The sequence below is a fragment of the Gordionus sp. m RMFG-2023 genome, chromosome 1 (assembly GCF_954871325.1).
Source record: "Gordionus sp. m RMFG-2023 chromosome 1, tfGorSpeb1-WG-v2, whole genome shotgun sequence".
Taxonomy (NCBI): Eukaryota; Metazoa; Nematomorpha; class Gordioida; order Chordodea; family Parachordodidae; genus Gordionus; species Gordionus sp. m RMFG-2023.
This window is the reverse complement of record NC_088775.1, coordinates 32734671-32806759: the sequence shown is the minus strand read 5'-3', so window position 1 is coordinate 32806759 and position 72089 is coordinate 32734671. Positions and strand designations below refer to the sequence as shown.

The window sequence follows — 72089 nt, the reverse complement described above, 5'->3', positions numbered from 1 at the left end:
GACAGACTTACTTGAACCTGGAAATTAAGTTAAAGTTGGGCTTGGGTCTAAAAATATTTTTTTTTTAAATAGGGTTAAGGCTTTTGATTTTTTTGACTCAAAAAATATAAAAAAGATTCTAAGCAATAAAATAGATTTCTCTAAAGATTAGGGTAAAGGAATTAAATTTTTATATTAATTGATTGTTTAATATGCGTTTAGGTATATTTTTCAATTAAATTTGGGACAGGACAAGCTCAGGCCTAAAATTTAAAATTATGGCTAGGCTCCTAAAAATAAAGATTTTGGATGGAGCTTTGGCCGAAATAAATAAAATTTGCAAGGCACTAAGAAAAAAAGTTTTATTTAAAACATTGAGCCAAAAAGATAATTAGACCTCGGATTTATATTATTCTTTGACAAAGCATGCTTTAATTAGTGAGGGATTTAGTATGGACTTGATAAACATTTTTTGATAATAAATTTATATAAAGTTCTCTTATTGTTTAATCAAAAAGACAAGGTCAAAGCTTATCACAACAAGACATGAAACAATATTCAGCATCATAGGTAGATTGTCGAATTGAATTACTATCCATCTCAGTACTTAATTCGTGTAATCTCTGATGATGAAATTGCCACTATTGTGACTTAGGAATTGGGAAAAAAATAGATTATTGATTTCCTTAATTGATTCTTGCTAAATTCTTGCTTCCTGACGAGTCTTTTTTCCAATTATGTGATCAAAGACAAAATTATATAAAAATAGATATAGAAATATAATAAATATAAGTAGAGCTAAAATTGAATGAATTGAACATGCCTCATATATTATTAAAAATAACTTAGCTATTTTTAACACAAATTATAGTATATTTCCATTTCAGTTCAGTTGCTATATTTTATTAATCTGATGAATGTCATAAATTTTATTAGAGTGGCGATAATAGTGATTGGACTTTACTAAGAAAATTTAATGGAATGAAATATTTACTTTGTGAGTTGTACTTCAAGGAGTAGATACAACCCTAAAAAATCGAAAGGTGGAAAATATCTCTTTTTTACATTTTCTATGCCTTTATATATAACTGTCTCAGGAAGCTTAGATAATGAAAATCCTTATGCTATGCTGGAAAATAAAAATATTGCTTTAATCATGAAATTTTTTTTGAAACATCCACCCCTCCTCCCAACAGAAAAGTTTGAATAAATAATTAGCCCTAAGGATACGAAGAAATTTAAATATTAATGATAATTATACTTGCTTATAACCAGATCTATGGACCGACTACCAATAATAAAAAGACGCTTAACCATTCAAACAATGTTAAACAGGACCTTTTACCACAGGGGAAGGGGTTATAACTCATGATTGGCATTGGAATTAAAATGGGTAGTTTGTATTTGGAATTCCGTTGTTCTAATTTTGATGTGTTATAGGAAATGAGGAGAGTGGGGGAAGAAGGGGGTAGTATTATAATATATGATGAAAAATCTTTTGATAATTAGGTATTTGAAATAACTTCTAAGTGTAAAAGAGTTAGTAAAATATTGTGCAATCTGCTGCAAATATCAAGCTTCGATATTTTTTAAAGAAAGACATTACAATGTGATGGAAATCAGTGTATATCATGATACAAAGCTTCTTATAATCGTATGATGACAAGCTTGTCTGTGAACCAACCATATTTAAACAAATTGGTATCAATAAATATAATCCCTATATGTAAATAAAAAATTTCTTATAAATATTAAAAGTCTGATCTTCGGAATGTTTAACAAGTTCAAAAAACCTATAAAAAACATTTTAAACTTTTTGATTCACCTTTCTCTACACTCCTAAGGAGTTTAGGCTTGTAATAAGAAATTTTTATTTTACTAAAATCAATTTAGAGAAAAAAGTGTATTATTTTAAATTTTGTCGATGTAAAATTTTTAGTAAGGGTTTTAACTATCATTTTGTATTTTGTAAATTCAGATACAATTATTTTCGGACCTATGACGATTTTGACAGAAATTGATCCAACCACCCTCTGGTCTTCCCTGCTTACCCTGTGAATATTAGACAGTGCTCTAGTGATCTTTTAACTAAACTAAATATTGGTAAGGCGATAGTTTGATGGGTATTGTTTTATTTTTTGTTATTATTTGCATTTAAAATCATTAATTGAGTGCGTTTTATTAAATTTAAAAATCTGATTTTGACAGAAATGCACCTGAATAAGTGTAGAATACCCACCCTTAATGTTGCGCAATCGGTTAATTTTAGGCAATTCCAAAACGTTAGCCAAGTTTTTAGATTAAAAATCGTCTAAGCATAATTAGGCTTAGCATAAAAATAGCGAAAACTAATTATTCAAAAATTAGGCATCAGCTAAGGAGTCGGTTAATCGCCCGTCATATATCGTTATATAATAAATATATAAAATAATTTTAATAAAGGCTAGGCTTAGTGTTGCGTAACGCTGACGGGCGATTAGCCTAGCTCCCAGTCCCTACATTTTGTCTAATTAGTTTTAGGCGATTTTTCGGTTAAGCCAAATTATGTTTAGCTGATTTTTAGGCTACTAACACTACTTATAAATTTCAGATTAATGTAAATTAAAATTTCTTCAGAAGTTTAATATAAGATCTTCTGAAATTTATAGGGTGGGTATATTCTACACATACCATAATGCATTTTCGGCAAAATCAGATATAAAATTTAATAAAACGCGCTCAATTTATGATTTAAAATGAAAAAATAGAACAAAATAAAATTATTAAATACAAAAATATTTTGGCGCAATCGTATGAAATTCCCATGGTAGATTCTCTTCGGAATTGGTAAAATCAGATTTATTAGGGAAATTATAAAAGCGCTAAATCAGAGACCTACAGGCCCGACCTTAAACCCAGGACGTATTTTAATTTTTTTAAATACACGGGCCGGGTCAAAAAAAGCTTTTTTTTTAAAACTCGAGCCGGGCCATATATTTTAAAACCAAATATTTTAACACCATGATTATCTAGGCAAATTAAAAATAGATAATATATTTTTTGAAAATCGGGGCCGGGCCAAGCAGATTAAAATAATGCACAAAGCAACTAAATATTGACAAAATTTTCTAAAACAATTGGCGTAAGGCTGGCTTTGTTGCTAATAGTTTTTTTTTAAATGGCTACTCTACTAGTTAAAGCTAAACACTATTAGAAACTGATAAAGAAGGAAACATTTTCATAATTTTAGTATTACTACTTCTAATTGTTCAGCGTATTTTAAAAAAAATAACAAGAGGAAACTCAAAAATATTATCATAATTATTCATAAGCAATACAAATCAGGAACGTGAATAAATTTTTTCATGATTATTTTTTCCCTTTTTCTATTCAAGGGTTCCGAGAATTTTTATGACGGCATCTGGCTTTTTTTGAGAAAATTTATTTCTAAAATAATACTTAATTCATTTTCTATAAAATTCTATAAAATTATTCTCTATAAAATCCTTCTCTATAAAATAATTCTCTCTAAAACAATTCTCTGTAAAATATTCTCTATAAAATAATTCTCTGTAAAACAATTCTCTGTAAAATATTCTCTATAAAATCATTCTCTATAAACGACATTCTGTATAATTGTTTTCTCTTTAAAAGTTTCTCTATAAAATAAATTCTCTATAAAATCATTCTCTATAAACGAAATTCTCTACAAAATCATTCTCTATAAATGAGATTCTCTATAAACGACATTCTCTATAATTGTTTTCTCTTTAAAAGTTTCTCTATAAAATAAATTCTCTATAAAATCATTCTCTATAAACGATATTCTCTACAAAATCATTCTCTATAAATGAGATTCTCTACAAACGACATTCTCTATAATTGTTTTCTCTTTAAAAGTTTCTCTATAAAATAAATTCTCTATAAACGATATTCTTTATAAACGACATTCTCTACAATTGTTTTCTCTATAAAAGTTTCTCTATATTTGCATTCTCTATAAAAGATTCTCTGTAAAGACGGGATACCATTTATTTTTATAGATATTTTATAACAAATAAAGAAAAAAATTTAAAAAATAAAATTTTGCGATGCCAGCCAGTCGGCACAAAAAAGGGAAGAAAAAGTTTTATTTTTTTTTTGAAAATAAATAATTTATTTTTAAGAAAATATCTCTAATATTATATTGACTTTTAGTTTTATAATAAATGATATCTAGTTTTCTAAATGAATGATGACTGCTAAGAGGAAAATATTTTAAGAAAAGATATCTAATACTCTATTGACTATTAGTTTATAAATTAATGTTTTCTAGTTTTCCTATTACCGATATAATTTTTTTTATAATGTTATTTTATAAAGTATGATAAAGAGAGATATAAATTTGATTATTAGTTAGAAATAAACTATGAGAATATAAATTTTCCTGTGAAGTTAAAATATTGTCTTTTACTGATTACATAATATTACTAAATGTTTACAAAATACAATACCTAAACGGGAAAATTTTTTTTAACTAGATAATTAATAGTTGTATTTGGAAGATATAGTTTTTCTTTTTTTAACCTTTTTCTCCTACCTAACTCTAAAACTACAAATTGGATAGGGCGTAATTCCACTCATTTCGATAAATATACATCTGTATTACATGGTTTGTTGGTATCTTGAGAAATAAAATCAGCAAAATTATAGGGAGGGTGGACCTCCTTATAATACACATTCGTTCACTTTCGGCAGGTCTATGACAAATGTGATAGATAAGATAAGAAGATATAAAAAATTAAAATTTACTTATAAATAAATTTAAAAAAATTGAGCCGACCCAGCGAGTCGATGATGTGAGTATTTTTGATTTTATCTTTTATATAAATGCTTTTAAATTCTTTTATATATTGCAAACATTTTTGAGAGAAGTTGCGAAGGGAGGGATGGTTTAGAAATTTTTTATTAGCTTAAAATAAATTTTATTAATGCTTTACCTAAGTTTATTTTGGTATCCCGTCTTTACAGAGAATCTTTTATAGAGAATGCAAATATAGAGAAACCTTTATAGAGAAAACAATTGTAGAGAATGTCGTTTATAAAGAATATCGTTTATAGAGAATGATTTTATAGAGAATTTATTTTATAGAGAAACTTTTAAAGAGAAAACAATTATAGAGAATGTCGTTTATAGAGAATCTCATTTATAGAGAATGATTTTGTAGAGAATCTCGTTTACAGAGAATGATTTTGTAGAGAATCTCGTTTATAGAGAATGATTTTATAGAGAATTTATTTTATAGAGAAACTTTTAAAGAGAAAACAATTATAGAGAATGTCGTTTATAGAGAATCTCATTTACAGAGAATGATTTTATAGAGAATCTCTTTTATAGAGAATGATTTTATAGAGAATATTTTTGCAGAGAATTGTTTTACAGAGAATTATTTTACAGAGAATTATTTTACAGAGAATTATTTTACAGAGAATTATTTTACAGAGAATTATTTTACAGAGAATTGTTTTAGTGCGAATTATTTTATAGGGAAGGATTAATAATTTTATATTGAAGAATTTTACAGAGAATGATTTTATAGAAAATGAATTATTTTTGAAATAAATTTTCTCAAATATGACCATTTACCGTCTAATTCTTTTTTTTTGGCACTTATTAAATCAGATTTAATCTAATATAATTTATTAAAAATATATTTAAGGATATTTATTTGGAAAATCTACTCAATAAGAAGCTAAGGATATTTAATCTGGAAAATCTACTCAATAAGAGGCTAAGGATATTTAATCTGGAAAATCTACTCAATAAGAGGCTTTGAGTTTTTTTTTAATTACAATGTAGAATATTTTATTATTATATATATTTGATGCGAAATATCAAATACATTTAGAAAAGGAAAACATCAAGCTTAAGAAAAATTTCCAAAAAAGCAATGTCCTACACCATCACTTGGAAAGCAATAAGATAAGTTAGAAAAATTAAGTTATTCACAAAAATAAATAATTACTAAGTTAGTAATAATCTTAATAACTTAACATTTTATTGCATAAATTCTTTATTCAAATTTTTTCGATCAAATAAAATTAATTCAAATAGTTCCATAATCCAAAATATATATTTTTATTCATAACAAATGCATATATACATTATAAATATAAATTTAATTATATAATTTAAAAATATAATTTAAACATTTAAATTAATATTGTGAGACAATGCCCTTAGGTAATCTAACATGGGCCTTGAATAGTAATCTTCGACTATTCTATATACCCGTTGAGCTCTTTCCCGATATTGTTTCTTTGAGAGTGGAGCCAATAGTCCCAAAGAATATTGCTCTAATTTATAGCAATTAAGGCTATCTTCATCTTTGAGAGCTAAAAATTAAATAAGATTTTTAAAATATTTTAATATAATATATATTTCATACTTTTGATAAATTTCCAAATGGTTGGATGATGGGAACTTATATGGGAAGAAAAACTCCGGTGCCAACCTTCTACTGCATTGTTGGTATTTGGAGCTCGCAACAGAGTGGAATCATAGCAATTCCATAATGAAATACTAAACAATGGGGATCTCATTGCTATCATTTTGCCTATCCATGTCTCCTCGAAGTATTCTATCAAAGGTTGGAGAATATCCCGCCTTTCTTGATAGAATTCGGAACCAACCAGCACCTCGAATCCATAGATTATGTCATCCACTGGCACATATGCCAGTGATAATAACATCTTAATTTGTAAAGCAAAATTAGGCTCTGTCATATATGACATACAAATTATTGAATTTTTTTGAACGGCACGCCATATGCATTGAGACATGTGGAAGAAACATCCACGGTTATCAGCCAACGGAAAAGATTGGTTGAAAGCTGATATGGCTGCCAATTCAAAGTCTGTCATTATAGACCTAGGATCAAGATGAATTTCGAAATTTTTAATTTTTTCGAAAATATTTAAATAATCTTGATGGCGACGCGACGCCATAAGGATATAAACGGCAGGAATAATCGTGTCGTATTTCATCCCATGGATGGTATAGATTTGTTGAAAGAGTGGAGGGCATGTTTTGAAGGTGCCATCTGCGTACCATTTGTCGCACGTTGATAGGAACTGTATATTTTTCACTGTTGAAAATATTAGGCATCGATGATCATGGTGACCGCTATCATATAATAAAAATTGTTGCCCGTTATTATTTATTTGATATTCAATAGGGATTATTAGGTCAATTAAATTAACAGGAACAGTAGGCGCCCTTCCTACTAGGCGTCGTTTTCTTTGAATTGTTCTTTTGATTAAGGAACAACTTGGCATTCTCCCCATAGCTGCTGTAGATATATTGGTTGTTATATCCGCTATTATATTATTGGGTAGAGTTTGCGAGGTAGTTGCCTTTTCCTTTATTTGATTTATTTCTTTCCTTGCTTCAATTTCGGCTATGTCTGGAACATGATTATGCATTTGATTATGAAATATAACTCCAGATTTTGTCCTTGCCCTTCCATTGCACTCCTCCAAGTGGAATTTAACACAACGCCAATAACTTGTATCGTTAATAAGCATTTCTCGTTGAAATATAAATGATTCAAAAATTAGTAATTGATTGTTTTGACTGCTTAAAATAAATTCAGCCATTAAAATTTATAAGTTCTTTAAAAAAAATTTAGATTTCAAAATTAATGATAATTTTTCTTAAATCCTATTATATATAAAATAAAACTTAAATAATTGTAAGTTTAAACTTTTATTATAATTTTTATTTATTTGTATTTTCATAGAGCAAATTTCAATCAAATATAAATTTTTTTTATTTCCATTTTATTTTTAGATTTTTTTTTCTCAACAAGAATTATATTTGTCCATATTTTCTATGTTTTATATTTTTACATAAAAAAAAACAAGACAGACGCCGTCATATAAATTCTCGGAACCCTTGAATAAAAAAATAGTAAAAAATAATCTTAAAAAAAATTATTCACGTTCCTGATTTGTAATTGCTTATGAATAATTATGATAATATTTTTAAGTTTCCTGTTGTTATTTTTTTTTAAAATACGCTGAACAATTAGAAGTAGTGATGTTAAAATTATGAAAATATTCCCTTCTTTATCGCCTCTTATTGAGTAGATTTTCCAGATTTAATATCCTTAGCCTCTTATTGAGTAGATTTTCCAGATTAAATATCCTTAGCCTCTTATTGAGTAGATTTTCCAAATAAATATCCTTAAATATATTTTTAATAGAAAGAGCTCAACGGGTGTATAGAATAGTCGAAGATTACTATTCAAGGCCCATGTTAGATTACCTAAGGGCATTGTCTCACAATATTAATTTAAATGTTTAAATTATATTTTTAAATTATATAATTAAATTTATATTTATATACAATGTATATATGCATTAGTTTCTATTAGTGCTTTGCTTTAACTAGTAGAGTAGCAATTTAAAAAAAAACTATTAGCAACAAAGCCAGCCTTACGCCAATTTTTTTAGAAAATTTTGTCAATATTTAGTTGATTTGTGCATTATTTTAATCTGCATGGCCCGGCCCCGATTTTTTAAAAATATAATATATATTTTTGCCTAGAAAATAATGGTGATTTAAAATATTTGGTTTTAAAATATATGGCCTGGCCCGGGTTTTTTAAAAAAAAAGCTTTTTTGACCCGGCCCGTGCATTTAAAAAAATAAAATTTTAGGCTCGGCCCGGGTATATTTTAAAAAAATTAAAATACAGCCCAGTCCGTGTATCCGGGCCGGATTTAAAGGGCCTGTAGGTCTCTGATTTATAGTGCGCGTTTTTAATTTCCCTGATAAATCTGATTTTACCAAATCTATTCCGAAGAAAATCTACCCTGGGAATTTCATACGATTTCGCCAAAATTTTTTGTATTTAATAATTTATAATGAAAATCTATATAATTTTGTAAAAATTAAGGTAAGGGCGATAGTTTGATGGGTATTTTGTTCTATTTTTTGCATTTTATTGAGCGCGTTTTATTAAATTTTAAATCTGATTTTGCCGAAAATGCATTCCAATATGTGTAGAATACCCACCCTATAAATTTCAGAAGATTTTATATTGAACTTCTGAAGAAATTTTAATTTACATTAATCTGAAATTTATAAGTAATGTTAGTAGCCTAAAAATCAGCTAAACCTAATTTGGCTTAACCGAAAAATCGCCTAAAACTAATTAGACAAAATGTAGGGATTGGGAGCTAGGCTAATCGCCCGTCTGCGTTATGCAACACTAAGCCTAGCCTTTATTAAAATTATTTTATAAATTTATTATGTAACGATATATGACGAGTGATTAACCGAGCTCCTTAGCCGATGCCTAATTTTTGACTATTCGTTTTCGCCTATTTTTATGCTAAGCCTAATTATGCTTAGCCGATTTTTTGGCCTAAAAACTTGGCTAACCGTTTTGGAATTGCCTAAAATTAACCGATTGTGCAACATTAAGGGTGGGTATGTTACACTTATTCAGGTGCATTTCTTGCAAAATCAGATTTTAAATTTAAAAAACGCACTCAATTAATGATATTAAATGCAAATAACAACAAAAAATAAAACAATACCCATCAAACTATCGCCTTACCAAAATTAAGTTAAGATCACTAGAGTACTGTCTAGTATTCACATGGTAGGAGGGAACACTAGGGGGTGGTTGGATCAGTGGCGTAGCTAGGAATTTTCCTTAGAGGGGGTCCATACATATAAAAGCTGGGGGCTTCGCCCCCAGACTTCTTTAACGGGCCTTCGGCCCTTTTGCCCGGCCTTCAGCCTGGTTTATCATACAAATCATAACCATATCTTCGATAATATATAATAAATATATTTTTTAAATGCATCAATAATATGTTATATTATAATTTAGTAGATTATTCTCAATGACTTTATAATAATACTATCCAGAATAATTTCAATAGTAATATAATATCCTCCCACAAACATCAAAACAGAAAAATATAATTCATATAAAATCACTTTTAAGTCTTTTGAACGTATAATCTAAAAATAATTTTTGCTCTGGGAGGGGTCCAAACTCGAAAACCACCCCCGTAGCTACGCCACTGGGTTGGATCAATTTCTGTCGAAATCATCATAGGTCAGAAAATAGTTGTATCTGAATTTACAAAATACAAAATGATAGTTCAAACTCTTACCTAAAAATTATACATCGACAAAATTTAAAATAATACACCTTTTTCTCTAAATTGATTTTAGTAAAATGAAAATTCTTATTACAAGCCGTAAACTCCTAATCAGTTTAGAGAAAGATGAATCAAAAAGTTTAAAATGTTTTTTATAGGGTTTTTGCACTTGTTAAACATAACGGAATTCCAAATACAAACTACCCCTTTTAATTTCAATGTCTAACTTGAATTATAACCCCTTACCCTGTGGTAAAAGGTCCTGTTTAACATTGTTTGAATGGTTAAGTGTCCTTTTATTATTGGTAGATAGATCTGGTTATAAGCAAGTATAATTATCATTAATATTTAAATTTCTTCGTATCATTAGGACTAATTATTTATTCAAACTTTTCTGTTGAAAGGGGGGGTGTGTGTTTTTTTCAAATCCTGCATAAAATTTTTGAACTCTATAATTGTCCCATATATAATATTTCTCTATAAAATCAAGATCTACAAATAATTTCTACAAAATAATTCTCTACAAAATAATTCTCTACAATGTAATTTTCTACAATATAATTCTCCACAAAATAATTCTCTATAAAAGTAATTCTCTTTAAAATCATTCTCTATAAACAACATTCTCTATAAAATCATTCTCTTTGAAGTCATTCTCTATAAAGGACATTCTCTATAAAATAATTCTCTTTAAAATCATTCTCTATAAATTACATTCTCTATAAAACCATTCTCTATAAACGGCATTCTCTATAAAACCATTCTCTATAAACGGCATTCTCTATAAAATCATTCTCTTTAAAGTCATTCTCTATAAAGGACATTCTCTATAAAATAATTCTCTTTAAAATCATTCTCTATAAATTACATTCTCTATAAAACAATTCTCTATAAATGCATTCTCTATAATTGTTTTCTCTATAAATGTTTCTCTATAAAATACATTCTCTATAATGGTTTCTCTATAAAGACGTGGAACCGTTTATTTTAGGCCTATTAAGGAAATGCAAAGATATAATTTCGTTTGCAACAATTTTAATAAGTGATTTAAAAAGAGGATGTCTAAAAAAGTATAGGGATAAGGTTAAGAGATTTAATTAAAAGAGGATGATTTTATTTTTAAATGCTAATCGTATCTCTGCAGGTCTGATATATATTAAAAACTATATTATGAAATATTATACATAATTTTATTTTTGTTACAAAATCGCCTCGGGAGTCGACTCGAATCGGAGTCGTTTTTTCGACTAGAAACTAGGTTCGAGTCGCAGCTAAGTCGACTCGGCTTAGCCATTTAACAATACTAAATTGCACAATGAAATTTATTGATTTCACTTTTAAAATTATTACATATACTATAAAATTTAAATAATACAAATCATATTAAACCTTTAATAAGATTGATTGTATAAAATCACACATTTCCCAAATAGAATTTAAATAAATAAATTAAAAGAATGATAAAATTCTTAGAACTATTATATCTCATTAATTTAGAACTTTAGCGTAAATAAAGAAAGTTATTTCTAGCAATAATTTACTAAGGATTTCAATAAAAAATGTACTGTGGTCTGATCTTGTGTTGCATAATTGGCGAAAAACCATGCTAATTAGGCTTAGCCTAAAAATATAAAAATTTAAATCATGAAAATTTCCTTTCAAAAGTAATGAAAACAAGGATTACGTTAAGTGACACACAATATATTGCCAACAGAAGCTCTTCGTTAGATTTTAAAAATAGGAAAATAAATATTATTAAGGTATGCAATTTACGATATTTTAAATTTTTTTCCCAAAATCTGCACACAACTGATTATAACAATCTAGATTATTTTTATGAATATTTTAACATTATAATTTACACAATTGAATTGTGAAAGAACCTTTAGTAAATTTAAAATAGGCTTAGGGCAAATATGAGATACAATAATTTTAAACTAATTAGGCATTGGCTAAGGATTTCAGCTAATTATACGTCAGCCAGCATTACACAATTTTTATTTATATTTATTAAAATTTATTTTATTTATAATATAATCCTGAGGGTAATTAGCAGAAATCCTTATGGGCTGTCTAATTTTTTATTAATTAGTTTTGACTATTTTTATCTATAAACTTGGCTGAGGTTAAACAACTTGACTAAACATAAATTTTTATTATTCAAAGATTATATAGAATTTTCTAAATGTGACTACTTGGAATATTTATTTCCATCCATTTCTTCTAGAGATTCTGACCTAAGATCAACTCATTACATGCAATGTCTATACATATCTCTTAAAGCATCGACTTGGATTTTTTGTCCATTTTAATTATATTCCTTTTAAATATTGCCTTTACTTTTAATAGAAAAATATTTCTTTTTCTTTCGGTTAGCAAATATTTTAATGATTTTAAATTAATTAATATTTCAATAACTGATTTATATTTTTTTAATGAAACTTATACATCAAAGAATGGGAAAACCACAGATATGCGTTTTTTAAATCATTTCAAAAAATTTCTGATAATTGGTGGATTGTTAATTGAAAGAAAGTACGATTTTAAGGCTTCATACATTTTAAGAAATGACATAAGGAAATAAAAAATTCATCATATTTTTATGATAATAAGTTGTTTATAAACAAGCTCAATGAATTAAGAAAAGTACATGATAGGGATACATAAAAAAAAATTTAAAAAAATTTTTTTGAGGACAAATTAAAGTAAAATTAAAATAGTACATCTTTTTGTGGATTTATCGTTATTTCTAAAATTTTTTACCCACTTCTCCAATGCTTTTAGACCATTTATTTTGGAGTATTCTGGAGAATCGAAAAAAATAGGCGGTATAACAATCTCCCCAAACAAGATATCAAAATCTTTTCCTTATCTTTCTTTTGGAAACTATTGTCGAACTTTTATTGACATCATATATGTTTGTAAAATTCATCATAAACTTTTGTAAAAATCACAAATTACGATAGTTCAAATTTTACTAAAATTATTTGTCTCACATACATTTTCCAAATTTGATATTAAAAATTTGTAATAGTTAAATATTTCAAAATATTTTTAGTATATAGATGGACGATTTAAGAACTATTTTAGGATTAATTTATATATCCAAGTATACTAAATTTTAAAATGGGATGACTGCTCAACTTCCCCAGTCTTTTCTTTTCCACTACCAATCCCCTAAATGGTATACCACTCATTTCTAATACCAAAAATTTTAGACTAAATTCAAGTTAAAAAAAATAATAAAAAATAATAGCAATATTAAATTAATTTATACTAAACACTAGGGCTTTGGAGCTTTTTTCGTTATTAGGCACAAAACAAAGTTCTTAAAATTTTTCAAATTTTTAATTATCTCGTGGATTAAAATAGAATGATAGTGACAATTTATTACTAGACCCAAACTTACTATTGGCCTCAAAACATAAATATATATTTTTTAATATTTCTAAATTCTAACGCAAGGAATTATAAAAAATAATGTCAATGGGAATCTCTATATGAAATCAAAGGTAAAAAATTTTCTAGTATCTCAAAAACTTTTAACTAGTCTCATAACAAAGCTTTTAAAAATATTCATATTTTAACCTTCCTCGTGGAATGAAATGGAATAGCAGTGTGGATTTAATACTATATGAACCTTGCTCAAAACATAAATATATAATTTTATTTTTACATTTTACACGGGGGTTAAAAATCATTAGCACTAGAAATTTCTTTTGTGAACTCAAATGTTTTAGAACATCTTTATAGTAACAAAAACATTTAACTAGGCTTAAAATAAATTTTTTTAAAAATTAAATAATTTATTTTTTCTCGTGATAATTAGTTTTTTCTCGTGATAATTTATTTTCTAGTGGGGTAAAATATAATGGCAGTGGCAAATTATTACTAGAACCAAAGGTTTTTGAACATTTTTTAGTATCAAAATTTTTTAACTAAACTTAAAACATAATTTTAAAAAATTTTCATAATTAATTTTTCCTCGTGGAGTAAAATAAAATGCTAGTACCAATTTATAACTAGATCTAGAAGTTTTGAACATGTAAAATACTTAACTAGGCTTAAAATAAAATTTAAAAAATATTTCATAATTTTTTTCCTTGTTGGGTAAAATATAATGTAGTGCCAATTTATTACTAGACCCAAAAGTTTTAGAACCTATTTCTAGTATCAAAAACTTTTAAATAAAAACTTAAAACAAATTTTCAATAAATTTTAATTTTTTTCCCCGTGGACTAAAATATAATGACAGTGCTAATTTATTACTAAACCCAAAAGTTTTTGAACATTTTTTTTAGTATCATATATTTTAAACTAAGTTTAAGACAAAATTTTTAAAAAAATATATAATTTAATTACTTGTGGAGTAGAATATAGTGGAAGTGCCAATTCATTGCTAGACCCAAAGGTTTTAAAACATCTTTCTAATATCACAAATATTTAACTAAGTTTATAACAACGTCTAAAAAAAATTTACAATTTTATTTTCCTCGTGGAGTAAAATATAACAACAGTGGTAATTTATTACAAGACCCAAAGGGTTAAGAAGATTTTTCTAGTATCAAAAACTTTTTACTAGGTTTAAGATAAATTTTTTTTAAATATACACAATTTATTTTTTCCTTGTGGAGTAAAATATAATAGAGGTGCCAATTAATTGCTAGACCTAGAGGTTTTAGAACATCTTTCTAATATCATAAACATTTAATTATGTAAAAAAAAAATCTTAAAAAAAATTTACAATTTTATTTTCTTCGTGGAGTAAAATATAACAGCAGTTATAATTTATTACAAGACCCAAAGGTTTAAGAACATCTTCCTAATATCATAAACATTTAACTAGGTTTAAAACAACGTCTTAAAAAAAAATCATAATTTTTTTCCTCGTGGAGTTAAATATAACAATAGTGCCAAAAGACCTAAAGATTTAAGAACATCTTTCTTGTATCAAAAACTTTTAACTAGACTTAAGATAAATTTTTAAAAAATTTTCATAATTTATTTTTTCCTTGTGGAGTAAAATATAATGGCATTGCCAATTAATTACTAGACCCAAAGGTTTTAGAACATCTTCCTAATATCATAAAAATTTAACTAGGTTTAAAACAACGTCTTAAAAAATTTGTAATTTTTTCCTCTTAGAGTAAAATATAACAGCAGTGCCAATTTATAACAAGACCTAAAGGTTTAAGAATATCTTTCTAGTATCAAAAACTTTTAACTAGGCCTAAGATAAATTTTTAAAAATTTTCACATTTATTTTTCCTCGTGGAGTAAAATATAATGGCAGTGCCAATTTATAACTAGGCCTAACGGTTTTAGACCATCTTGCTAATAAACTTTTAACTAGGTATAAAACATATTTTAAAAAAAATTCTTTTTTCCTCGGGGAATATAATATAATGGCTGTACTAATTTATTACTAGAACCAAAATTTTTTGAACATCTTTCTAATATCAAAAACATTGAACCCGGATTAAAACAAACTAGTTAAATAATCTATATATTTAGTTGACCCAGCAAGTCGACCCAGAAAACCAACCCAGCAGGTCGACCCAACCAATCAACCCAGCAGGTAGACCCAGCAAGCAAACCCGACCCAGCAGGCCGACCCAGCAAGCAAACCCGACCCAGCAGGCCAACTCAACAAACCGACCCAGCAAACCAACCTAGCAAGCCAACCCAGCCGACCCATCAGGCCAACCCGGGTCTGCTCAACAGGCCAAATGGGTCGGGTTGTGTCTTGGTCGATTTTTCGACCCTGGCTCAGGGTTGGGCAGATTTTTACGACTTCGACTCTGGTTCTTGGTCGAAAAATACCAACCATTTAACAACACTACTCACTTTATAAAAAATTATATTTGATATATTATATTATTTAGTAATTTTTTGTATCTATTATTAATAATTATAATACATTTCACTCTTGTCTTAATTTTTTTATATATAAATGCTTTCTTCCAAAAATGTATAAATTATGATGAATAGTTTTATAAAAAAATATCAACTTTTACATTCTTTCTTTCAAATTATTGTTGATATATACATACATTTTTGGGGGTCAGAAAGTGGGGGGAGGACTAAGGGGGATATTTTTATTAGCTTAAAATGATATTCATAAAAAGTGATAAATTTCTGAAGGGAGGGATTTCCCCTTGCCCTCCCCCTTGGCTATGCCTATGACTATTCTTAATATGACCTAATTCAGTATAATTATTAATTATTATATAGAATAATAATATATCACCTAAGTATCCAGGATTTTCTTATGGGGGGGGGGGAAATTTTTTGGAGGCTTTGCCCCCAAACCCTCTCTTACCTGGCCTTCGGCCAGTTTTCCCCAGGCCTTCGGCCGGGTCTTATGTTTTAGCTATTCTATTAAATTATTTATAATTTAATAATAATTACATTTCTATTTTTAACTATGGAAAAGGTAATCGAGAATTATATTTGTGATACGAACAAAAAAATAGGCGTAAAAACTTATGTGTTAAAAATATGAAGCAGATATGGGCTTCTGACACAGAAGTCAAAGCAATGGCTACATATTAAATACACCAATTTTTACATATATAAAATATAATGATAACTTTATATGGGCCCGATATGACCCTTTTTATATTCGTGATAATATTAAAATATTTAATAATAATTTTATTTATATAAAAAATGGAGGAAACCATTTTGAAAATGTTTCAGATTGCAATCATTTATCTTCCATCATTATTTATATTAAAATTTATTTCTATATATAAATATATAAAATTCTTTATAATTTATATTCCGCCTGATATATTTTTTTATGAAAGTAGTAGTTTATAAATATAATTCAATATATTCATTCTGATGTGCAACATTTGATAATAATTATATTTTTCCATGTTTTTATTAAATTTAAAATTATGTATAAATATTTATAAAGTTCTTCGTTTATTTTTTTATTCTTTCATTGATGCCAAATGAAGTTTTTTTTAATATTGGTGACCCAATTCAGTATAAACATTACGATTAAACCATTTAGGCTAAGAATTTATCTTACTTATTCTTTGCAGTGTTTACAGAGGGTGGGTACTGATATTTAGAGGGTTGGTTAGAAAAGGCGGTTTAACTCTAGTAAATTTTCTGTAATATAGAAACTTTGACAATAAATTAATGTCTATAGAGAAGATGTTCTTTGTATAAGAAATCTGAGTAGGAACTGGATAATGGGATCGGATGATTTGATTTTGGACCTACTAAAAACTTGTTTTACAATATTATTTTATAAATTTCAGTTGTGTAATTTAGCATGTTAGTAAGGATCTTTTCCCTATTACTAAACTTTATTTCCAAATTGGCAAGGTGACACTCGTGATTATTGATTGAAGCTTATCAATAATCTGAAATCTGAACTAGAGACCTGCAATGGTAAGTTTTTTCACCCGCCCGTCCATACTTTGAATGGGTGTGTTTGGGTTTTTAAACTTGGCGGTAGAACTTTTGATATTCTTCAGGCGAAATTTATTAAAAATAATATTTTTATTTCATAATATTGCATATTATATATGTTTAATTAAAAATACATTAAAATAAATAAAGAGCTAAACTAGCAATTAAAATAATTTTGAAAATTAGGGATGAAATGCAGACTAAAATATATAAAATACAAACCATAGATGAGAGACATCGGCTTTTTAGATATTATACCGAGTTTTGTTAAGATAAATAAAGCAAAACAATTAAAAAAAAGACATGTACATGAATATGAACCTGAATTTTGAGGGTAGGTAATATAACTCTTACCAACAAGACTACCCACAACATATATTACTTCATTTTATTAGTATCAGTGACGAAGGGTCCATAAAAGCAAGGGAAGCATTGCTTCCCTTGAAATTTTTCTTACAAAATTTATAAATAAACTAAATATAATCTTTTTACTATGCTAAATAAACTAAACTAACTTCGTTAAAAAATTAATATAAATTTTATAACGTTTTAAAAAGTTTAATATCATTTTTATAACGTTAAAAAGATTAATATAATTTTATAACGTTAAAAAGATTAATATAATTTTTATACCGTTAAAAAGATTAATATAATTTTTATAACATTAAAAAATTAATATTATTTTTACTATATATTTTTACTACGTTAAAAAAGTTACTAAACTATTATTTTTACTACGTTAAAAAATTTACTATTATTTTTACTACGTTAAAAAAATTTACATTGTGGGAAGCAAATTTAATATTGCTTATTTTTTTTAATAAAGAAAGAGAAAATCATGCCATGGTATTATGTAATTTTACCATAAAAAATAAACATTGGGGAAGCAAATAAATGCTTATTTTTTTAATAAATAAAAGAGAAGAAATTTTATATAATATTTTTCCTTACTTTTTTAAAATTAAAAATTTAGGTTTTCAAAATCTTAATTAATGTTTAATAATTGTAATTGTATTATTGAAAATTTATTAACATTATCATTTAGCTCAAGATTTTGATGCGAAAATATTGATTATTGAAAAAGGAAGACCAAAACCAATTTTACAAAACTTAAAAAAAGAAATCAAAACTTGCATTCGTAATTTTTCTAGCGATAAATATGAAAAATAATTTTCTAATTCTCTATATTGTTGGTCATACCTTATTCCCAAGGGAAAAATATGTTTGGAATGATAAAGGATTTTCGGATATGAATAATTTTTCAAAGGCAGTTAAACGGCAAAGAATCAACCGCTCATTTGCAGTCGATGATTCAATAAAAACATTTGGCCAAAAGCGTATTGAAAATTTGATAGATTCGATGCGCAAAATATCAATCGAACAGCATAATTCTAAAGTCAAATCAAATAGAGAAATATTGAAAATATTGATCAACTCTATATGTTTTCTTGGAATTCAGGAGCTCGTATTCCGTGGTGATGATGAATCTTCTAATATAGTAAATAGAGGGAATTATATTGAATTAATTTATTTGCTCGCGGAAGAAAATTTACCATTGAAACATCATTTAGAAATAGAGCAGTTTTTATTGGACTATCAAGCAATATTCAAAATGATTTGATTAATTCTATTTCATAGGTCGTACACCAAAAAATATTAAATTCGTCGAATTGTTAGATATTAGTAAATTCCAAATAATCAAAATTTCCCAAAATATTTATTAGATAATTTAAACGACACTTATTTTCAATTTTTTTCGACTTACACAAGCTGGAAACCGAATTAAAGGTAATGTTTTGGGATGTTGAATTTAGATAGAAAAAGAATGTTAATGTAATACTTGAATTTTTAATATGTACCGATTTTATGAAAAGTTTTAAAGAGTTTTTTAAATTATGCAAATTCATCTTAACTTTGGCTTCAATAACTGCAAGTGCAGAACGGAGTTTTTCATCTTTAAAAAGAATCAAATCTTATTGCAGAAACAGGATGAGCCAATGATTTCGATTGATAAAATATTATTAAACATTTTAAATCTAGCGATAACTTTTACTCAAAAACAAAGACGCATACCACTTATTTATATATCTTAATGTTTTAATGGTTTGAGTTTGACTAAAATAAATTGATTGCTTCCCTAGTAGTAAACTTGACACTTCGTCACTGGTATATAAAATTATAAATAATCTACTATTTATTTAAATTTATATATATTCAAGAGAAATTATATTATATCGTTAACTTCAATGATGTTAAAATATGGGAATTTTGATCCCCAGTGATCTCTACACTAATTACCCTAAATTATATAAAGTATAATATTATGAAACTTTATATTAATGTTTTACCGATAAAGACAATTCCCATCACCTTTAATTTTCTCCAGGATGGTGGGTTCATTCCCATAGTATACATCCCGACAACGTTTTGGAGGCTTTAGACCATATATTTTAGCATGATATTTTTCCATGCCTTTGTTGTAGGAAAAAAATATCTAGGGATTCTTTCTAATTTATTTATTATCAAAATATCATCATCCAATTCTGTATACGTAATAAATTAAAAAATAAATCAAATATATATATCAGAAATAACATAACCTATTTGAGTCTTTGGATTGATAAAATCCATGTCAAGCTGAATATTTTTATCTTCAAGCCCAACATTTTGGGAACCACTTGATCCACTTGATCTTCATCCAAATGTGCTGCTTTATTATAATAAAAACATTTATATACCCGAAATACAATACCTATGGGGGACTTTGGATCGACAAACTCCACATCATGTGGATTATTTTCATCATCAAGCCTACTTTGGAAACCAATATCTTAAGGCAATGCATTAATTATAATAAAAACAAAATAATTATAATGTTATTAATTATTAATTTTTGTATCTAAAAATTTTTTACTTCATGAAAAGATTTTAAAAAAATCATCACCATTATTTTTATTGTTTCGTACAATAAATTCTTTTAAATTCGACAGATTATATTTAGTTTTTAATAAATTATTTGATGTAATCAATTCATATACACCTTGATATACAATAAAAAATAATTTACATAATATAATTACCTTTATCAAATATTTTATTGATCAAATATGGGCCTATCCAGGGGTTACCCCCTTTCCTATCCAATCTTTTATGGTTCCATGCAAGAACCTTTTGTCCTATAGCAAAAAATTTTGAACCATTTGTTCTTTTTTTATAATTTTTTTGTTTGAGCTGTCTATACCAATATTTTATATAGCCAGTAGTGTTGCTAAACGGCTCGTTTTGAGTCGATTTTAAAAAAAAGCTAACTCAATATTTTAACCAGAAAAATATTGCCTAAGCCTCGAGATTTCGCTAATTGATGTCTATACTTTTGTGGCATCTATGAGCAAAATCTTCAGGCTTGCGTAATATTATTCTGAATAAAATATTGAGCTAGCCGTTTTTAAAAATCGGCTCAAATCGAGACGTTTAACAACACTAATAGCCAGCTCCGTTATTTTCTTGAGATGAGCCATTTTTATATCCAACTCTTCCTTTAAACATTCATCTATTGTAATTTTCGCCATAACCTCTGGTAAGGCAAATATATCCTCAATTTTGTTTTGTAACTAAATATAATTAAAAATATAATAGTAAAAATTATTTATACTGTAAGAGGACATAGAGGTTTCTGACCATACATCAGTTCATAGAGTGAAAATCCCGTGGAAGAGTGTATACAAGAATTATAGGTGCCACATACCCCTACTAAAGCATCTGGCCAGTCAGTTGGGATACCCAAAACCGATTTTATTGGGTTCTGGATTGTTCTGTTAACTCTCGCAACCAAACATTTGCTTGCGGGTGGTAGGCTAAGGTTATTCTCTAAACAATTCCACAATATTTATGGAATTCTGTACAAAAATTGTTACAGAATTCCCTACCTTGATCATTAATCTGAATCTTTAATAAATATATATTTTAGTTTTATTAAATTTAAAAAAAATATGAATTAATAGATTAATAAAATTCAAATAAGTTAAAATTGGTATTTTTAATTTTATTACTTCATAACATTGGTGAGTGTAGACAATGATGTATAAGGCTCTACAATAGATTTAGCTGTTTTATACTTAATAGGAATAGCCATTAAATATTTAGAGAATTAGCATATGGCACATAAAATATATTTATAAATTTCTTTAGATTCTGGCATCTGGATTAAATCAATGCCAATTTGATACCAAGATTTTGGAACCACTTTAATATTGTGAAGAACATATGAAGTTTTATCAAAACGACTGCTTGATTTTTGACAAACCTCACAGGATTTGATAAACTCTCTAATATCTTTATTGCTGCCCAACCAATAAAAGCTGTAAAAAATTAAATAAGATAATATCGCATATATTTACTTTTCGGTTATTACCTGATTAGTTTTATTAATCCCCAGATTCCCTCCCATAGCTATACTTGGAACTGTGGATATACCTCCCTCGTGTATTGTTTTAATTATACTTTTTTGTTCATCTCTTGTCCATAAAACTTTTCTTTCTTCTAAAATGATATATCATTAAAATATATATAAAATAATATTATGTGATGGACAAAAAATAAACACAATCAATGGCTTAAATATGCTTTTTAATGAGAGTATAAAATAAAATCTTTGTGAAAATTTCTGTACATTATATTACTATTATTTGATATTTATTATTTAATAATAGCTAGATAAAGATAATGCCAACAAAGAAAATGAAAACCCTATAGTTATTAATAAAAATATTACTATTCCTACTTTTAAAAAATATTATATTATTTCTATTACAATTTTATTATATAACTCAAATATAATAATTTATGTATATTTTAGGAAAAATTATAAAAAGATATCTAAAATTTACTTTAGCTTATAGTATAAAATAAATTATCATCTATAATTTTGAAGGAATTGCATTTCCTAATAAAGTTTGACTTATTAACAATCATTGGAACTTTAGAACATTTATAGAAGTCATATATATCTTTAAAATTATTGCTAAAATAATTTTAAATAAAAAATATTTTATTAAATTTCCTTCATAATGCAGGAAATATACTAAAAAAGAATTTCAAATTAAATTGTATTATATAGAAACTTTTCCAATTTGACAGCTTCGTTCTAATCTGACGTTTTAAAGTTGAAACAATTTAAGGTATTAAGCATATTGAAAATCATAATGCGAGATTTTGAAATATTGAATAGCCGTGAGATTTTGAATATTTAAATGGCCCCCAATGTATTTGAAACGATAAAAATCAAAATCTCATGAAATCACTTTCACGCGGTATTTGCCGTGAGATTTTGATGGTGTGAGATTTCAAAATCTCACGGTAATCACTTTTACACGTTACAATATTATCATTATCAAAATAAATTTTTTTAAATATCTTTTAAACCCAATTTTTTGGGAGTACCAGGATGGGTTATATAAATCTATCTTTGTTTTAGATTCGAAAAATATAATTCTTTCATTTTTAAATTTATATTAAAATATTTTTTTATCACATTATTAAAAAAATATCACATTAAAAGAACAGTAAAAACTAAAAAGCATAGCAAAAAAAGTGTCTTACAATCTTAAAAATAAATATATTTATATCAAATGTTAATATCAGAGCAAAAAACAAAAAGTCGATTATTAAATTCAATAAGTTACGCAAATATAAAAGAAATAACAAAAAAAAATTAATTCAATTTAAGTTATGCTAATATTTAAAAAAAAAGTAAAAAATTATTTTAGGTTATGCAATATAAAGGAAAAACAAAAAAGAGTTAATTTTAGGTTAAGCAATATAAAAGAAATAACAAAAAAAGTAAAGGTTTATGTCATCAACAAGAACAATACAATGTTATAACTTTTAAAGCAATTATATTAATATATCAAAATGTTTCTAAACAAAAAAATAACTTTTATCTAGTACAATAAACTAAAGGTCTGCAATGGGCAGATTTTTCCCCCGAACACATTCCTATCCATGAATTAACCCCTCCACCCTTGATTTTATAAAAAAAAATCTCACTTTCCCCCTATCTTATCTTTCTAAAAATTTGTTTAGCACGCCCTAAAATTATTTGATTGGTTCGTTTGGTTTGGCTTTTTATTTATTGCTTTTTGATATATTTTTACTTAAACTTATAAAATATGCACCTACCTATTTTTATAAAATATTTTCAACCTTCTTAAACCAATGTTTAAATTTTTTATCTGTCTGTAAGCAACTAGGCTGAAAATACGTCTGTTGCAACTTCTACAAGAAAAATTCCTCAAAAAGGTAATGGTGCAACATTTTGCATAACTCAGCAAATATAACAATAACATTTTGTTTAACATTAAAAGATCATATTTATTTTTTCTTTATTAAATCAATCTACTCTACATATATATTATTAAGTATGTATCTTAATGTCGGATTTTGGATACAAATTTAAACAGCAATTATGTTGTAAACTCGCAAGATGCGAAAATATTTATAATCAAATCAGATAAAACACCTTAATATTAGTGTATTAGATGCATTTGTTATTTAAAACATAACCTTTTAGACATAAATTTACACATAATAAAATTTTTTAATAATGTGTAAATCATGGAAAATGCACCTTCTAAAGAAAATGCTAAGCTTATAATTTGGATTTTTTTTAAAATTAACAAATATTCCTCGAACAGCCAACTATTTTTTGTGAATTTCATCAAAATAATTTTTAGAATTTTATAAATATCACTGTTCAAATAATGAATGACATCGGATCGACTGATAAAATATAACAGCGGAACGGAATGTAATAATGCACATATAATTTGATTTAAAAATTTGTTTTTACATTAACAAAAAAGTAATGTCCTAGCTCTAACTCATTAATTGTTTTAAACAGGAGCGCGGTTACTTTTTTTTTTATAAAAGAGTTGACTTTTTAGGTTAGTATAAAGCATTACATTTAATGCATAAAATTATATATAGCGCCATCGACATATGATTATTGAAAAAATATGAGTTAATAAACAAAAGTAAAAAATTGCCAGTCATTTTGAAAATTTAATAATTTAATATTAAATTTGCCACTGGACATGTGAAAAAATCATCAAATATTCTTTACTGCGTAAAATATGGGCCATTTTGTAAATATTGCTTTAAATTTTTTTAATTAATAGCGTATAAATGCAAACCCTATAAGCAGGGATGCGAACCCGGTGAAATTTTTGCAAGGGTTCGGTTCGGGTTCAGTTTAAAGCAATGACATATAATAATACTTAGACTGACAATTCATTCATTAAAATCCATTTTTAAGCATGTATCAATTGAAATCATCTGGAGACGCCATTAACACCATGTTGAATACATCGATGATCATTTGTCTTCCAACTAATTCTTAATATAAGTAATGCTATGGTTATATTTATATTATTTTACCTAGTCAGTTCTTAATATCATGAGTCCATTATTAATTTTTATTTTATATTTAATATGCTACTGATACAATTTTATTAATCAAACATTATATTTTATCAAAAGCATTTATTTTTATTTTCTAAATTATTAATATTTACATTAATTATAATAATATAGTCATATCTACTAAAATAAGTTTAAGCTTTTTATTTGTAATATGCAGGTTAGCAATATCAGCAATTTTTATTCAAGTTTATTAGCAATCTTATTTACTTTATGCAATCATATATATCTAAACTGAAGATTCCATATAAGATTAACAACTGTCACAATTTTTTAGGTTACATATAAATTAAATATTTTATAAAAACTCATGAAATTAAGAGTTTTATTTACTTATGAACTGTCCAGCCTGGCCCAGTTTATTATAATTTTGCTTTGCATGGCTTGGATCATTTTAATTTGTTTTAAAATTTTGCCTAGTAGGATGTTTTGTAATTCTTAAGTATTTGGAGTCAGCAAATACAAATAAGGCCAGGTTAGAAATAATTTATTTTTATAACTTTAAAATAATTTTATTTTAGTTTTTTAGATTCCTCTTTCAAAAGGATTAACAATTCAATCAACACATGTACAATTATTTACTATTTTAAGCCTTGATGAAATGTCCATTCAGTGACTAATTCATTGGTATAAAAAAGAGTTTCATGGATATATAGATTTTGGTAATGGAATAAAACCTTCTAAATCTCTATCTGAGCCAGCAAAGCTTTATTCCTATCGCAACATATTCTTATTTATTTATCAGAAAGAAATTCATATAAAAATAATGCAATGAACTCAAAAATATCCTATCAATTATTATTAGTTATATTAATAAATCTTGTATATTTTGATAAAAATTATACATTATCTAATAAAGTTACTAAGAGTTATTAATTTTTATGATTAAAATGATTTTTATATTATTCATAATATATTATAATTAAAGAAATAAAATACTTATGAATTTAAAATTTTAATCATTAGATCTTATTAACTATTAAACCTTAATTTAGCAACCCCATCCCAGTTATTGAGAATGTTTAAAATATTTTTACTTTTATTAGGATATCCTATTCCCATATATAATCTTATCTCTTGATATTTATTTTTCCAATTAGTTTTATTTTATTTATTGTTTTTATCATTCCTTGTTTGTAATATTTTTGGTTATTTTTTAATATGGCTTTTATTATTTTGTGTCCATATTGGTATTTACTTATTTTATCATATTCTCATATGTATTTCTTACAAAATCATAACCTAAATATAAAAATGTACAAGAATTGAATATATTTTATTATAAAATTAAGTATATAAATTTTTCCCATAATTTATTAAAAATTGATATAAATGTATTTATAAATAAATACTAAAACTTATTTTAAAAGATATGACTATATTATTATAATTAATGTAAATATTAATAATTGAGAAAATAAAAATAAATGCTTTTAATAAAATATAATGTTTGATTAATAAAATTGTATCAGTAGCTAATTAAATATAAAATAAAAATTAATTATTGACTCATGATATTAAGAGGCTGCTTTCATAGTGGAGACGGATCCGATTTCACGTCAAAACATCTGATTTGACGGCGTCCGACAAGGCTTTCATAGTGATTTTTTTTTAACGTTTCAACTTAAAACAGATTAGACATTATTTTATTTTTTAAAATGAACCAATATTCTTTATTTAAATTATATATGATATATGATCTCTTATTCAAGAAAGAAAAAAATATAGTTAATTCGAAAAGGAGGAAGCATATTTTACTTTGCTGCCAAAATTACTTATAAATGACCTCAAGTTTTATAATTACATGCGTATGAAAAAAGTGAGTATATTTGTATATATAGTATTTTCACTTTAAAAAATAGATCTTATTAAAAATAAAATTACAAAAAAGAAAACTATATAAATTTATTAAAATTAGTTTATTATATATATATATATTAAATTAATTTTATAATTAATATTGAGATATAACCCTAATATTACATATAATAAGAATGAATATTTACAATAATTAATATAACATTTAATAATGAGTTAATTATAATAATTAGGCATTTAAAAATCATTTTTATGCTAATTTCTTGATACTTCATTTGATCTAGATACCTAGCAACTGGTAATTCATATGTCACCTTGTCATATTCTCATAAACTTGGGGTATCAACTATAAAACTAATAATAGGAGAAAATACAAAAGCTATATGGGATATTATTCAACCCATCCATATGAAGGTCCCAACATTGGAGATGTTTGAGGAAGTTGCTAAGGGCTTTGATGAAAGGTGGAACTTCCCAAACTGTATAGGTTTAAATTTTATTTATATCAAACAAAAGATAATTATATTTTTTATTTTATTATTTCATACTATATTATTATTTTAATATTTTATAAGGTGCCATTGATGGGAAACATTATAAAACAAAAAAGTCTCCATATTCTGGAACCCAATTTTATAATTACAAGCATGGATTTTCAATAATCCTTCAAGCATTGGTGGATCATAATGGCAAATTTATGGTTATAGATGTTGGCACTTATGGAAGCCAAAATGAAAGAAAATTTAAATATAATAAGTTTTGATCTTGTTGGTTCAAATTATCCTTTATGGAACCAACAGAGTATTAAAAATAGTTCTGATAAAAATAAAAATATAAGAAACTTATTTAGCAATTATTTTAATAATAGACATTTGCCCTGGCAAACTAATATATTAAATTAATATTTATTTTTTCAATATTTTGATTTTATATGTATTAAATTTCTTTATATTTTTTTGGTATATATTTTCTTTTTATAAAAATACAAGAACTTGTTCATAAAATAATTATTTTGTACCAATTTCCCATGTTTTTGTTTAATATATTCTTAAAAAAAATTTATACATGTAAATAAATATTATCAGCTATTTTATTAAATTTAAATACTTGGTGAATGGGTAATAAGATTTATTAGAAATTGATACTGAGGTCTGTATTACTACTGATTTTTGAATGTGACATTTTTTAAAGAAGCTTATATAAGAAAAGGATCCTGAGTGTAAATATCTTGCCTACTTAGTAAGCCTTGACTAATCAAATTTATTTTTATCAGACCTTTCCTGATATGGTACTTAAAATGATATAATTATAGGTCAGGCTAAGTTTAAAAAGCACAAAGCAAATATTTATTATTTTGTAATAAAAAAATTATAATATGTTTAACAATTATAATATATTTATTTAAAAATATAAATATTAAAAAATATATAATTTATTTTTTTAATTGACTTTTATATAAAAAAATCATTTGAATAATGTTCATTTTCACTTTATCTTTGTGATCCTGTGGTAAAGATGACAATTCTTCATCTATAAATTTAGCAAAATCACCTAAAAATATAAAACAGAGGTAATGAATGATCATATTGTTTGCTCAATTATTGATAGTATTTAATTTAATTTAAAAAATTAAGTTTGCTCCTAAATAATTTTTCAAAGATATTGATTAACATTGTAATACCAAATTTAAGAATTAAATAGTAAGCTTAATCTTTTTATCTTAATACTTAGATGAGATATATTAATACAATAAATTTAACTCATCACCTAAAAAATATAAAACAGAGGTAATGAATGATCATATTGTTTGATCAATTCTAAATATATATATAATTATTGAAAGTGTTCAATTTAATTAATAAAATATATTCAAAAAAATTTATGTTATATTTATAAAGTTTTAATACCTGATTCACCAAATTGTAGGTCTAAATTTATCCAAAATTCTGATTTTTTGCGTGAATCCTTGTAACTTTCATCAAATTTATCATATATAAATTTAGATCCTCTTACAGCTTCAATTAAATCTAACACATTAATTTTCATTTTTAACATGAACAAGCTAAATTATTAGAAATAAAAAATTATATTTAGTTATTTTTAACAAGGTAGAGTAAAAGAGAAGATAAATGGATAGTTATGATAAAATGCTATTATAATTAATTCAAAAAATTCTATTAGTTTAATGTATATATGTATTATGATGTTTGAATATTAGAATTAAAATAAAATTCTACTTAGTTATGATAAATAAGCTTAGTTTTTTAACAAGGTATGTTACAAATAGAGAAGACAAATGGAAGAGTAAAATTTAACTCATCACCTAACTATTTAAAAAATTCTATGTTATATTTATAAAGTTTTAATACCTGATTCACCAAATTGTAAACCTAGATTTATCCATAATTTATAACTATAAAAAAATTATAAGTAACGTTATAACGCTTTATAAAATTTGCCGGATCAAAAAGTCAAAATGTTTTGACTTCAAAATTTGCCGGATCCGTTTTCAAGACGGAAGGTATCGGAACGGACGCACTATGAACGTATATATCATTTTTAATGAGATTGACTTTTGACGGAACGGATGTAAAAATCGGATCCGTCTCCACTATGAATGCAGCCAAGGATAAAATAATTATTATCTCTTATCTTATCTAGTACGTTGGGCATAGACCTGCCCAGCGAACGCCGATTTTTTTTGTCAAGGATACCAACAAACTTTGTACCCAGTTGTAGTTTAACTAAATGAGTGGAACTTACCCTTTCCGATATTGTAATAGTAATTAAATAATTATTATTATAAAATATAACCATAGTATTACTTATATTAAGAATTGGTAGTAAGACAAATTATCATCGATGTATTCAACATGTTGTTAATGGCGTCTACAGCTGATTTCATTGATACATGCTTTTTAAGAATGAATTGTCAGTCTATCAATGACATATAATACTTAGACTGACGATTCATTCATTAAAATGCATTTTTAAGCGTCGTTAAAAGCAAATCAGCTGGACCCGCCATTTTGGTAACCTATACCATAATTATTTTATTGAAGATATTTTAACATTAATATTTTCTTAAAAAGTATTTTAATAATTTATGAATGATAAATATTTTTTTTACTTTTATGGAAGTAGACTATGAGCTATTGTTGTGCAATTTCATGCAATTCAAAATCTATTAATAATAATAAAAAATCCTTTCATAGGTAGATTTTAATCATATTATTTATTATGTATAAAGAATATTTTAATATTAAATTTATATCCAGATTCCCTCTAAAGAATCCTATCTTATTCTAAATGGTTAACAATCAATAGAAAAAATTTTAAACACCAAATATTCGAAAATATGTGGTGAACATTTCACCAGTGATTGCTTTATTCCATATGTTACAGGGATTAGAAGTTTAAAGGAGATCTATACCTACCATTTTCAATAAACCCATTCCTCTTCAGGATGTATGATTATAATATAAATATTTTATGTTCCTAACTCATGCAATATAGTTATGAGGGGAAACATAGAGGATTAAGTCCATGTAAACTATGATTCCCTTTATAATTGAGTATTTTAATAAATAAAAGATATCATTTTTTACAATAATGTTATATATTCTCTATAAGCACCCACCTCCCCCATATATTCAAATACCTAATATTATTATTTCCAAGCTGATATTTTATTTATATATTTATTTATTTTAAAATATTTTTCAAAGATTACAAATATTCTGAGTTATAATATATTTACAATTTCAAACTCTATAAAAAACAATGATCACACCTATGCTGCTAATAACTATTCCTTAACCAAAAAGGTTAAACATTATTACTTTATAAAATAATAATATCATTATATAATATATTTTTTTAAGAGAAAATATTTTCCAAAAACAATAGATACCCTTAATAATCTTGAAGTTGGAAATTTGGAGGAGCCAGTTACCTATGTAAGGCTATTTGTTACTCTGTGATTTATTGTTTTTCTATATTTTAATATTTATTATAAAATAACAATATTTATATTATATAAAATAATTTTTTAAGAGAAAATATTTCCCAAAAACAATTGATACCCTAAATAATCTTAAAGTTGGAAATTTGGAGGAGCCAGTTAGCCATGTAAGCTTTATTTGTTACTTTGTGATTTATTGTTTTTCTATATTTTAATATTTATATTATATAAAATAACAATATTTATATTATATAGTTTTTTAAGAGAAAATATTTCCCAAAAACAATTGACCCCCTAAATAATCTTGAAGTTGGAAATTTGGAAGAGTCATTTAGCCATGTAAGCCTTATTTGTTATTCTGTGATTTATTGTTTCTATATATTAATATTTATTATAAATTAACAATATTTATTTTTAAAGAAGAATGCAGATCTAAGATATAAGATTGATCCTATATTTTCTAATTATCACAATGATCATATATACATAGCCAATTTAACAGTTTTATCAAGGAAGGTTAAATACCAAGATATATATATATATTCAAAAATTAAGAAAAAAAATGAGGGCCTCATATATAAGGGAAACTAGAAAAAATCGGAAAATTATTTTAAAATCCATTATAAAACCATTAAAGATTAAAAATTTGATATATGGTGAAGGAGAGGATGTATTAGAAATTTTTTTTACAGGCATTCCTTTAACCTTTGTTAAAACTCAATTACGCAGTGGAGGCATAAAAAATCAACGGAGAATAAAATATACCTCAGAAATGAAACAATTTGCATCAACTGTTCATTTTTATTCCCCAAAAGCTTATAAATACCTGAGTGATCAATTCTCTTACCTTCAGAATCAACACTGAGAACTTGTAGCCGACAAATTAATATAAGGCCAGGTTTATCTTTATAAATAATAATTATAATAATTTGATTTTAGGTTTTTTTGTTGCTTCCTTCGATAAGATTAAAAGTTTTCAATCAGAATCAAAAGTCCAATTATACACTATATTAAGCCTTGATGAGATGTCTATTCATCATCATAAACATTGGGATAAAAAGGAGTACCATGGATATGTCGATTTAGGCAATGGAATAAAGCCATCAGAATCTCTTCCTGAGGCTAGACAAGCCCTTTTTCTTATGGCGACATGTCTTAATGGAACATGGAAAATTCCAATAGGATACTTTTTAGTATCAAATGTTACTTCAGACTTGTTTGCAAATATAGTGACTAATGCACTACATTTACTACATGACACTAGCACCATCTGTAAAGCTATAGTTTGTGATGGTCTGTCAGTAAATATAAAAATGCCGCCAACTACTTGGGGCATCTTTAGATCCTGATCACTGTGTTCCTTATTTTATTCTCCCGAGCAATTGTGATGAAAAAGTATACATAATATTGGATGTATGTCATATGATTAAGCTGCTAAGAAATCTTTTGGGTGACCAAAAAATTTTAATTAATAATGGATCAGTAATTAAATTACTATTAAAATATTTAATATTATAAATAAATAGATAATAAATTGGAAATATATAACAAATCTTCATGATTTGTAGGATAAGGAAGGACTAAGTGCTGCTAATAAAATTCATCAATCTCATATAGACTATCACAAGCAAAAAATGAAAGTACAATTAAAAAAAACAATACTTATATATTTTTTTAAAGGTTAAACTTGCTGTTCAAGTTTTTAATACCTCAGTTGCAAAAGCTATTCTTTTAGTACAGGAGCTAAAAATTGATGGATTTGAAAATTGTGAGAGCACCGTAGACTTTATTCAAATGAATGATCAGTAATAAGATCAATTAATATTATTAATAATATTTTTCTAGAATGTTTGACTTTTTAAACACACGTAACATACTTGCTAAAGGGTATAAAACCCCACTAACTAAAAATTAACTATCATACTATGAAATTTTTTTGGAAAAGTGTATCTTAACCTTAAAATCCTTAAAAAGTGAAAACGGAAATTATGTTTATAAATCAAATAGAAAAGTCTGCATTATAGGATTAATCTTATCAATGAAAAGCTTTGGGCATTGGGAAGGAATTGTTATTAGGACCTAACCCCAAACTTAAGTATTTTATTTATCATATTTATTTTGCATTTTTATTGCTTTTCTTATTTTAGATACCTTTTAACTTACAAAACCACTCAAGATCATCTTGAGCTTTTCTTTAGCTGTTTATGAAGCAGAGGGGGCTTTAACAATAACCCTTCAGCTTATCAATTACGATCAGCTGTTAGAGATGTAATGATATCAAAATTGGGAGCACTATCCACAGGGAATTGTATTCCACTTGATAATACAAACCTTATTTGTGGAGATTATCAAAAAAATGATAATGATGATGACCATATTTATCCTATAGATAATTCATTTATAGATGTGCCAAATATCCCAAAATTATCACTCTTCCTTGATAATGTTGCAACTTATATATCTGGATATATAATACGTAAACTTATATCTGAAAAAAGGGTAAAATGTTATAATTGTATATCTGCCATGATTGATAAAAATTGTGAAAATAACGAGAGCTACAATTTGATTAGATTAAAGAATAATCAAGGATTAATAATTTCTTCAAAAAGTGTATCAAAATTATGCCAATTAGCTGAAAGTGCATTTCAAATATTTGAAAAGAATAATCAAATCAAAAAATCATTTATATTTAAACGCATATTATCATTTGTTATATCTAAAGTAATGGAAAATAACATTTTTGATGACCTGGTAGATCACATGCTAGATCAGGAAGCAGCATTCAGCCACTACCAAATATTAATAACATTAATAGTAGAACGCTATATAAACATTAGATTATATCATTTTGCAGATATACAAAACAAAAAATCAAATACCAACATTCGGCAGAAGCTGACAAAAGCAATTTTATTTGCTGGAGAATAGCTTATGATCATTTTTAATTTATATTTGGTTTTTAAAATGATATTAAATTTATATTGTAAATGTATATATTTAAATGTGGATACTATATCTTAATGATTTTTGTAATTTATGCATTTATTTCTATTTTTTAATTTATAATAAACTATTTTTTGTACAAAAAAAACAAGTTGAATAAAATAAATTTAATTATTATTTAATAGATATAAAATAGAAATATTTTTCCCTGTTTTTATCAACATTTATTTTCATTAAAAATTCTATAGTATATTAAAAGGAAAATTATTGTTTTTCATCATTTAATTAATAAGTCCCTAACTTTTTATGAAATTCTACAAAAAATAAGGAGGTAAGATTAAACTAAATAGATCTGAAGTGTTAAGGTCCTTTTTTTTTTAATAAATGAAGTCTTATAATGTTTTATTTTTATTAATCTATAATTTTTGTGTTTGAAAAAATATAAAAGTGATAATTTTTTTGAATGATAAAATAAGCTAGATAATATAATGTAAATAATCACCTTATAAGGTTAGAAATATTTAAGGGTTAGCAAAGTCTCAAATAAACATAAATTCAAGCAATGTGTTGTATATATCTAGCTTATTAGATATTTTAAGAATTGAATAGAAATTTAAAACAATTATATTATCTCTTAAGAAAAACAAATAAGATAAATAAGGTATCTTTATTAAATACTATATAATCAAAATACATAAGATTTACTAGTAGCATGATAAAAATATATATTTTAATGAAAATTATTATAACTATCTAAATCTCATAATATTTTAAATTATTTGAATATGGTTCTTTAAATACATATTTCCTTGGAAGAATAGCCTTGAAATAATTGTGAGATAGGATATTTGAAGGTACCATTAATGCTTATAGATGTGGAATTAAAGGATGTTTAGTCAGATATAACATAAAAAAAATTGGATATTGTGGTGATGAAAATGTGAAATAAACAACTGTATTAACATTATTCTTCTTAAAAATGTTGTTAAATTTTAATAATGATTCTAGAGAATTATTATATAGGTAATGGTAACTTGCTTCCTTATTATCTAGATGATAAGGCAATTTTTTAATAAAGTTTCGTTTAAAATTTTGGGAGGGCCTCCTTTGATCGTAAAATGGTCCATTTGGTCCATTTTAGGTCAAAATGGACCATTTTTTCATTCATATGAATTTATAGGTTAGGGTATTCATTTCTTCTTTTAACAATAGTCTTAAATTATCAGCTACAATATTAAGCATAATGTTTTAAATGATTTTAATTTACCGCGATTAAATAGACCAATCAGATAAAAATGGACCAAATTTACGATCAAATGACTTTACGATCAAAGTTAGGCAAATCAAAATTTTAATGGTATAGGCAACCAATATGGCGTCCCCAGCTGATTTGCATTGAGGTACACTTTTAATGAATGAATCGTCAGTCTTGGTACTATTATATGTCATTGGTCTAGGTATTATTATATATCATTGGTTTAACAACATCAATTTAACCATGATAGGTTAGAAAGGCTGATTTTACTCAAACCCAATTCAAGAATTTCCTTTCAGGGCAATCTAATTGTTTATTGACTGAAGATTGGAAAGAGATAATAAATATTGTTGAAATTTTAAAACCACTAAAAATCGCAAATAAACGATTACAATCTGAACAGTTAACATAGACAGATTTTTATGCAGAATGGTTAAGATGCTGCATTGAACTAGAAAAAATAAAACCATATATTCTTGGAATAAGGGTATATAAAGAATGAAATTCTCAAAGCTACAATATACCTGGACCCATGATACAAGGTTAATTAAAAGTTTAGTAAAGCAATTTTTTTGGATTTATTCTAAAATTGTTATTTTATGGAATCATCATTTATTTAATTATAACCGGTATAAATTTTTAAATATTATAGGTATTACTTAGTGATGATAATAAGATTTGTGAAAAAAAAGACTATCTTATCAATTTATGGAGTAGGATAAAAGCATAATAAAGCCGATTTTATCTGATGATATTAGTTACGATGAAGTTATGAACAAGGAGATGATCTAGAAAATTGTTATAACATAAAGAAATACAGGAGAAAATACTTAAAAGAGGGCCAACGATTTCAAAGAAAAGTATTGGAGCTACAATTTCCAAATTTGGCGATTTTAAAAGATTTAGATAAGAAGGAAAATATTTTGCATTTTTGGGGACTGCTAAGCTGGAGCACCCTGATTTATATATTTTATTCAAAATCTTATATGCTGTTCCTGCAACGCAAGTTCATATTTTCACATAAACATATTTAATATAGAATAGCTTTGAAAGATTTTTTTACATTTGAAATTCATTCTATAAAATTGATACATGACTATGCTTTGTATTTTTAACTATATTTTGCCTATAAATATAATAAAAAATTTATTTTTTATACCAAATTTATGTTAAGTTTTTTAATTATATAATTTTCTCTATCAATTCAATAATTCTTAAACCCGAGCTGAACCGGACCCAAAAATACTTAACTGAACCGAACTCCCCTATTATTTTTACTAGCTCTTTCCAATCTTCAGTCAATAAATAATTAGATTGCTCTGAAAAAAAATCTTCGATATTGGGTTTGAGTAAAATCAGCTTCTCTAACATATCATGGGTTAAATTAGTGTTGTTAAACGGCTCGTTATGAGCCAATTTTTAAAAACGGCTAACTCAATATTTTAGCGCGAAAATATTGCCCAAGCCTCGAGATTTCGCTAATATCTATCCAAACCTTTGTTCCATCTACAAACAAAATCTTAAGGCTGCTTGCGTAATACTAATTATAATGATATATTGAGTTAGCCGTTTTTAAAAATCGGCTCAAAACGAACAACACTATGTTGAATGTCATCGGTTGCCATCTAACACAAGCTTAAGGAGTTTCATAATAACATTTGATAAGTGGGATGTTTTAATTGCTCCTAGCTCATCGTACAAAATCGGATAGGATAAAAAAGTTGATAAAAAAATATTCTGTATGTCATCGATATCATATTTATAAATATTCACATCCATATTTTCATCATCTGCTGATTCACTTCTTATATCATAATCTTTCAGGCTGCAAGAGCTTTATATCTTTGATAAAATTTGCACCATTGTCAGAAATAATTGTGTATATTTGTTCAATATTAATTTTTGAAAAGTTTTGAGTATATTCCCTTTTATATATTCTCCTGTACTTTTTTCTATTGACAAGCGGGGAAAATATTGCCCTGAGAATGGAGTCGCTAGTAGTCTGTATTGTCGTCGGTAGTATGATAATAATATTTTAGAATATGAATAAAGTTTTTTATTAATTAAGAACTTTAATGATGTAAAAAAATAACTGATTGTTTTTTATAATATAAGATCTCTTTATAAATCCAAAGTAAATCAATTATGTAAAATGTATCTCATATAAAATAACGTTTTTATATCACATGATTGCCTTAAACCTTCATTATCTAAAATGAAAAAGTATATTACAATAAAAATATATATCGTTACGAATATGTAAAACTTTCTTTCAGCTCTACAATTCCAAGAGTTCTTAATATTATAATGAACTTTAATATAAATCGAATATTTACATTAAGAATTGACCTGTCTAGTCGTTGAACTGCATCACTTTTTAAACTTATTAGTTTTCCTTCTACTTCTCTTGATATTTTATCTCTAATGAATTGGGCTGTTTAATTAATAGATCGGGATAAATTATTTTAGTTGATAACTAAAATGAGCACAGATAAAGCTGGGTTTATGATTCTTTGAAATCCTGAATCTTCAATAATTGATAGAGGCCGATCATTTACATTAACAAGTTCTATGATAGAACTCATAAAATCATTAGATGTTAAATTTATATTTACAGATTTATTTTGGAATTTGCAAATAACACTTCCTGATATTTTGTTTTTTCATTCAAATAATTTAGATATTCATTGTTGTGATTTCTCTCCAGATGTCTTTCTAAATTTGACAAATGATTACCAGACATTTTTAATTTGCAATATGAGCATACCGATTTATTTTCTATTGTATCAAGAGTAAAATGCTTCTCAAAATTATTTTATCTTTGATATTAAATCTTTATAATAAAATGATGAATTGAGGAACATTTATTATACTTTCAAATAAAAGAAAATTTAAATGGCAATGATTTCATAGAATTAAGAAACAGATTTAAAAGTTTAATTTCATTTATAATATGCACTTCATTTATATATGGTAAAAATTAATCTGAACAAAAAATAATTATTAGCATATATAAATTATAAAATGATTTTACAAAAACTGCACTGCATCTTTGTTTAACAATTTTTAAGTTAGATTTTGAGAATTTTTTAAATTAACAATATCCAATATAATAATTTTTCCTTTGACCTGTTGACTTTCATTTTCCTCTAATTAATAATCTTTGCGAAAAGGGTTTAAATTAAAAATAAATGGCGCAAATGAATTTAATTGTTTAAAATTTATTAGCACTCTATAGGAATCTTTGAGAATAAATTTAAAAAATGGCGTAAATGAATTAAGTTGTTTAAAATTTATTAACAGTTCACTTAATTGAAAATATTATAAAATCTTAATTAAATTATTAATATTTGTATTTACAATTATATAAATATCTTGATTTTAAACAATACACTGCATTCAACCCTGGTTTATAAAAAATCTCGGGTTCAGTTCGGGGTTTTAAATTTTATAAACGGGGTTCAGGTTCGGTTCGGGCTCAATTTTTTTCTCAAAAACCGGGTTTTCTTTTCCGAGTTAGGTTTGAATCCCTGCTTGTCAGCCAAATTTATCTGATAAATGCAAAGGTTTTCCTTTTATATTAATGTAAAAATTTAATTGTATGATACAAATCATTTTTGCAATATACCAGATTTATATTATGCGCAATGAGTATGATTTTATATGGGCATTTCCTAAAAAAAATGTGATCTATGTCATACTAGTCTATTTTAATAAAATAAATAGCTGCAGATAATTTTTAACCCATCGTTTTTATAAAAAAAATTTTTTTAATATAAAAAAAACACATAATTAGAATAAACCTTTGAAAGGAAACGCTAAAGGCTCGCCAGATAAGGGATATGGTAGACGAAACCCCTAATAAAAATGAGGTCGTTAGTAAAATAATTTTTTCAAGGGGCCGAATTATCTCCAGTGCCCTGAGAGCAATCCATAAACATATAAGCAATTTAATTTTATGAGAGCATTTATTCGATGATAACCTTAATAACAAAATAATATTATAAAAAATTTATTTATATTATATATTTTATATCGTTTTAAAATAGACATATTAAAATTAAACCATTCTTTATATATTATATCGGTTGCGTTTATAAGATATATTCGCGGAGATGTGAATTACTTCCTATTCAATTAAGAAGCCATTAATGTCAACAAGACAATAGATCAATTGCTGATAAAAGTGACGTTTAATATTTATAAGCAGTAATGTTGACAAGTGCAATTTTTTTTGGTTGTTTCAAAAAAAAAACATATTTGTTTGTTAAAGCATTTTTTAAAACTCTTTCTTAAAAAAAGAAATATTTAAAACACAGGTTACTTTAATTAGGGCTTTATATATTGTCAAAGTGGCTTATATGAATATCCTTTAAGTAACTCAGGCCTATCATTGAAGGGGCTGAATTGGTTTAAGCCCTGCAAAATATAAGATAAATATAAAATGGTTTTAAAAAAATATATATGAACATGAAAATTATTATTTATATTATAACAAAAAAATAATATTATTATTAACAAAATTATATGAATGGATATTATATATATATAATTTCAACAAATTATCTCTTGAATCATTTGGTGGAGAGTGGGATAATTTTAAAAAAGGAAAAATGAACAATGAATAAAGATAATTATTTTCAATCACGCTCACGCAAGCTCTTAGCGTGCAAAAATGTATTCAGTTTAAATGCCTTTAGGAGTTATTTTTTTTAATTTTTAAATCAACAATAATTACATCTCAAAAAATATAGAAGGTTAACAATGAATTAATTAATATAGTGATGGAAGATAAATAGCATTGTCTCGGTTAATTCTATTTATTTTAATTTTTTAAAGAAGAAATCTTGGGTTTGAATGTATTCTTCATTTCAATCATAATCCGAATCTGGCTCATCGGCGTAACTTTTCAATCCCATGATATCCTTGTAGCTTGCGAAATGAGAATTCAGGTGAAGCATAGAGTTTTCTTGCAATTGTAGCCATTGTTTATGTTCCACCGTAGCTTGTTCGAGTCTAGCCTTTTCAAATAAAATTGATACATATTAATAAATAAGACATGAATTATTTATCACATTCATACAGATGCATAAATATATTTAAAAATTATGATACGTTGGGAATGGTCTAAGAAAATACTTTTAGAGTATGTATTATTTTAATACTGGAAACTTACAAATGATAAGAGATTAGTGTTACTATATTTTTTAAAAAAGGTCCAGATATTGTTATAATTTTAAAATTCAACGATTCCCTTAAATTCCTTAGAAACGGTTGGTCAAATATAAACTACGCCATAGTTTAACTAAATTAAAATAATGTGAAGGTCTGCAAAAGCGATTGAATTTCCAATTCGAGCTGAACATAGTTTAATTGTGGTTAATTAATAAACTATAAGAATCGATCCATTTATAAATAATGTACAAAATGGGTATGAAAGTTATTCGAAATTAGAAAGCCTAGATATTATTATTAATGATGCGCATCGGTCAAGCCCGCCCCGAATTGTTTTTTAAAAAATTACTACCCGGCCCGATACCGAACGAAATTTTCTAATTGTCCCGAAAATAAAAATTATTCTTCCGTCCGGCCCGGCCAGAATTTTTTGAAATTTTCTTGCAAGAACTTTAAAATATATATCAATTTATTTGACAAAATATAATATCAGTTATAAATTTAAACCTGCCCTGGCCCGAAATTATTTTTAAAAAATAGACAAGGGCCGGGCCGTGATTTGCACATCTCTAGTTAATACTACTCTGAAAGATAAAGGTGAAGAGAAATATTTGTTTACTTTAAACTATCCAAGTTATAGGTGGAAATAATTTTTATTTTTAAACTACCCAACTATTGAAAATTATTATGATTAAAAAACAAAGGTCCAATTAAATTGCGCAATTACCCTGGCTGCCGTTTCCTCCCTTCCCCTTGTCATAATTGAAGATTAAGTAATTCATTTTTTTTAATTACAAGAAAATTTTAGTGACGCCAGAGTTTACAAAAAATGTTAGTATATAAAAGTAACGTATTAAAAAAAATTGAATATTTATAGAGTCTATATATAGGCTATTAAACTATATAAAACAAACTTTAGCGAATAATTCTTCCTGCTGCCTAAGCAATTCTTCTTCCGGGATACCAAGATTTTCGAGTCGATGGCTTTTCCGCTTACGTTTTGCCATTCGGTCCTTGCAGTCGTTCAATACGATGTTAGCGTCTGGAACGAAATCGTGGAATCCCAAATTTTGTAGGGCTAATAGTAAACAAAATTAATAATAAAAAGAATGTAAAAATCTTTCTTTCTTTATAATATAACGCTTCAAAATTTTTCCTTAACTTGAATACCAGACCGCCACTTAAAAACATTGTTTTGTTTGCTTGGACTTGAAGACATTTAATACGAGGCCTAATTATGACTTGTCTAATGTTTACTATTCCATTCCTTTTAATTCAAATACTGATTAGGGCAACATTCTACGTATGTTAAACCTGCAAACTAAATAAATTTTATTTGGAGGTTGTTTTGGCCTAATTTTTTGTTGTTTTATGTAACCATATGTGTCCTTTTTATCAGACTTGGAAGTCAGCCAGGATAAAGCCCTGCCCTAAGTATATGAGTAGAATCATTAGTTTTTTTCAAAACAGATCCAGTCCCCGGGCCTAAAAATATTTTTTTAAATTAAAACCCGGATTGGAGCTACTTTTCAAACATAAATCCTAATTATATCAATTAATCAGTAGGAAAATCATATGAAGGAGCGTTTAATTCTCATTTAGGGTTTCAATTTCACTTTGAAACAATTTATAAAATATTGCCAAAATTATTTAAAATTAAAATAACGAAATTTTAAAATTACCGGGGTATATCGAAAATAATCAAAAATAAAAAATCCGGTGGAGTTTACAAAAAAAACCCCAAACAGTACTAAAAAATGAAATCAGGTCCTTAAATTTCGAATTCTAAAAATCTGTGAAGGCTTTATCAAGCCTACATACTTTATAAAAAATAATTAACTGCTTTGGTTGAATAAATAAAGCTAGACCTTCTTGGTTAATAGAAGAAACCAATTGGACTTTTGAGCAGAGACATTACCAATATAAAAATCAGTAAGGTTGCAAATCATTGGTAATGGTTGATAGTATAATTGAAAACCAAGTAAGAGATAATAATTTTTATAATAAGAATAAATTTTTTATTAAGTTTGCTATAGAAAGTTATCTCGCGTCCAATCTATCACAAAAAAAGCATGATTTTCGGACTATATCCTATATCTGGTCAAAATTTTTTCGAGATTTGTAATTATATTATAACATCTAATGAGGACTGTTGTGAAAAAATATATTGGAGGTCTTTCGGTCCACTTAATGTAAACCTTTGACTATATTATATTTTTATAAGAAAAAATTTAGATTTCACTTATTTTTTTTATAAAAATGTTTTTTTTTCAAAATAATTCGAATTATATTTATGTGAGAACAGGTATATTTGCAATGAGGTTGGGGTGGGGGGAGATTCTCCCCTTCTCCCTTGGTTATGCATCTGATTTTTGAATGAATATTTGGAATAACTGACATAAATACCCTGGACAAAATTACTCTGAAAAAAAGACACTGACAAAAATACCCCAATTTTTGAAATTTTATTAATAAAAACAGGGAAAATTTTTTAAATTGCCATTTTTTAGGCATTTAAAATTTTTTTAAAATTGTGATTTTTTTGTGAAGTGTCTTTTTATTGGCTAATTCCATACCAAATCGATAACTAGTCCGACCTTATTAATTTTGATAAAATTCACTGAATGAACATTTAGAAAGCATCAAATCTAAAATTTTAGTCTCCAAGTACTAATAGTTTCTGAGATATCAATTTTCGAAAAATACGATTTTTAAAAATTGGGATAAGTTAAAAAAATAATGATGCTAAAAATAAAGCTTATATGTTATTTTGTAACTTTATTAAAGGTCTTTTATAAAATAATAATCTTGCGGTTTTTATTTAGGTTGTAAATTTTGAACCTGAAACTCCAGGTGTTTCGCTTTAGGAATTTTTTGAATTTAATATTTTATTATTCACTTATATTATATTTATATGTAAAAAAAATTTATACCTGAAACAGCCATAGGTGTTTTAATAAAATAACGCATTTTTGTTATTAATTATTAAAAAAATTTCCCATTTTTAAACATAAATAATAAGATTTACTAGCATTAATAACATTTTTTCTTATTATTGATAAATGATCCCAGTATCTGCGGGAAAATATAATAATTAAGTGTTGAAAGATAAAAGCCAGTTTTCATACCTGCGCTATTAATTAATTTTTACTTTACGAATGTTTCGATATTAATTATATTTTTTTCATAAAACTATAATGTATAAATATAAATGGTCAAATCCTTTTAAAGAATCTAAGCACTTTCATTATAAAATGAATCTGCCAAAAGTAATGAGATGGATAACTTAATAAGAAGACATATTTTGATCAATGCCGTAGGCGTTTATCACAAAAAAAATCTGAAAATATAAATTCTAACAGCAAAATAAATAATATCACCACAGCATCCATATGTATTCAATATTACTTTAAATGAAATTGGAATCTTCTATTAAGGAAAAAAAACTTACTGAAAAAATGATTCGAAAGCGAAAATAACAAAAGCTATTTCAGAAATAATAATTAATAATCCAGAATAGGTTAGTTATCAAGGAAAACTTACAAAAACCTTATTCAGATCAAACAATTATGCCAGTACAATTTCATAAATAGGCTGAAGTCCTATAAAAGGTATAAATTTTTATTATGCCATCATAGAGCATAAGACAGAAGAGATAAGGCAGTAAATTTATCTCAATATCTGGGACATAAAAAATTCACGCAATGTTTTTAATCGGGTTAACTAAGCTCAATGCTATATAATTCAAATTCGCAGAAGTTTATTTATTGTGAAGAATATAGTAAATCCATGTAAGGATCTGCTAATTGATGAAATTAGAGGATATGTGACCTGTATGTAAGAAAACGATTAGTGGTTAGGATTTGTGAAAAAAGTTGGCAAAAATAGAGATGAAATGAAAATAAATTTTCTACACTCTAAAAGTCGAGTAAATACTTTTGTTTATGCCGAGACACCAGATCTCCTTCGTACTTATCATTTATTGCAAAACGAAATTACCAAGGCATCAAAAATACTTAATTTAATGATAAGCCGAAAATAAGTAAAATCTTTCATGAATTTTAATTTTTCTATCATATTTGCAAAAATATTAAAATAATTTTTTACAAGAAAAAAATTATTATAAACATAGCTACCTAATTTCATTTCATAATATTAATGCTGGAGAATCTTATAATTTATATTTAAAATGGAAAAAAATTTAAAAAACTGATAATTTTAACAAAAATATGTTATTTTATATAGGAGCGCCATCTATTTATGAAAAAATATTCATTAATTTTTTTAAATCATGAAAATTAAAAACCCATGGCTGTCTCATGTTAAAATATTTTTACATATAGATATAAGTGAATAATAAAATATTAAATTCAAAATTTGGAAAGCCAAACACCCTGTAGTTTTCAGGTTCAAAATTTATAACTTAAATAAAGACCACAAGATTATTATTTTATAAAATTCCTTAATATTTAATAAAATTACATATAACTTTTATTTTTAGCATCATTATTTTTATATTTATTCCAATTTTTAAATATTTTTCAAAAAAAAGTCATTTTTGGCACTTTTGAGTTTGACCATTGATATCTCAGAAACTATTAGTGCTTAGAAACTAAAATTTTAGATTCTATGCTTTATAATTATGTTCTCTCAGTATGCAAATTATCAAAATTAAAAAGGTTGGGCTGAAAAGTTGTCGATTTAATATGGAATTAACCCCACTGTCTTTTTAACCAGGAAACTTATGTCAGTGTTTTAAAAGTAATTGATTTATTAAATAATATTTATTACCACACCCTTTTAAAATTGATATTGTTTATTTTAAATATGATCAAGGGTTTTTATTATAAAAAATAATGATTTTTATTCTCTAATTTTAAATTGTATGTATAATAATAAAAACCAATACCAATATAAACCAGAACATAGTGAGAAATTAATTAGAGATCTGCAAAAGTAGGCCCAACCCATACCCAGCCCAAATGGGCTTCAGACCGGGCTTAATATTTTTTATGAAAATTCGGGCCAGGCCAGGTCTTTAAATTTTTTTAAAATATATCTAAATTTATCAATTTTATGTTGAATTTTTAATGTAAAATAAAAAATATGTGATTTATTTATAGAAAGTAGATGCCATATAACATATATCGTTTATTTTGAGTAATTATTATAATTAATTTCTATATTTAAATAAATTAGGGCCAGGCCGGCAAAATTTTTTAAAAAAATCTTGAATTCGGGCTGGGAAAAACATTATAAAAAAATTTTGGGCTGGGCCAGGCTTGAAAAATTAGGCCCGATGCAGATCACTAAAATCATTAACTTAACATTTTAATATTCTTATCTATTTTTATGTTCTTCCAAATTTAAATTATTTCCACAATCTCTTGAATAAAAATTTGATTAAAATAAAAAAATTTGATTTTTGTGGGAAAAATTATTAATATTTTAAAGTTTACAAAATTACTTTTTTTGATAATTTTTCATTTTTACACAGCCTCATCCTTTTTATTAATTAATTTTTGAAAATTTTATTAAAAAGTTTAAATATATATTAATTTTTTAAATTTACCGAATTATTTTCTATTTCTTACCAAAATTTTTTCATTCTTCAATTCCATAAAATTTCAGTAAAAAATAAAATTATATTCTAAAATTTATACAATATTTATATGGGGGTAATGTTGTTAAATGGCTCATTTTTAAAAATGACTAACTTATTATTTTATCCAGAAAAATATTACACAAGCCTGAAGCTTTATCTCATAAATGGCACAACAGTTTGGGCATCTATTAGCAAAATCTCATGCTTAAGCAATATTTTTTATTTGCCAATTTTAAAAATCAGCTCAAATCAAGCCATTTAGCAAAACTACTTGAAGGGCTCAAATTTTTTTTTTGAAAATAATTATTTTTAACTATAAAGAACTTTTTTTAGGCATAAAATTTTTAGGGATTTGCCCCACTCCCATAATGAGCTACTGCATAAAAGTACATACTAAATTTTAAACAAAAAATAAAATTTTAATTTATAAAAATTACTATATTTTTAAAAAAGGAGTTTGTTTGGTACTATCTATTTTAATATAACCTATTAAATCTAAATAAAGAGGACCTAAGCCTGGCCAGCACTGGAACTAGTTAAATACTATTTTAATATAACCATCATATATAAGAATGAAAGACCCAGGTAATTGAACTCATTAATAACAATATTTTAATATAACCCATCAGTAAATAGGGAAGATTCAGGCCTGGGCAGTAATATATATTAAAATTTATAGTAAGTTAAGTTTTAATGTGCTTTATAGCATTATATATATTTTTCATACATTTTTATAAAATTTAGTTTACCCCAAATTTGCTTATATTTAAAAAAAGTTATTTTTACTAGTGTATATAAATTTTTAACCTGTGAGAATATGCTCAGGCACAATAGTTTTTTTATCAGATTCATTACATATTTTATATGCTTCAGTAGATATGAATCGTATAAAATCAGAACAACAGTTTAAAATTAATTCACGAGTTTCACTAGCAACTCTTACAGAAGGAATCGTTTCTTTAAAAATTTTATTTAAAATTGCTCTCGGAATAGTTGGTTCATCATCTTCTTTATCTGCCATTAATATTTTATCCCAATAAAAGAATGTAAAATATAGCTCTGTGGTAGAACATTTATTAATTCATAAAAGCAATTCTTAAAATCTATTGAATTTATCACAAAATATTTTTATATGACACCTGACGTGTAGCAGACTTAACATTCTTATGGCCAGATTAGATTAGTGAGTCAGGTTAAATAATTCGATATACCAAACTACCTTTATACTTACACATATTTTTAAAATAAATTTTTCTAAAATTTGACGTCTATAATATAAGTAAAAGAATTACGCATTTTTAAAATAAAAAAAACACGTTATAGACAGGGGCGTCGCTAGCCTATACAATCTCGGGGGGGGGGGGCTCAGCTATAAAAAATTTTATGGTTGGCATCGCCCTCCATGCCCCCTAATTAGCGGGCCTTTGGGCCACTTTTGCCCAGCGTTTGGCCGGGTTTTTTTATTAATATATTATACTTTTTTTTAAATATGTTAACTCTGAACAATTATTATGAATTTTATATTTTGTCATTTATTATATTATGCATACAAAATAAACTGGCATATAAATAATTGAAACAATACAAGACATTTCTAAAAATAATATTTTTTAATACAAAATCTATTTATTACAGTATAAAATATTTTCGATTACTGATATAAAAAAAATTTGCGTCTAAAGAATTACAAGTGATAAAAAAGATTAATAAATTCATACATATGCCTCAATTGATAATAGTTTTTAAAAGCCACACAATGCAATAATATAATTCTTAGCAACTTACATTGACAAAAGATTATATCAAACTAATATAACTGTTACCCAAATCAACAATTCTTGAAGAAGAGAATATAAACGACCAATCCAAATCATAAAACTATATGGTGGTTAGAGCTTCCTATTAGATGATATGATGGAAGCTAAAAAAGTAATTGAGAAAATTATTGTGAGATATTAAATTTCTAAAAGATTATCATTCATTTTAATGAAATATAATATATAAACGCATTGGCGTACTGGGGGGGGAACAGGTGTCATTGATGTCTACTTACTTTTTATAAAGAAATCTCTTATACTTATTTGGACCTTGAAAATATATTTAGGAATAGGTATGATAATAAAATTTAAAAATAAATATACAGTTGATTAGTCATTTTGAACTCGGCTAATTACAATATTAAATTTTTTAGTTTTCAATTAAAAAATGATTATATTTATTTAATTAGGGTTATCAAATAATTTAAATAATAATAGTTAATTAAGCTTCAACTGTTAATGCTAAATTAATATTTAGTGAGTGATATTGACATTCTATTTTTAACACAAAATGATTGCAAGCTGATAGTGAAAATATAATGTATATGAATTTAACTATTCTAATATTAAAAATAGTATTCATTTAATAAATATTTAGACAGTCTATTAATTTTTAAATAGTATAATTAAATCTATATATTACTTAATAGAATTATAAAAGAAATCGTTCAGAATGCTACAATTCCTTATTTGAATTGTAATCTATTTGTCGAAGGCTTGTGGGAGAGACTTTAATAAACTTAATGGAACAACTCCTTTTTTCACTAAACCACATTTTATATCTTGAATTTTGCACAACAACTCTAAGTTTTTTTTGAAATTATAAAACCAGACAACTATTTTATTTGAAAATTTTATCCCATTTATATACATTTTTTAATGTGCAAAAAAATTATAAGTATATTAAAAATTCATAAAAAATAATAAAAATTACAAGTATATAAAGTTCATAAAAAAATAAATTCCTAAACCGAATATTCAAATTAATATTTTACAATCGTCGATAACATATTCATAAACCAACTAATTATATAAAAATATAATTTATATTCAAATGATTTATGCAAATCTAACAGGGGCAAAATTTATTTTTAGTTCAAGGGGTTAAGATTCCCTTTAAAAATTTTTTTTTTTGCTTCGGGGGGCTATTCAAATTTTTCAATGGGCTCGAGCCCCTGCGCTCCCCCCTCATCTAGAGACGCAACTGGTTATAGACACTTTTTAAAAAATTTATTTAAAATTTTTTTAATCATATATTCTTTATAATTGGAAGAAAAAAACACAATATCTTTAATATACGCTTTATTTTTTCAAAAGTCAATAAAGTAAAAAAAAAATAAAAAGTAATTTTTATAAACAATATTTCTTTTTTCAAACTATAAAAATGATCGAGATTTTAATATAATATATATATAAAAATAATATTACTATTTTTTATAACTAATTACAACATGTCCAGTTCACCCTAGCGGGCCAAGGACATATACGTTGAAATAATCAAAATATACATATATTTATTATTAGATCCAGTTCCTAATGAACCTACATATTGTTATTTTTATTTTTTATTGAAGCATGGCTGCTTCTTCCAATTCACTAACCGTGGTTAACATTATATTTTGATTCGTCCCTTCTGATATTCAGTCGTTTCATTATTATTTGTTTTAACTTCCTTTGATTATTTTTTAGAAACCATAGCTCTTATTATTGTATTTAATCGGATTTTTGAATATCCATATTATAATTGTTTGAACCCGTTGGAATAATCTTTTCCTTTTGAATATGACCTATTGTCTGTTATTTATTTAATGCATAAGATATCACTGTTCAATTTGTTTTAGGAATCTCAAATTTAGCCTACAATTTTTGTAATAATTTGATAACAACTTTGATTGTTAACTCATGAACTTCTTTATATTCAATCCATTTTGAATAAGAATCTACCACCAAAAAGTATGATTTTTTATCAAGATACAAAGAAATGAATGTGAACCCTTTCCCATGGTTGATTTGATTTAATTTCCCCTACTTCTTTACGAGGCATAGAGGCACAGGTGTTACATTGAATATATTTCCTTGCAATTTTTTCAATATCATCACCCATACCAGGCAACATATAAATTCACGAGCACAAGATTTCATTTTATCTCTACCCCGATGTCCGGCATGTAATAGATCAATAATTTTACCATGTAATTTAAAAGGAATTACGGCTATATTGCCTCTCATTATACAATCATCCACCACAGGAAATTCTTCTTCAATTTTTTATAAATTTTACAATTATTTTTCCACGGTTTCTTTCCGGTTAAAAATAACTTTATTTGATTCAATTCTTTATCTTTTAAAGTATTGAATTTAAGATCTTCCCAATTAGTACGAACACCATTAAGCATATGTGTTAAAAATCAAATCAATGCCTTTTCTTTATCTACTATTTTATTTTTGTTAAAGTTGATAGTTTCTTCACTTGATCCTATTCTGGATAAAATATCGGGCAAACAATTTTCTTTGCCTCAACGATATCTAATTTCAACATTGAAACTTCCCACTAATAACAACGTGTAATCTAGGAGATAACATTAATTCTTTGTTATCTTTTTTACAAATGAATCAATGGTTTCGGTATAAATCACAAATTTTTTTCACGACCCTTAGTTAATCCAAAAAAAACCGCTAAGGGTTCCTATTCAATAATAGAATACCGAGTTTCAACTTCATAAAAAATTCTTGAAAAAAGGATAATTGGTCTTTCTAAAATCATCAAAAATCACATAATAATCCTTTTTTTATCGAAATTTAAAAAAATATTATATTGATTGACATTCCTTTTTTTTAAAAAAAAAATTCTTCACAGTCTTTAATTGAACATCTGTGACATATGTAAGATATAAGATAAGTTGGGATTTTGAAGTATGAGACTTTGTGATACTAGAAGGCACACAAAAATATAGCAGGGTCATTCCATGTCAAATCAATCACTTTACAACCCGACCATCTCAGATTTTGTTAAAATTTGGTATTTAAGTTAATAAAGTATTGTTTGACGAATCCAAAATATTAGATTATTAACTCTATCAGAACCGGAGATATAGGGCTTCAAAGTGGCTCAGCTTGGTCATTTTTCAAAAAAAAATGATTTTTTAAAATTGGGATAACTTTTATCTTAGATGCACTATGTATATCTATTATGGCTCATTTTATAGCCATAAGTTTACTCTCGAATGTATGTTAAATAAAATTAATTTTTAGTTTTTACCTAATTGTCAAAAAAATTAATGTTTCTAATTAAGATATATGAGATAAGCGCTCGATTCAGTTCCAACATTTTTTTGAATATCCGTTTGTACCAGGCACATCGAACCACTCTTCATTCCCTTTTGAATTAGCATTTGCAGAGGCACCACTATTTTCGTTATGAAATTTTTTTCCTTTTAAAATTTTGTAAATTTGAAATGCGGATTCCAATCTTTTAAAATTAGAATAATAAAATTAAAATTCGATTCAAAATTTAATATCAAAAATCAAATTTACAAACATTTCAGCAATAAAAAAAAATACCTGACATTTTATTTGTCCTATGAATTTTGTAATTAAAATCTTGGTTAATGTTAAATAGAAGTAACATTGTTTATTAATGGATTTTGTATTGTAGAAGTTAAGGCTTAAAACGATATATTATATTATATTTAATATTAAATTGATATTTTGAAAAGATATAAATGATTTTTATTTTTAATATTAAATTGATGTATATAACTTAAATAATTATGATAACTTGCATTTTTGTTGTTTTTATTTGATCTTAGTTATAAATAAAGAACTAAATAATTAATATTTCTAATCTTCATGGATTCCACATTCTAAAATTAATATATTATTAACCTTCAATCTTCCGTAGTAATACAATCGCCCACAATTTATTCTATATTATTTATTCTTGTTCATTATGGTGGAGGATAGGAATGATGTAGAGATCAAGATATTATTGAAGACATTGGATCTAAAATTTCTAGCGGAGAATGAATATTGTAGATGAAGCTACAAAAAAATATAAACTATTCGAAATATTGGACAAAGAGATGGCTGTGAGTATCATGGATAACATTGATAATTTATCATATCAACAAATGAAAGATTTAATACAAAAGAAAGTTGAAAAGAACAAAATTACGCGTATTTTTGAATTGTTCAATGCTAAGCCTAGCAGACTTGAATCTTCGAGAGAATATCTTGACAGACTTAAGGGTTGGGGTGCTGGGCTCAATGCGGAATTAATAGCTATTCAGTTTATTATTAATTGTCGAAATTAAAAACTAAAAACAAAATTGATTGAAGAAAACACAACAGAACTTAATATCATTGAGGACATTGTTGTCAAATGTCAATCTATGGAAATAAATAATAATAAAATCTTTGTAGAAAAAGATTCATGGAGAAGAAATGATGGCGCAGATTGGCAAGGTTGTTCGTCGTGGAAAGATTAAAGCAGGTTTTTAAGGCAAACAACAACAACTGAAAAAAACAAGAGATAATACAAACACCTTACAATCTTAGACCAAGAAATAAGATTAACTTTATTAATAATTTTATGATTGACATACAACTTAATAATCTAAATTTTTCTTTTATGATTGACATACAACTTAATAATCTAAATTTTTCTTTTATGATAGATACTGGTTCTCCAGTGACATCCTTGCCCATCAAAGATTTTGAAAAGCTGACCAATTATGAAGATGTTGAGTTGAAAAGTTGTTCGAGAAAATTATTCTCATATGAAGGATCACCGATCACAGTCATCGGTCAAGTAAGTAATTGTAAGGTTAAATATTTTAATACGATTAAATATTTAGATTTTTATGTTTTGGAAGGGGAAGGACCACCCTTATGTGGTCAAGACTGGATCAAAGTATTTGACATAATTAAATTCAACTCTGATAGTACCACTATTAATAAGCTAGATATAGGTGATAGGATAAATTTTTTAACTTTTGACAATCCTTGCAATAATAATGATAAATTTCATAAAGATAAAATCGTTATTCAGTCGATATTTACTGAAGAAGGGTGTGTTAAAGCGAGTTTTGATATTAATAGATTAATTAAAAGTTTTAATTGTATTTTTAATAGCAAAATTAGCAAAGTTAAAAATTTAGAAATAGATATTTTGTTAAAGGATGATTTTAAACCAAGATTTTTGAAGGCTAGGAGAGTGCCTTTTGAATTAGAAGAAAAATTAAAGGTCACATTAGAACAATGGCGTCAACAGGGTATAATAACCCCTGTGAGTAAAGTAACTCAATATTTTAGCCAGAAAAACATTGTTTAAGCCTCAAGATATTGTCAATATATGTCTAGACCTTTGTTCCTTCTATGAGCAAAATCTTCAGACTTGCATAGTATTTTTCTGGATGAAATAATGAGTTAGCCGTTTTTAAAAATCGGCTCAAAACGAGCCGTTTAACAACACTACCTGTGAGATTTTCACAACGGGCCACTCCTTTAGTTTTGGTTAAAAAGAAAGATAATGCGTTGAGAGTTTGTGCTGATTTTAGAGTAACTGTAAATCCACAATTAGAAAGGTTTGAATATTTTCTCCCAAAGATAAGTGACATAATTGCTAAAGTTGGAATTGGAAAAATATTCTCGAAAATAGATTTTTCCTCGGCATATTTGCAAATTCCTGTTTCTAAAGAAACTTCCAAATTTTTGACCGTTTCAACCCACAAGGGTCTTTTTCAATTTAACAGGTTACCCTTTGGTCTAACAGTATCAACTGCTTATTTTCAAAAGACCATGGACGAAATTTTTTCTGACATTAACGGCGTTATTTATTATTTAGATGATTTGCAAATTTTTGGTAAGGATAAAGAAGATCATTTTAACAAATTAAGAAAAGTGTTTATAAGAATGTTGGAATATGGTTTGATTGGAAATATTAAAAAAAGTGAATTTAGCAAAGATAGTATTAGATATTTAGGTTACTTAATAAGTGACAAAGGGATACAGCCAATCAAAGAAAAGATTTATCCGATAAGTACCATGACTGAACCTAATAATAAGGATGAATTACATTCTTGGCTGGGTCTTATAAATTTTTATTCGAGATTTATAAGAGGTTTTTCGAAATTAGCAACTAATTTATATGAATTGCTTAAAAAGGTAAAAATTTTCACTGGGGAGTTAATGAAAAAGCTAGTTTTTACGAGATTAGAGAAAGATTGTGTAATGCACCAGTTCTTGCGCATTATGATAGAAATAAGAATTTGTTTATTTCAACTGATGCTTCAAATAAAGGCATGGGTGCAGCCTTATTTCATGTAGAAGAAGATGGTCATGAAAGACCAATTGAATTTATGTCCAAAGCTTGGGCTGGTGCTGAAAAAGGTTATTCTATTATTGAGAAAGAAGGATTATCTATTGTTTTAGCTGTTAAGAAATGGTGGGAATATGTAGTGGGGAGAAAAGTTAAGATTTTTACGGATCATAAACCTCTTGTTAATTTATTTGGATCAGATCCAGTTAAACTATACAATATATCTCCAAGGTTACAAAAATTGGCCTTTTGTTTAGCTGGATTTGATTTTGACATTTATTATAGGAGGGGTAAAGATCAGATTATTCCTAATGGGTTATCAAGGCTAATTGATAAAGATGTAGTGTGTTTTTTTAGTGTTGATGATTTTGAGAAAGATGTAATAATAATTAATAATTTAGATCTGATAAAAAAAGAAACTTTGGGAGATACTGAATTAATAAGAGTTAAGAAATTCGTTTTGAATGGAGATGGAGATCATTCGCAGATTAATGGTTATAAGGCGTTGGTAAAATTGTTGAACACTAAGAATGATTGTATTTTTAAGGGAGGTTCCTCATAGTCTAAGAAAAGATTTTTTTAAGGTGCTACATGAGGATATTGGGTTGCTTAGGATGTTAGATACGATGGAAAAATATCTTTGGTGGCCTGGAGTGACTAAAGATATTAAAGAAATGGGTTTTAGGTGCAATATGGTTATGGTTAATGCGCCTAAATTACCGATAGTTAAACAAAATTATTGGGTACAGTCGAACGTGCCATGGTATCAAGTTTATATTAATTTTTTTGGACCTATTAAGAATTTTTATGGATTTGTAATGATTGATGGATACTCTCACTGGCTGGAGATCATTAAGGAAAGAACATTAACTCTTTTACCGCTATTTGGGTTTTAAATAATATATTTTCCAGATTTGGTCATCCTGTAGAGTTGGTATCCGACAATGGACCAGCTTTTAGGTTGTTTGATTTTAAAAACTTTTTAATAAAAAAAGGTATTAAACATATTTGTACTCCTGCATACCATCCTTCTTCAAATGGTATGGCTGAAAGAGCAGTACGATCTGCAAAAAATATGATTTATAAATTAGGTGGCTGGGATGATAAATTATTAGAAGATGTGTTATTAAATTATCGTAATACCACACATTCGGTAACTAAATCATCCCCTGCTTTTATATTATTTGGAAGGGATTTGAGATGGAAGTGGAGTTTTTTAAGAGACAATGACTGTGATTATATAAATTTTAGAGAGTTAACTTTAGGCAACTCTGTTTTTGTAAAGGTGGGCAGCAGAGTGGCGTGTAGGGATTGTCAGTGAGAAAATTAGTAATGTTATATGGGAGATTCAAATAGATAATAAAATAGTTGTTGTACACATAGATCAAATTAGAATTTTTTAATTGTATTTTCAATGATTCACTAATTAATCAGTATTTTATTTCATTTTTTATCTATATGTAAATATTGTTTAATTCTTTTGTTAAATAATGAAGCAAATTTTAACAATTACATGTTTCCCTTTCCCCATTCACAAAATTAATCCTCTGACCCAATATTATTTAAACAATTACATGTTTCCCTTTCCCCCTTAACAAAATGAATCCTCTGACCCAACATTACAGAAACAAAATTTATACCAATACGTCTTTTCCCCCTCTCACCTCTTTTACAAATTGATTAGTCATTACATATTAATCCTCTGACCCAGATAATATTATAAAAGTATTTAAATTACCTCCCGCTTGCCCAGCGAGTGTATTTGTCACAAAAAATTATTTCGTATTACCAATTGTTATGTAATTGCATAATAATTTTTTTTTTTGGGGGGGGGGGGGGTGATGCATGTTAAATACAAGTAACATTGTTTATTAATGGATTTTGTATTGTAGAAGACTTAAGGCTTAAAACGATATATTATATTTAATATTAAATTGATGTTTTGGATATAAATGATTTTTATTTTTAATATTAAATTGATGTATATATACTTAAATAATTATGATAACTTGCACTTTTGTTGTTTTTATTTGATCTTAGTTGAAAATAAAGAACTAAATTATTAATATTCCTAATCTTCACGGATTCTACATTCAATTGATGATATATTATTAACCTTCAATCTTCTGTGGTTATTCAATACAATCGCCCACAATTTATTCTATAATATTTATTCTTGTTCATAAGTTATTAATCAACTTCCTTCTTAATACTATTTATCAAGAGGGAGTTGATATCTTAACTCAAAAATATATAATGAGGGAAGTTAATCTATCACATTACACAATATATAAGGGGGGGGGGGGTTGAAAATATTAGATAATATTTTTATCTATTTTTTCATATAGATAGACCTAAATTTGCTTTCATTTCTTTGAATTGATACCCCATCTTAATTTTAATGTAATCCTATTCTATTTCAAAAAGTGCCTAAAGTAAAAAAATATATTTACAAACAGTACTATAGCTACATTTCATTATAATCAAATTTTCCCAGAAAAAAATTGTTATAAATTTTATTTTAAAAAAGATACTCTTCCCTGCGATGCTATAATTCACAGATCGGTGTTTGACCTTTTCTACTTTCAGCACTTAGTATTGATGTTATTTTATTATACATTTGCTTAACCTTGTGGTTTGAGGTAAAAAATCAGCTATTATACTCCACCGTTACCAATACATCTTATTTTTCTACATTTTACAAAGATGCCACAAGTAGTGTTGTTAAATGACCCGATATGGGTTGATTTTTAAGCTTGATTAAGATTTTAGCAACAACAATATTAAGGCTTGGAAAATTAGACATCTATCAAATCTCGAGGTTTACATAATATTATTTTAGCTAAAACGTAATCGGGAGGTTTTTGAAAATTGACCCGAATCCACCATTTAACAACACTAGCCACAAGTCTATTTGACTAATATTTATGCTAATACTAAAAAAGTAAAAAGGGCACTAGGAGTTGATTTTTATAATAATGAAGTAATATTTTTAGATAGTTTTCTTAATTATTATTATAATGTAATGCTTCCAGATTCTTTGTTCTATTAATATTGATAGGAATTTTAGTAATTTTGATATTGTTATTAACATTTTTATTTATACAGTTTGCCAATAAAGATTATACTAAAATATATACTATCTAAGCAATACCATATTGACCTAAGCTTTAAACTCAAAAGTTTGGCAAACTTAATGCTCAGGATTGCTCGAATATTAGTCATATTTGTGATGAACGGGAGATCTTATAGATATATATATTAATTAGGTAGTTTAGTTGTTTATGAAGAAATAATTATTTTATCAATATTATATGTTTTTTAATATGTTATTGTTTTTTTTATCGTTATAACTATTTTTATCAATATTATTAGGTTTAGTTATTTTTTTTATTGTTGCAATTAAGATTATGTTTTGTAAATAGTAAGTATAAAAATTGTTATGTCATATGTTTTTATATTAATTATATTATTAATAAATTTATATTTATTTGTAATAATTGATATAAAAAAAGGAAAAAACGAAATAAATTATTATTTTTTTCTTCCAAATTTATTTTTCTTGTTACTTTTTTGTGAGTATTCTATTTTTAAATTGTTTTTTTTGTCTATATTTTTGCCAATTAGTAAAATAAAGAATAAAGGAAAATTAAAATATTGAGGAATTAGTTAATCGAGGTATTAGTTTACCCGTGTGTCGGACGTTTAAGTTAAGTAAGTGAAGGGAGGTATTAATTTACCCGAGTAAGGAATAGAAATAAGACAGAATTTTGAATCTCGGGGAAGGGAGGGGGATTAATTGTTATAATTGCGGTAAACTGGAGCATATGCTTCTGGAGTGCCGTGAGGTAAAAAATCTTTGTTGTGGAAAATTTGGGCATATCATCCCTTATTATTCTGGTAAACATGAGAGATTAGGATGTGTGGGTTGTGGCCGGTTTGGTCATAAGGAGGAGTGTAATACGAGCAATTACAGCAACAAAAGTGGTTTTCCACAGAGAGGGATGGAACAATTCTCCAAATGTGAGAACTATTGAAAGGGAGAGTATGGAAGAGGTCCGTATGCCTAATATAAAAGAAACTGGGGAGCTAAGTAGGGATTGTTTTAGGTGTCAGGAAAATATGTGGCAAGAGACTGTGCGAATTTGTGACTATATGATGGCAAAGACGGTGAAGTACGGGTCGAGGCGAGGCGGTTAAAAGTGACAAAGAGGCTTTCTCAGGGAAAAATAAATAAGGGGGGGGGGTGTAAATATGCTACAAGAGGTGGTGGTCCATGTCCTTGTCCCAGAGTGATGATAAATTTAAATGGAAGAATGGTTCCTTTGTTGTTTGATACGGGAGCAGCTATTTCGGTAATTGGATACAATCGGTATCAGAATATTTGGCCGGGAAAAATGATAGAGAATGAGGGATTAAGAATACGGCAATTCTATGGAACACAATTGGCTGTTATGGGTAGGATAGAAATTAAAGCAGCGTTGGGTGAAAGGGTTGAGGTATTAGATTTATGGATTATCAACAGAAATATAGAATCTGTGTTAAGGTGGAACTGGATCACTAGAATTGGTTCATGGTATAGTTTTTGGGGAGTATTTTCATAGTGGGGTGTATTCGTACCAATAAGTAGTGAAGAATATGCGATGATGGCGTTCAAGAGAGAGAATGTGTTGCTGGGAGTTGAGAGCGTGTTGAATTGTAAACTAAGGGTGAACAATGATGGGAGCGAAATAAGGGGAAATAATTGTAGGAGCAAAATAGGGGGAAAAGATTCTAGGAGCGAAATATGGGGGAAGTATTATAGAAGTGAAATCGGAGGGAAAATAGGAGCGAATAAGAATCTAAGAGTGAGATAGGGGGAAGAATTCTAGGAGTGAAATAGGGGAAAAGAAAAGAGCGAAATAGCGGGGAGGAATTCTAAGAGCAAAATAATGAGAAAGAATTTTAGAAACATATTAAGGGAAAATAGTTCTGGAGGAAAAATAAGTAAATATTGCTTAGGGGAAGTTGGACTTTGTAAAAATTATAGTGAGGTTATGGAAAAGAAGGAAAAGGGAAAGACTGTGGAAGGGACAGGGTTGCCATGTCTCCCCCCATCAGCAGGAGACTCCCGAAATTTATTAGTTTACTTTACACGCAGACATCTTTCCTCGCAAAACTACCGCAATGGGAAATCTCCCGCAAAAATCTACCGCAAAATTTTTTAATTTCTCCCGCAATTTTTTTTTTAGTATTTTAACATTTTTAATATATAAATAATGATTTGGAGAGATATTAATTGATTATTTTTATATTTTTAAAATAATTTTAAATATTTATTCGAAAAACATGTCTAGTTTGTAAATTTCTTTCTATCATGTTTTATTTTTATTTAATAATAAATCAACATCATTTCATATAAGTCAGTACAGGGGAGTATATCAACGTCGATTTCAATACAAAAATATTCTCAAACAGATGCAACTACATTTGCGGAAATCGTATACATCTATCATGTAGTTTAGCATTCACAGAGCTATATCATCATAATGTGGGTCGAATCTTTTTCTCATGATATTTAACGACTCCAATATAAGTGCAAACTTACTTGTGGCAGAACAAAAATGAGCAAGGCTATCACTAGTGTTTTAATACCTGAATCCTAGAGGTCAATTCTAGACGATTTGAAAGATGGACATCCATATGCAATTCTAACAGATGCAACTAATAAGGGAAATATTAAAACGTTTCCCTCGATCCTTCGCTATTTCAACAAGAATAAGAACATCTCAATAAAACTTAAAATTTTTTCCTCGGATAGTGAAAAATCCAACGATGTAGCTAGTCACATAATATTAAATATCAGGGTTATCAATGATTTGCATGTCAGCTTTCTGTGCTGATAATGCCTCTGTAAATTTTGGCAAAAACCAAAGTTACCGAATTGAGGCAGCATAATAATATATTAATACCAATTGGCTGTATATGCCATATACTACATAATTCTTGCAAGAAGGCAATAAATATACTATCTATGGATGTCGAAATAATTGTGATGAAATGTCTTAACGAATTTAGTCATCAACTAAAAAAGTTAATAAATAAAAAGAGTTTTTAAAATTTTACAAACCCTTAAAAAAATACTTCTTAAATAAAGATTTTAAAAGCTGTCCTAAAATATTGAAAAATTTTTTCGAGTATGAAATGGCAGAAACATATTTGGGATTCGTTTCACATGTAGGAAATCTACTTCATTCATTTAATATTCAGTTGCAATCAGAATATTCTTTATAAAAAAGTTTCACAAAATCATGCTACAGCTCTATTCATCTCTACAGTTAAAAATTGATAATAAATTTTATGGCGCTATTGCTAAAAGTATTATATCAAAATGTTCAAATAATACTCTAATTAATACATTTTTAAATGAAGCAGATATTTTTATTTATACAATTTTAGAATATTTACAATCAAAATTTGATTTTAATAGCTCTATTTACAAATGTATAAATATAATGACCTTGAGAAACCATCAATTGATGGATTTTATAATTTAATAAATATATTAAAAATACCGAAAGACATTGATTTCTTGTTTAAGGAGATTGTAATTCTCTCTATTTTTTATGATTTGCCAAAATACTTAAAGTTAAATGGTCTAAAAGCAGACGAGAAATGGGTAGAATTTTTTCGTAATAACGATAAATCCCCATGCTTGAAAAAAATATGCGAGTATGTCTTCTCCTTACCTCATTCTAATGCCTTAACTGAGCGCATTGATGAGGACTGCCTGGAAAAAGGAGAGAAATCGGATTGCTTTAACAACGTTAGAGGCCGAGCTAATGGTTAAACAATATATAATATGTCATGCCAGGAATTTTATAAATATCTCAATAACGACGGTAAACATTTAGTTCTATTATTTAATCTCAAATAAAATATAATTAAGTCTTAGCAATGGCTCCATAAAATTTATTGTCAATTTTTAACTGTAAAGATGAACACATCTTCACCATAATTTTGTGAATCTTTGTTAAGATTCTTCTGATTGCAATTACACATTAACAGCATGTAGTAGATTTCCTACATGTGAAATCATTCCTAAATATACCTCTGCCATTCATTATTGAAAAAAATTTTCAAAATATTAGGACAGCTTTTATAATCTTTATTTAGGAAATATTTTTTTAAAGGTTTATAAAATTTTAAAATTCTATCGATGGGTATTAAGAACATATCGCAACCAACATTGTGCTGACTCAATTCTGTAAATACACTCTGTTTTTACCAAATTCACTGAGGCATTATCAGATCAGAAAGCTGACATGCAATTTATGGATAATCTCGAATTTGCTATATTTACCATTATATGGTTAGCTATTTCTTTGGATTTTTCACTATTTGAGGAGAAAAAATTTAATAGTTTTATTGAAACGACCTTAATTTTGATGAAATAGCGGAGGAATTTCCCTTATTAGATGCATCTGTTAGAATTGCATATGTATGCCTATTTTTCAAAGCGTCAAGAATTGACCTCCTGGATTTAGGTCCTAAAACATTGATGATAGCCTTGCTCATTTTGTTCTACAAGTATAGTTTTCATTTATATTAGAGTCGTTAAATATTATGGGAAAAGGATTCTACCAACATTGTGATGATAGGTATCTCTGTGAATGTTGTACTACAAGATAAGTGATTACAATTGCCGCAACTGTAGTTTCATCTTCTTATTTTTTGGAGTATCTTATTATGTATTTAAACGTGATAATTAAGCGCCTATCCCTATAATGTTATACACACGCAAGGTAGATTTCCAATTGCGGTCGTTTTGCGGGACATTAGCATAAAATATTTTTTTAATTGTAAAATTAAAATCGTTTTTTTAAATAAAATTTTATCTGTTTACATTCTTTTATATATAAAAAAGATCGTTGGTCTTTTTTTATAAATTAATATATTTTAATGAATCAAGATGTTATTTTATTTTGAAAAATAGTTACCGACTTTGTATTTATATAAACTAAATAAAAAATAATAGGCGGATAATTAAGTCAATTCAAAATCCCGCCGCAAAAATTTTTTTTTAACCATTTTTATATTATTACCGCAATTTTATATTTCTCCCGCATAATACCAAATTTCTCCCGCAATTTGAAAATTTTGACCTGGCAACCCTGGGAAGGGAACGTGTGGCAGCATCAAGAAAATAGAGAGGGTATAGATGCTGAGACACAGAACGGTGAAGGGGAATTGCCTCTCAAGGAAAAAAATGGAGTGAAAGTTTCAATGATCAAAGTGGAAGAAGGAGTTCAGAGTTTAATACAGAAGTATCAAGAATATTTCAACAAAGAGTTGGGGTGCCTTAAAGATTATGAAGTGGATATTAAATTGAAGGAGGACTATGTACCAAAGTTTTGTGCGTTGCGTCGAGTACCTTTTGAATGGAAAAGCAGTAGGAATGGAATTAGATCAATGGGTACAGAAGGGCATTGTATATCTTGTGGAATACAGTGAATGGGCGATTCCACTAGTGCCTGTGAGAAAGCCAATGGCTAGCTCCTTTTATGCACAGATATTTGGGTTACACTGAATCCGTGGGTCGTGGAAATCAAATATCCGTTGCCGCGAATTGAAGAAATACTGGCTAATATAAAAAGAAGTATTTATTTTTCAAAAGTTGATTTCTCATGCATATTTGGCGTGCAAAACTGGAGGTAAAGAAATTATTAACTATATTGGGATTGTTTGTATTTTGTAGATTTCTATTTGGACTTAATGCATCAGCTTCTATTTTTCAATGAACAATGGCGGCTGTTTTCAAGGAATGAAGTGGGTTTTCTACTATATGGACGATGTGCTGGTGACTGGAAGAACTCCCGAACATCATGAACGGAGATTGGAGAAAGTATTTCGGAGAATAAAAGAAAAAGTATTGCGGGAGAGTGCAAAAAAAAGTGTGTGGGAGTGATGTAGGTGACATATCTTGGGCACAAAATTACGGGAAAGGAGGTATAACTCGATAGGAATTACTAATATAAGGAGACCTAATAGTAAAGCAGAAGTGCAAGCTTATTTGGGAGTGGTCAACTATTACCATCGGTTCGTGGAGGAATTTGCTAAGATAGCAGCGCCATTATATCAATTGCTGAAGAAAGGAGAGAAATTTGAATGGACAAATGAACAAGATGCGGCCTTTAAAGAGTTGAAATGCAGAATTGGAATAGAATCTATTTTTGTGTGCTTTAATAATGAATTGGGTTTTATTGACTGTGGGCGCTTCTAATAAAGGTCTAGTAGAAGTTGTTACATTGTATTGATGAATTAGAAAGGCCGGTGTTATTTTTCTCAAGGATATTTAGAGCAACAGAGACCAGGTATTTCGTGATTGAACATGAAGAGCTAGCCGTCATTTTTGTATTAATAAAATATAGAGAATATCTAATTGGAAGCAGGATTGTTATTTATACGGACCATTAAGCCGCTCGTACATCAATTTAAAAATATAACAAGGAATTAATGCTATCGCCCTGGTTACAAAGATGGTTATAGCTAGTGGGCAGTTTTGACGTACAAGTGAAATATCGATGAGAGAGAGAAAATTATTTACCGGACATTTTATCTAGAGGATTTCAGGGAGAATGAACAGGAAGAACGAGACGAGAAAATATTGATCAGAACGATGGCCAGAATAGGAAGGCCGGTGACATGGAAGGAAATTAAAAGGATTACTTTAAAAGATCGGGAATTGAGACGAATCAAATCTTGCCTTAGGGGACGGAAAAAGTGGCAGGATGGAGATAAAACTTTCAAATATATAGAAAAGGAGTATTACAGATCTCTAGTCGGAGTGTTATACCGTTCAAATTAAGGAAAGCAATGATGGCAATGATTCATGCTGCAAGGAAGAGAATAAAACAATGGGGACGAGAATATATATGGTGGACGGAAATGAATAAAGAAAACATCAGCCGGGCGTGGGCTTGATGTATTTCCTGAGCTCCGATGCCTCGAAAAGACAAGCGAAGTGTTTGGCTGAATGCAACTCAACCGTGGGAGCGTGTGCATATTAATTTATTCGATTTCGAAAAGAAGATATATATACTAGTGGTGGATGCTTATTAAAAGTGGGTAGAGTATGAAGAAGTAAGAGGCCTAACAACTCAAGTGATGATAAAAACATTAAAAAATCTATGGGCTCGATTCGGAGTCGCTACAACAATAGTATTGCTTTTATTAGTAGAAAGTTCAAGGTCTTTTGTGTGGAAACGGGATCATAACACATTTTAGCACCACCGTATCACCCTTTGAATGGTCAGGCCGAGAAGATGGTAGCTGTGGTCAATAACTGGTTAGAAAATCAAAAGATAGAGGCGGGGAGATTTGGATGGTAGTGGCATATTACAATAACAGTAAAATAAAGTGGAGCAGCAATCGCCCGCGGAGAGGTTTTTAGGAAGGAGAGCTAGGATTTCGCTGGATTCGAGGCCAGCAGTGCAAAGAAAGGGGTTGACCGAGACAAAGGATGAATCTGAATTTATTGTAGGACAGAAAGTATGGGTGAGAGTGTTTGGGGGTAACAAAAAATGGGAGTCCGAATTGATTTTATAAAATATGGGAAGCAAATTGAGTTAAGTAGAATGACGGAAGAGAAGGTACTCGACACCAAGATCAGCTTCGAACAAGGATAGAACCGGAAAAATTGAGAAGGGGGTTTTAAATTAATTGAGAATATCTGATATGTATTTCCTTATCTCGTAAACTAATCGAGTTATTTAGTTTAATGTTTGAAAATATTTGATATAATTGAGGGTTATGTGATACGTGAATTGTTGAAATTAATAGGGAATTATGCAGTGTATTTTTTTGCAAATTCTTATAGTTGTTTGTCTTAGAAATTCTGAGACTAATTGGAGGGGTATTTGATACAGATAACGAGGGGTAAGTTTGAATTGGATTGTTTTTTTAAGAAGAGGCGAATTTAAATTTTAAAAAAAATGAAAGAAAATTTTATTTTTAAAAAAATGAGTTAGACAGCTGGTGCTGGGTAAAGCATAAATTATGCTATAAAAATTAAAATTTATATATAGTTGTTCACGTACAATGATATATAAAAAAATCCTATAAATATTGTGCCTATGCCGATAATTATAAAAAAAAATAAAAAAAATATTTTGGAATTATGTAATAAATTATACAAACTATTCGATATAAAAGGACACACTTACTTGGAGAGACTTATTGATTATTTTTCTCAAACAATTTTATCCAACTCAGTAAAAATTGAAACATTGATGAGGTATTTATCTGATGACCTATACGATAAAATCAAGTCATTATGTACTAAGTAGATATCAAAGATCATAAGAGTTGTCGTTAAATACCTTATACCTAGTCAAGATATTTGGATCTTAACTAATAAATTTAACCTTGCATCACAAGGCGTTAAGGAATCTTTCATGGATTGGTTTTTTAGACTTTATAAGTTGGGTAGACAATGTAATTTAATTAATGAAGATCGCATAAAAGAAAAACTGAGAACATCTAGTTTAAATGACAATATAAAAAATAAATTAAATAAAAATATTAACTATAAATTAGATGAAATGATTGAAATAGGAGAAAAATTAGATAGTATTAACATTAAATCAGAAAGTGACAATGTTAATTATGTTTTTAGTAGGGATAAAAAATTTAATAAAAATAATGATAATAATAATAATAGAAATAATTACAAGAATTTAGATAACCAAAATACTTCTAATAGGAAGAGAATATTACTAACTATAATAGACCTAATTATAATACGATGCAAAATTTTGACATTAGGAATAGGAATTATGTTAATAACAATTTTAGTAATGTTAATGACAACAGGAATGGGAATTTTAGTAATAATAGGAACAATAATAATTATAAAAGCAATAACTATAGAAATAATCAGTATATTGATGGCAACTATCTAAATTACAATTATCGGTATAACAATAGCAACTTTCATAATAATAATTATCAATCTTATAACAACAACTACGGTAGGAACAACGCCTGGTGTAATTAAAATCAGAGGACAGATTCAATGTGACGATCAAAATCATAATAATTATCGATCTTTTAATAACATTCAAATAATTATGAAGGAAATAACAGGTGGCATAATAATGATAACCAAAGAAAACAAATCGAATATGACTATAGTAATAGGTGGAAGAATTTTAATCAAAGAAAACAAATCCAGTATGATAATCAAAATTGCTACGATAACAATAATTGTAATATGAACATTGAAGAAGTTGGGGAAAATAAAGTTGACACTGCCAAAGACAATAATAAGAATGATTATCAAGAACCTGACTGAAAATACAGACAAATATGATGACAGTGCTTTTATGACTAATTTGAAATTAAATAATGTTACTACAACTATGCAAGTCGATACTGGATCAAAGTTTACCATTATACTAGACCTCATGAGATGGCCAGTGGCGTCGCTAGGGAGAGCGCAGGGGCTCGAGCCCCTGGGAAATTTGAATAGCCCCCTGAAGCAAAAAAAATTTTTTAATGGAATCTTAAACCCTTGAACTAAAAATATGTCAAATTACATTTAAGATGTGACGCCCAACCTAAAATAATATCACCAAGACATATACCTTATTCAAAGATTGATCTTGTAGGCGAAGAACTGAATAGATGGATACATGAAAAAATTTGAACCGGTAGAAGATGTGCGATGGGTGAGTCCTATAACCGCCGTATACAAAGATGATGGGAGCATCAGGCTTTGCGTTGATTTTAAAGACACTATAAATCCATTTCTATAAAATTTTAGATACCCACTTCCAAGTATAAATGATCTAATAGCTAAACTTTCGGAAGGAAAGAAATTTACCAAAATCGATTTCAAAAATGCATTTCTAAATAGCAGAAATCTTTTGACTACATCCAAACATAAGGGATACTACCAATTTACTAGACTTCCTTTTGGGCTAAAAACTTTATCTGCTATCTTCTAACAAATCATGGATTAGATATTCGGTGATGTGAAAGATGTTATATTTTATATTGATGACTTACTAATAACTGAAAGTAACGATGAAGCACATTTAAACAACATCAAAAGGTGTTTGAGAATATTATCGTACGGTTTAGTACCTAACTTCACCAAAAGCTTATTTTTTAAATACAAAGTTAGGTCCCTGGGTCACGATATAGACGACAAGGGGATTCATGCTAACCATGACAAAATGGAAGCAATAATTAAAATGCCAGAGCCAAAATCAGCTGCTGAGTTATCAACATTTTGGGTATGGCTGGTTATTATAGAAAATTTTTGAATACCTTTGCTGAAATTGCTGATCCTATATACAAAATTATCAACAAAGAAAAATGGGAATAGAACTTAGAACATTCCAGAAGTTTTAATGATTTAAAGATGTTGACAAGTCTTCCTTCAGCTTTGACTTATTTTAATCCGGAATTACTTATCGGAATTGCGACTGATGCATCTAAATGTGGATTAGGAGCTGTATTATTTCACACAGAAAAAGATGGCAAAGAAAAACCTATAGCTTTTGCGTCAAGAATCTTAGCAAAATCTGAAATAAATTTTACCAATATTGAGCGTGAGGCTCTTGCCATAATGTTCGCAATTAAAAGATTTCCAGAATATTTGATTGGGACTAAATTTACTATCATTACGGACCATAAACCACTAGTCCATAATTTTACCAAGGTACTCAAGGACAATAGCACCATGTCCTTAAAGTTACTGTTGAATATGTTGATCTATGTTATTTTATTATTTATTTTGGCAATTGATTTATTTCTTTATATATCAATTTGTATTTAAATTTAATCTGTCAAAATTTTATATTAAAATTTTTTTGATAGATCAATTTGTATTAGTTATTTTTTTTTATTATTGTTTAGATATATAAAGGGATAAAAAAAAATGTAATGAGGATAAAAAAAATAAAAATGTAATTTATCAAATAATAAAATTTAAATTATGATTAAAAATAAAATGTGATATAATTACCTAACTATAATAAAATGTGGATATTAATACGATTCCAACAGTTACAAAAATGGAATATAACTTTGGGGGGTTACGACTTTAACTTAATGTATAATAGTGCGTACAAATTGTGCGTTGCAACGCAGCGTTTTAAAACGCATATAAAAAACGTAAACGCAGCCATGTATAAATTGATGCGTTAACTTTTATTTTTTCAATATGAAACATTTAAATTTAAAACAAAAAAAATTACTTGCTTTGTATTTACTACAAAGAAATAAAGGAAGGAAGAAGAGCAAGACATCCAAAATATTTGTTAAAAGAAATCTTTTTTCAGAATATATTAATATTAAAGGCGATTTAACACATTCGCAATTTTATAACTATACAAGAATGAGAAGATCAACATTTTCTTATATACTGGAGCTCATATACGAGGACAGGTGGAATAGTCAAAAAATTTGACATTCTAAGTAAGCCAATAGAAATAGGACTACCTAGCATAGAGATAGTGATAAAGGCTATTTGCATCCTACATAACATCATACAAAGAAGGATCAGCTTCCATTGATGATATAGGTAATACTAGTATTTAAATTTAAATAAATATATAAAAATCATATTTATATATATTTTTAAAATTATATTATCATCAATACAGATCCTACATTGGCTAACCTTACAACAAGACCATTTTTGGCAAGCAGGGAAAACAACTAAAGCTCACAGGAATCTAAAATCATTAGGGATAAATTTAAAAATTTTATAAATTCTTAAATTTTTATATTATAATAAATTTATTTATATTACTATTATAATAAATTTATTTATATTACTATTATAATAAATTTATTTATATTACTATTATAATAAATTTATTTATATTACTATTATAATAAATTTATTAATATTAAATAAAATTTGAATAAAGTATTGATCATGAAATAATTTTAAGTTTAGTTATATATTTGTAAGCTTAGTGTTAATTGTAATAGATTAAATGAAGTGGGATCCAAAGTTGAGGATTTATAATGGGGATGAAGGTTGTAGACTTGATTTATATATATATTAAACTTAACAATGCAAATATTTTAAATTGCCCTCAATCATAAGAGTGAAAAACTTTAGCCAGTATAAATAATTACAAATATTAATCATGTTTTGCTATATATTTATGCAATCTTATTTATATTTTTAAAATTACATTTTAGGAAGAAGTTAACACATAATTATCCACTACTAATTATATAAAAATTTTATTAATAACAATATATCAAAAATTAACACATAAACTACTAATTATATAAAAATTTTATAAATAACAATATATCAAAAATTAACAATATAACAAATATAAATATAAAAATTATATAATAGTATTAAAAGTTTCTGTTGGTTGTGTTCTATTGATCTTGATTATTTGCATTAGTTTTAAAACCTGTTTTAAAAAAAAATCTTCATCGGAATTGTAGCCTTCCATTGTATCAACTAGGCTATCCAAAAAGAGTCTATATAAAAGATAAATAAATTATAGATAAAAATAAGAATTACTGGATGCTAGATGACTTTTTTTCCAATACATTCATCAGAATTTGCAAATCATTTTTTGGCAGGTTTCCTTATTGGAGGAGGGGATTCCTGGAAGTTACTGACAGTAAGTCTGTCAGCAACAGTGGATTGCATGAAATTAATATATTTCTTATACTTGTATTCATGCACCCCTCCTCTAGATCCGGATAGACTGTCTAATTTTTCTTTGCTCAGTTGATACTTGAAATTTCTTAAACGCTTTTTTAAGTAGTTAACACTACAGTCATAATCAGGATATTCTTCTGATAATCTAAAAATAAAATTATTAATAATATAATATATTATTTAACTTAATTCCTATGATGGAAAGATGTTCCATCACAACGAATGTCTTCTTGTGATCAGGATGCGCCTGATTCCATATAATCTCTTCTGGTTCCAACATTTCTGCAAACCTCATTGTGATTTGGTCATTCCATGATCTAACATAATTAATATATGATGATTTAAAGATAATTATACTTACATTTTTGCTGGTGAATTCATTTCTCCACTTCAAAAAAATTTGAAAACGCAAGCAGGTTTACGTTTTGAAAAAAATAATTTAAATGAAAAACGGAAATGTGTACAATTTGAACGAATACATTTAAAATGCATTGCTTGCGTTTTGAAACGCAGCGTTGCAACGCACAATTTGTACGCACTATTATAGTGCGTACAAATTGAGGTAAATACAATTAGTGATGATGTTATTTATAATATTGAAATTGAAAATAACTTTTCCGATACACCTATTAATTTATAAAATACGTGATAAAACTTACAAAGAATAAGAATTATCTTACGTTATAAATGACATAAGGAATAATGAGCCTATAAAAAATAAAGTATATGAAAATATGGAATTATAACTTAGCGTTATTAAAGATTGTCTTTTCAAAAACAACAAAATTATTATTCCATCAAGCTTTAAAAAAAACGTACTGCAGACATTACATGTAGATCATTTGGGAGCAGGTAAAATCAAATCCTTAGTCAAAGATTTTATGTGGTTGTCTGGTATGAATAATGACATAGAGATGAAAGTTAAAAGTTGTGAGGATTGTAATATTTATCACGACAATCCTAAGAAAATACAAAATCCATGGATCTCGGCGACTAAACCCTTTGAAAGGATACACATAGATGATGTGGGTTCATTTTTCACAAAAAATTGGTTAATAATAGTCGACGCTACAGTAAATTTCCAATTATAGTTCCTGTTAAGAATATTACAACTGAAATTACGCTAAAAGAAATTTATAAAACTATTTCTATTTGGTATACCTGATAGTGAAGTTACGGATAATGGTACTAATTACACGAGTAAAGATTTTGAAAAATTTTGCAATGATAACGGCATAAAACATATATTAACATCCGTGTCCAACCGGCAGTCCAATGGCCAGGTTGAACGTATGGTGAGGACGTTTAAGGCGCATATGAAAAGAAATATTAAGATTGATTTAGACACTTCACTCGACAAATTCTTATTCAACTACAGAAATACAGCAAATAATACAACAGGGAAAAGAATGTTTAATCGTGATATTATAAATGGGACTTATCTAAACCAATAGAAGAAAAGGAAATTAGATGCTCATTTCTTTTATTTTTTAAAAATTATATATATTTAAAATAACATGTAAACTATTTGTAAAATAAAATTTATATAAAAACTATATTAAATAAAATAATAATAAACATTTAATTAGGTATGATCAACGGGGCTTATAGACCCATGTATGGATATGCAATTAGACCGGCATATTTCAGTTGATATTCTCTGTCGAAGGTAGAAGCCTAGAGTTGATAAAACGATACCATTTAATAGAACTTTTAAAGTAGGGGATTTTGTGTGGTATAAAGAACAAGGAAATGATACATGGGACAAAGGGACAATCACATTGAAGGAAAGTGACACCATGTTCTAAGTTAAAGGCATTATAAGGAGACATCTGGACCAGTTAAGAAAAAGAAAATGCTATAATACATTTATATAACATGACTCGGACGCAAATAAAAATGAAAAAATAACACCAATAACGAGACCAATAAGAATTAAGTCAAAACCTAATTATTTAAAAGATTATGTTACTTAAGATATGAAAGTCAAATATAAAAATAAAATATATAAATTAACACTAAAACGCAAAAAATAAATTAACATTAAAATATGATATAACAATCTTTTTGATTTATTATTCCAATGTCTAATTATTTCTTAAAATGAAAACCAACTACCTTATAGATCGATACTTTTTCCTATGTATTCATTCAATCCCTTTGGAAGGTTCTTTACCATTTTCAAGCCCATTCCAAAATTTTTCTACATAACCTTTATATTCCTAAACCTAATACTGTACACTCATTGGATGGTTATTCAATTTATTATTGCTCAACGTAAGTTTTCTTTAACCTTAGTTTTAGCATACTACTCTAACATTATGTATTATATTTATTTAAGCTGAGTTATTATTTATTTCTCAATATTATTTCAAACAAAATCAATATAGCCAATATTATCCTTCCATAATCTAGTTTTATTTTAATCGGGCATGGGCTTTTTATTTATGATAGATGAATATTATAATCATTTC

The 72089-nt window shown here is 26.9% G+C and overlaps 3 protein-coding genes and 2 long non-coding RNA genes across 5 annotated transcripts; 1 reads left to right on the top strand and 4 right to left on the bottom strand.

The window, feature by feature from the left end:
- Positions 1–6655: 6655 nt before the first annotated feature.
- On the bottom strand, positions 6656–7524 carry LOC135924388 (uncharacterized). Its single transcript, XM_065459447.1, has 2 exons — positions 6792–7524; positions 6656–6690 (listed from the first exon to the last, which is right to left on the bottom strand). Exons 1-2 carry the CDS (start codon positions 7522–7524, stop codon positions 6656–6658), a joined length of 768 nt encoding a protein of 255 aa, XP_065315519.1.
- A 17211-nt stretch (positions 7525–24735) lies between these two features.
- LOC135932027 (uncharacterized) lies at positions 24736–27924 on the top strand. Its single transcript, XR_010573253.1, has 4 exons — positions 24736–24954; positions 26741–26847; positions 27131–27333; positions 27422–27924. It is a non-coding gene; the product is annotated as an uncharacterized LOC135932027 (long non-coding RNA).
- Positions 27925–28303: 379 nt separating this feature from the next.
- On the bottom strand, positions 28304–29452 carry LOC135922281 (uncharacterized). The gene is made up of 3 exons (XR_010570826.1): positions 29216–29452; positions 28754–28908; positions 28304–28397 (listed from the first exon to the last, which is right to left on the bottom strand). It is a non-coding gene; the product is annotated as an uncharacterized LOC135922281 (long non-coding RNA).
- Positions 29453–39142: 9690 nt separating this feature from the next.
- On the bottom strand, positions 39143–46891 carry LOC135931673 (protein Dr1-like). The gene is made up of 3 exons (XM_065468937.1): positions 46599–46891; positions 41101–41264; positions 39143–40032 (listed from the first exon to the last, which is right to left on the bottom strand). The coding sequence occupies exons 1-3, from the start codon at positions 46810–46812 to the stop codon at positions 39883–39885; spliced, it is 528 nt and encodes a 175-aa protein (XP_065325009.1). The 5' UTR covers positions 46813–46891; the 3' UTR covers positions 39143–39882.
- A 22407-nt stretch (positions 46892–69298) lies between these two features.
- LOC135922216 (uncharacterized) lies at positions 69299–70073 on the bottom strand. The gene is made up of 4 exons (XM_065456631.1): positions 69977–70073; positions 69801–69932; positions 69472–69760; positions 69299–69428 (listed from the first exon to the last, which is right to left on the bottom strand). The coding sequence occupies exons 1-3, from the start codon at positions 69994–69996 to the stop codon at positions 69520–69522; spliced, it is 393 nt and encodes a 130-aa protein (XP_065312703.1). The 5' UTR covers positions 69997–70073; the 3' UTR covers positions 69299–69428; positions 69472–69519.
- Between the last annotated feature and the right edge of the window lie 2016 nt (positions 70074–72089).

Excerpts from the sequence above, each read along its gene's own strand:
- LOC135931673 (XM_065468937.1), bottom strand. The coding sequence starts at position 46,812 with ATGGCAGATAAAGAAGATGATGAACCAACTATTCCGAGAGCAATTTTA. Across the intron at positions 41,265-46,598 it reads GCCTGAGCATATTCTCACAG|CCCTACAAAATTTGGGATTC; the intron begins GTTAAAAATTTA and ends GTTTACTATTAG. Across the intron at positions 40,033-41,100 it reads AGGAAGAATTATTCGCTAAA|GCTAGACTCGAACAAGCTAC; the intron begins GTTTGTTTTATA and ends TTATTTGAAAAG.
- LOC135924388 (XM_065459447.1), bottom strand. The coding sequence starts at position 7,524 with ATGCTTATTAACGATACAAGTTATTGGCGTTGTGTTAAATTCCACTTG. Across the intron at positions 6,691-6,791 it reads GTTGGCTGATAACCGTGGAT|ATGTTATTATCACTGGCATA; the intron begins GTTTCTTCCACA and ends TTACAAATTAAG.
- LOC135922216 (XM_065456631.1), bottom strand. The coding sequence starts at position 69,996 with ATGAATTCACCAGCAAAAAT. Across the intron at positions 69,933-69,976 it reads ATGAATTCACCAGCAAAAAT|ATCATGGAATGACCAAATCA; the intron begins GTAAGTATAATT and ends TAATTATGTTAG. Across the intron at positions 69,761-69,800 it reads CTTTCCATCATAGGAATTAA|ATTATCAGAAGAATATCCTG; the intron begins GTTAAATAATAT and ends TTTTATTTTTAG.